The 72089-nt window shown below is 35.9% G+C and overlaps 1 protein-coding gene and 1 pseudogene across 2 annotated transcripts; both read right to left on the reverse strand.

The window, feature by feature from the left end:
• Window positions 1-8045: 8045 nt before the first annotated feature.
• Window positions 8046-18922, reverse strand: LOC145133794 (ABC transporter A family member 2-like; annotated as a pseudogene). Its single transcript, XR_013718937.1, has 17 exons — window positions 18451-18922; window positions 16757-16988; window positions 16489-16658; window positions 16201-16386; window positions 16014-16109; window positions 15727-15927; window positions 15341-15500; window positions 15017-15243; window positions 14826-14943; window positions 14650-14726; window positions 14454-14543; window positions 14217-14360; window positions 13808-14113; window positions 11952-12032; window positions 11819-11864; window positions 8536-8678; window positions 8046-8450 (listed from the first exon to the last, which is right to left on the reverse strand). The product of XR_013718937.1 is annotated as an ABC transporter A family member 2-like (transcript).
• A 23749-nt stretch (window positions 18923-42671) lies between these two features.
• Window positions 42672-43483, reverse strand: LOC145112008 (uncharacterized). The gene is made up of 2 exons (XM_079048225.1): window positions 42994-43483; window positions 42672-42808 (listed from the first exon to the last, which is right to left on the reverse strand). Exons 1-2 carry the CDS (start codon window positions 43481-43483, stop codon window positions 42672-42674), a joined length of 627 nt encoding a protein of 208 aa, XP_078904351.1.
• Window positions 43484-72089: the final 28606 nt, after the last annotated feature.

The following is a 72089-nucleotide window of genomic DNA, read 5'->3' on the forward strand; positions in this document are numbered from 1 at the left end:
GTGGTTTTTTCACATTTATTAAGATTTTTTTTGAATAAAAACACATGATAAATGTTATGAAGTTTTTTGATGCGTTTATATATTCATCTAGGACTTTAATTTCTTTTTAATGCACGTTAATTGATGTAAAACTTATGGTTATGTGTTATTTTAATATATTTAGATTGATCTCCAACTTGTTTTCATGTGTATTTTAATGTTTGACTTTGTGGACATCAAATTCTTGATTTGTGTATGCATGTATGTGTAGGAAAATACGAAAAAAAGATGAAAATTATAGAAACTGTTTTACTCAGCGGTCGAACCGGTTAAACCGGAAACGATCACCATACTGGTTCAACAAAAAAAACTATTTTTTAAAACATTGATTCTTAGCTCTTGTTTCTAATCTTCGGCTTTTCTTTAAGGACTCCGGATCCTATTTTCAGTTAATATTGATGATTTTGATAGCCATTTGAAACGTTTCATTATATTTTTGGTCAAGATCTTATACTTGTTTGACACTGTATTCACTTTTTTAATTCTTGATTTCGATGGCCGTTTGGATAGGTTCTTTCTTTCTAATTGGATATGACGCATGTTCTTGCAATACTTGCATATGCATGATGCAAGTGATGTATTTCATGCAAGTGATGTATTTCATGAAAGAGCTAAAATGTTCAAATACTTGGCTTAAAAACACTACGTAAATCAATGACGGAAAATTTTCGATGGAATACCACGGACCCATGACCATGGGCGGAGCCACCATAGGACCAGGGTAGGCCCAGACCCACCCTCAATTTTCCTTTTAAAAAATATATATATAATATCATTTAGGTACTTAAAAGATATATGCTATTTTTTGTCATGTTAAACTTATCATATTCTTCTTCATTTGACTAGCTTTTAATTAGTTTATATATATATATATATATATATATATATATATATATATATATATATATATATATATATATATATATATATATATATATATATATATGTGGAACACCCTGAAAAAAATTTTGGCTTCGCCCCTGCCCATGACCATAATAAAACCTTAATATATCAACGAAATTGCGACATAATAGTGACGTAATACCGACATAATTTTAAAAAAATATATGTTTTATTTTTATTTTTAAAAAATCCATCGGTATTCCGTCGAAAATTACCAATGGATAGGGTCGTTCGTTCATTTGCTTTTCCTTGACAATGTGTATTAGACAATTTATATTAGTATAGGGTTTTGAGTGTAACTATGCTTATTATATATATTTATTCCTCTGTACGCACGTTAATAATTAATCTCAATACAATTACAATTACAAGTCTGATTTGGTATCTGGGGAAACATACGACTCCTCTAGGGTTATAACCCTATCCTTTCCGATTCTTCATCACAGTTACAGATTGACACAAATCGATCATCACCAGCATCAAATCAATCCTCAGCAAGAAAACGATCTCGATGGGCACCATCACCGTCTTCTCCACAATTGAGAAAACATCACACAATTCTCATAAGTTTCTTTTTACTCTCTCTTATACTAATTATGGTTTTTGGAAAACAATGATCGAACCTTTTCTTGTTACCAATAATCTTTTCGGCTATATTGATGGAACCATTCCGTGTTCAACCCTACTATACCACCAACAGAGAAATCCACCACAACAGATGCTCAACCGAACCCTTCCTACACAGCCTAGATAGCTAATGATGCCAATGTTCGCATGCTCCTTCTATCTACCATCTCTGAAGCATCTTACCCCCATGCCCAAGGCACAACCTCAAAGGACCTTTTGATCTCGCTACAGAGAGCCTATGCTCCTCAATCTTCTTCTGGAGAATACACCCTTAAAACCCAACTTCTCAAGCTTGAGATGAAATCTGATGAAACCGTCTCTGTTTACCTCCTGCGTGCTCAAGAATATTCAGATGCTCTAGCAAACATTGGCGAACAAGTTAAGGAAAAATAGCTTGTTATGTTAGTTATCTCTGGTCTTCATGAGGAATACAATGGCCTAAAATCCACACTCATAGCTCGCCTAACTCCTACCTCCTTCCAAGAACCTCATGGTCTTCTTGCTGACCATGAATTTATGGTTAAGAAAAACCCACCCACTGTTGCACCTGCTCAAGCTTTTGCTGCCACCACTGTCGGTCGCTCCACCCTTATCACCGCCACATCACCTACTGATCCCATACAATCTCTATAATAGCTTGCTTCTCAGTCGGGTCTTCAACTTAACCCGGCTCCCCCATTATCCCCTCAGGCCTTCTATACTAACCGACCTCCTTCCTCTCGGGGTCGCGGGTCCAACAACCGTCGTGGCCGAGGAAACTACATCCAACAAACATGCGGTAATCGAAGCCAATTTTCTTGGGCATCCACTCAAAACACCATTTATGGTACCTGTAACAGATGCGGTATTGGCCATATTCCTTCCCAGTGATCTAACCGTGATCCTAACACCATCCGCCCACGCCAATAGCCTTCTGCTAATTTTGCAGAAAACCGCTCACAAACAACCACCTGGCTCACCGACACAGGATCAAACAACCATGTATCTCATGATTTATCCTCTCTTGACAGTCACACACCTTACTTTGGTGTAGATGCTCTTCACGTTGGCAACGGTACAAGATTACATATTCTTCATATTGGCTCTACTCGTTTTATTCACCTAAGAAAACTTTTCCTCTATCTAATATTCTTCATGTTCCTGAAATCAAAAAGAATCTTCGTTCTGTTCAAAAAAATTTCCTAGACAATGACGTTTTCTTTGAATTTCACTCATTTTTTTTTGTTGTGAAGGACAATACTACCAAAACTACCCTCCTCACGGGTCCAAGTAACAATGGTCTCTACTCCATCCCTTCAACGTCTTCCCAAAGTTGCTTTCACTACTCTTAGAGCATCCTCCGACATTTGGCATCAACGGCTGGGACATCCTCACCCACAACTTTTAAATTTTATGTTTTCTAAGTATTGTCTTCCTGTTTCTAGTAAAGGTTAAAATTCTTTTTGTAATTCCTGTCACGTTGGGATATCATCTAAACTTCATTTGTCACCTTCCACATTTAATAGTAAACATTTTTTAGATCTTGTTATGTGTGATGTTTGGGGTCCGACACCTGTGACCTTGTTTGATGGCCACGATTATTTTTTGTTATGTGTTGATGATTTCTCTCGCTTTATGTGGATTTTTCCCTCTTAAACGCAAATCTGATGTCTATGATGTGTTCGAATAATTTATTACCGTTGTTGAATGCCAGTTCTCTACCAAACTTAAATATGTTCAAACTGACCGGGGGGTGAGTTTCACAAACTCACTCAATTCTTTACCTCACTTGGCATCATTTATCGTCTCTCGTGCCCTCATACAAGTGTACAAAAAGGCTTGGTTGAGAGGCGTCACAGCCATGTCGTTGAAACCGGGGTGACTCTTATTGCTTAATAGGGTGTTCCGAACACCTATTGTCATTTTGCCTTTGACACCACGGTTTATCTCATCAACCGCATTCCATCCTGGACCACATCTCGTATCTCACCCTTTGAGTCTATATTTAAGTGCCGACCTGATTTCTCCTTTCTAAAGGTCTTTGGGTTCCAATTTTTTCCTCATCTCCGACCTTACAATCAACACAAGATGGATTTCAGGTCTACTCCATGTGTCTTCCTCGGGTACAACTCCTCACACCAAGGGTATCGGTGCCTTGACTCCATTTTTGGCAGGTTGTATATCTCCTGTCATGTTCGTTTTCATGAACAATACTTTCCATTTCTGGCTCCTGTATCTACGCCAACTTCACCCTCTCCTTCCGACCCATATGTCTCGACCTACCCATTATCCATTATTCCTGAAACCTCACCACCTGCCACTACACAACCAACTCATCCATCCTCACAACCCTCCCCCCGCCTACCACCGTACCCCTTTCGAATCCATCGATGGAACCGGTTACTGACGCCACCCCTCTTTTCACCTATGCTCGTCGAAACCGACACATACCTGACCCTGTTACAGATACAACTCCTGTTTTAATTGAGGCCACAACCGAGGCTCATCCTACGGTTTCTACTACCCGGCCACACCCCGCTACATTTTGTCAAAACCCGAAAAAGAAAGTTCCTTTTGATCCAACGACTTTTCATACTTCCACCAACCATGAACAGGAACCAACAACCTTCTCAGCTGCTGTTAAATACCCACATTGGAAACAAGCTATGACTAATGAATATGATGCGTTAATACGGAATCGCACATGGACACTCGTACATCCCACAACTAATATAAACATTTTCGACTGCAAGTAGGTCTACAAAATTAAATATGATCACATTGGCTCCATTTCACGGTATAAGGCTCGCCTTGTAGCCAAAGGCTTTCATCAACAACCCGCGATTGACTATCATGATACCTTTAGCCCGGTTGTCAAGTTTACTACAGTACGGGTCGTTCTCTCTCTTGCGGTGTCCAACAAATAGCCTCTTCGACAATTGAATGTCAAAAACGCCTTTCTCCATGGTGATCTCAACGAGACGGTCTACCTGCGCCAGCCTCCTGGCTTTGTTGATCCTCACAAACCCAACCATGTTTGCTTACTTCATAAGTCCTTATACAGGCTGAAACAAGCCCCACACGCCTGATTTCACCGGTTGTCTCGAGCCCTTCACACTCTCGGCTTTCAAGGATCTCACACCGATCCCTCTCTATTCATACTATCGGCTAAGGGTACGCAGGCTTACATGTTAGTTTATGTTGACGATATCATTATTATAGAAACAACCCTGGGGCTATTGATCAAATTGTTCGAAGTCTTGGTCAGACCTTCGCTATTCAAGATATGAGGGCTCTTTCATACTTCCTTGGCGTTTCGGTTGCATACCATGGTACTGATCTCTTTTTGTTTTTTATCATAATAACGATATATGTTAGATATTTTACAACATGCTAGTCTTATTGAAGCCAAGCCAGTTAGCACACCTCTTCCCACTGGTGCCTCTTTATCTCTTGGTGACAACCCCCTATTTGACAATCATGTTTGATACCGTCAAGTAGTTGGTGCCTTACAATATGTCACATTATCGAAACTAGATATCACCTACGCAGTCAACAAAGTCTGTCAGTTCATGCATTCTCCGACTAACAGTCACTGGTTTGCTGTTAAATGGATTCTTCGATATCTTAAAGGTACAAGCACCTATGGTCTGCACCTCACACCATCACGAGATACCACTATTCATGCTTATGGTGATGCGACATCTCCTTTGGTTACTTATTATTCTGATGCTGATTGGGCTGGGTGTCCGGATGACCGTCGATCCACCGGGGGATATGCTATATATCTTGGTTCGAATCTAGTATCTTGGTCAACAAGCAAACATAAAGAGTGTCTCTCGCTCATCCACCGGAGCCGAATACAAGGCCCTAGCTGATACTGTTGCTGAGGTAACCTGGCTTGAAACCTTATTACGAGAGCTATGTATTCCAGTCATTACAACACCATTCTTGTGGTGTGACAATCTTGGTGCCACCTATCTGTCTGTTAATCCAGTGTTTCATGCTCGTACAAAGCATGTTGAGGTTGATTTTCACTTTGTCAGAGAGGAGGTCGCTGCAAAGCGGCTCTCAGTTCAATTTATCCCCACAGACGATCAGATTGCCGATATATTCACTAAGCCGCTATCTTCACAAAGATTTGAGGGATTACGGGCCAAGATACAGGTCCTTAACAGGGCTTAGCTTGCGGGGGAATATAAGACTGTTAATATTAGTATAGGGTTTAGAGTGTAACTATGCTTATTATATATATGTATCCCTCTGTACATTAATAATTAATCTCAATACAATTATAATTACAAGTTAACAAAAGGAGCATATGCTTGATCTTGTTGAAAGCATTGTGAAGGTAATTATCAAACTTGTTTGTATTTATTCTGGTTATTTTATTCTTAAGATACGAAACTTGTTTGTTGAAAGCATTATGAAGGTAATTATCAAACACATTGTGAAGGTAAATGTGTTCACAATTGTTTCTAGTCTACATTTTATTCTGGTTATTTTATTCGGTTATAAGTAAAATTGATGAAGTGATCATTCAAATTTCATGCTTTGTTGAATTACATAAATCAACAAAAAGATTTATCAATCTTAAGATACGACATCATCCCTTTCGATTTTACTGAAGTTAAATGTATAGTATGTAAGGATTATATTGTGAGAATTAACTAACTATATATGTTTGTATTACAATTTTTTAGGTACAAAAGTTGCAACAACAAGTTGGTAGAATGGAACACTCTCGAATGGATATGAGAAATGAGATGGAAATAAGGCAAGCTAAAATTGAGTTGCAAATGCAACAAAGTCAAGCTCAATTTGAACAATTTGAACAACAACTGGTGGCCTACATGAAATTCATTGGTTAACTCGGTAATTCACCAAATAATGTTTAGTTTGTTTTTTAAACACTTAGTAATGTATTTGACATTTTGAATGTATAAGACAATGTTTATTGTTTATTTTTGAAAAACAATGTTTATTGTAATGTTTTAAGCACTTAGTAATATATTTGACATTATGAGGTTTAATGTAATGGTTTGCATTTTAGGCAAAAAAACTGCAATTTAAAAAAAAAAAGTTTAATCAATTTAGAATCTGTCACTAAAAATTGAAATAATCCGTCAGAAATCCATAGCAAAACAGTCCGTTGGTAACTTGGTCAAGTGATTCTGTCAGTATCTGTCGGAAAATACGGTCAACCCTAGTCAAAGTAAATTTTTTAAATATATTTCTGATGGAAATTTCTGTCGGTAATCCGTTAAAAATGCGTCACAAATAATTACCCTTGAGCATTTTTCCTGCCAACTCAATTCCGTCGGAAATGACCTTTATCAACGGAATACCAACAGAAAAGGCCGTCGGAAATTACCCTTTTTTTTCGAGTAGTGAAACTTTGTAAGTGTTGTAGTTCATGTGATTGTGACAATATAAGTATAAGCTAGTATATGCTTGACAAATCTTTTTATTCAAATATAAATGTTATCATTGTGGTTTTTTATCATATGGGACTAGACTTAGGTAATCTATATTGTACAATTAAAATGTACTTTCTGTGTCAATAGATTATGGGTGCTAGTGCTACACTGGATTATTCGTATTTTCCTTCCCCTATCTATCTTTATATCATTGACCTTTGAAGCTCCAACATGTCCGTTTGTTTAAAACTTTAAATACCCTTAATTACATGTATAGAAGATTTATTATTTTTTAATCACTTTGACTTTTGACATTTTTTAAGGTAATCAAAACTCAAAAAGACAATCCTTCCCATGCAAAGATTATATAGTCTAAAAGTACTTATATAAGTGAAAAAACCTCCCATGTAATTCATTTTGTTGTCTTAAAGCTGTCAAAATTTATTTATGTAGCATTATAATGTGGCCATTAATAGCAATTATGAAAACATATTGGTGAGATTGATTATGATCTACAAAGTCTTTTGATCTTTGCTTATCAATTGAAACTTTTAATCGGGTGATATTTATTGAATTATGCATTAATCTTATATACTGTTTGACCTGCTATTGATATGTGAGTTTGCTGTCATAATCTGTGAACTATATGAAATATACCATGTGAAATGAAGATGTTTGAACTGATCCATGATTTTTTCTATTAATGGGATACCCGATACCTGTGGTTATATCCGTGAACCCCCGAGAAGTAAGTAATTACTTGGATCCATACATTTGAATTGATCTACTTGTTTGTTATAATAGATATTTCTGTAATTTTAAATGTTCTTTTTAAACAGCTAGTTGACTAATCGGATTACGACATAATTCTGTCGATAAAAAGTTCATATAATATGTTGGTGATCTGAATGGTAAAACATTAAATAGTCCGCCTAATCTGTCGGTAAATTGTTTCAGTCAGTAATCCGTCGCTAAATAATATGCCTTACTCTCTATCTAATTTATGATGGTTGCTTCTGTTAGTAGATTAGGATAGATGCGTCGATAAATTTTTTCAAAGGGACCCTATACTATATATGGTGTACAAAATTTAAACAATTTACAATATTTAACAGTTACCATCACCGATTCCTTTGAATAGACTTTCTTCTACATCTATGTATTATTTCTGATTGATGGTCTGATATAGAGATGCAATCAATATAAATGATAAATCAAGATATTGGATTACCAATTTCATTAATTAGGATTAATAACGATTCCATGGACCGGCCCAGATCGGCCCAAAAAGTTTCTTCGAGAACTATGAGAAAAAACATCGGGCAATTGGACATGAGATGGTATCGGTGTTTCATTTGAGTGCCCTGAAATGCAGAGTGCGCCTGTATCATCTTGCCCCCAATAAACTTCCACCATAACTCCTCGTGGATTTTCTGTTGTAGTAGTTTCTGGAATTCCTATGTATCGTGCTCCAATTGGTATCTATATAACCATCATAATTTTAATTAGGGATTACATGGTATTAATTTTAATTTTTAATGAAATTTAATATGTGGAAGACAATTACTTGAAGAGAGGTTCCTGAGGTCAAAGTCAATGTGGTGAATCTACCTTCAGCTGCAGCACTTTCGAATTCTGCCTGTTTTGCGATGTTGAGGAACACTTCTTCAAGAGTCGCAAGACTCAGTTGTATGTCCGATATACCAAATTCTGTTGAACACGACTCTTTATATGGGAAACAACAAGACTTTTATTAAGACGCTTAAGAAGATCTTACACTTTGTGAGACTACTACACACTTTGCTTTCTTTGAGGCTTTCTAGGATACTTGGATGTTGGGATTGATTTGGAGCAAATGAGCTCCATACCTATTTATAGGTGTTTCCACCTCCTTATAGGAAGTTTCTAGATCTACATACATTCATGACTATTCTAGAACTATCTACCATATTCTATATTAATTACAAGCTTTTATATGTTTCTAGAATATTCTATAATGTCCTAGATAAGTATAGACATTCTTGTGCCTTCCATAGTGTTCTAGAATGTTCCATAGCCTTCCAGGGTCTTCCATCTCATTCTAGAGTATTCTAGAATCTTCTGGCATCTTCTAGACTTCTCCATAGAATTCCATAATGTTCTAGAATCTTCCAGATCATTCTAGAACATGCTAACTTCTTCTAGACAATAACATGATTCTATCAGGCTAGTGATGACCTTCAACACTCCCCCTCAGCACTAGCCCCCATTCTTCGTATCATGTTGAGCTGACATCTAAAACCTTCACTTTTTCCTTTACTTAGCCCTTTGGTGAATAATTTCGCTATTTGTTTATCAGTCTTGATCTGTCGCATATTGACTTCTTCCTTGAGAACTTTTTCTCTTCCACATGCTTGGTTTTTTCTTAGTTGTTGTAGTCGTTGCTTCGTATATTGTTTTCGTAGTTGACAACGACATTCGTGGTTGCATTTTCTTGCAGCATAATATTGTTCCTGACTTTGTTGAACTGTCTTGTGTAGTTTCTTATGCCTCCCTTTGAGAAACTTGTAAGCATGTGAGTTGTCCCTTTTACAAGCTTTGGAAAATTTCCACAATATTAACATGTTATGACGTGATCCCTTATTGATCTGCTCATCTAGTTTAGATGTTGCTCTGTTGAGAAATTCTACTTTGCTCTTACGAATTAATGTGTTTTTCTTCTTTTTCGCCTTATCCAGTTTCTCCATCACATGTTCCATTTTTCGTCTAAGATGAGACTTTTTATGCAACTCTAGTGATGTCATGTTATTATTCTCCTTCGGAGCATCCATCTTCCAATGAACGTCTTCCTCCTCCAATGTTGTCATAAACTTTGTCTCGCTCTTCTTGAGACCTTTGTTGAGTTTCATAGTTGATAGCATTCGGGATCCAATCATATTCCTCTTCAAGGGTACAATGTGAATTATTGAACCCTTTGTGATACGCATGATATCATCTCTCTCAAATGACCAGGGTCGTACGTTGTCTAGGAAATCCATTCCCAATACCATACGACAGTCATCCATATGCACCACTGTCAAGTCTATGGTGCCTTCCCATTCTGCTATCTTAAGAGGTACTCCATATGCAACACCAATGATAGGCTTGGATAAAGAGTTGACGACTTTCAACCGGCCTGGATTTTTGGTGTATTTGATGCCCAACTTTTTAGCTTCATCTTTAGCAAAGAAATTATGGGATGCACCTGTATCTACCAAAGCGTTGGTGTATCCTCCATTTACCCTGGCATCCACGAACATTAGCCTTCCTCTTTTAGTCTTATTCTCTTCTATAGCACATAGTGCCTCAACATCCCATTCATCCTCTACTTCCTTTTTGGAAGTTACTACATTGCTTTCCACAGACTTTTTCTTTGACCAACAATCCTTGGACATGTGGCCCAACTTTCCACAATTGTTGCAGTTGCCTTCGAACCTCCTCCCCCAAGAACTCTTATTGTCGGTCTTTTGAGATCTCCATGGTTGTGAGGTTCCTTGCTGACTCTTCCCTTTGTCAGCATTTTTGTATCCTTCTTTAGAAGGTGGCTTGAAATTCCTTCGACTTTTACTTGTGTAGAGTGCTTCTTCTTCACTCTTCAGCGTGATGCCTCCCATTTGCTTAGCCATAGCTTCTTGGCTGGCCAACAAATTCTCAAACTCTACAAGTGATGGTTGAACGGGCCATCCTTGTACAGCAGTAACAAAGCTTCTATATTCCGGCCTCAGTCCATGGATAATGATCCTCTTCATTCGAGCTTCTGCAATGACGGATTGCGGATCTAGTTCAGTAATCTCCCGACATATTGACTTGACCTTGTGGAAATATTGAGCAATCGTCATGTCACGTTGTGAGATTGATAATAGCTCGTTCTCCAAAAGTTGTAGTCTCGTATCATTCTTCTTTGAGAAAAGCGTCACAAACGTGTCCCAAGCTTCTTTCGGGGTGTTCTCATCCCGAATATGCTCCAACATCTCTTCTTCGATTGTGGTCTTCAAGGCAAACATTGCTTTGCCTGCTTTGATTTTCCATTTACGTAAAGCACCATTAACGTCTTCCTCTGGTGGCGTAGTTTCGCTTCCACCAACGACCTCCCATAGATCTTGTCCTTGTAAGTAGGACTTCATACATGTTTCCCACGTTTTGTAGTTGTTGTTGTTGAGTTTCTTGATTCCTCCGACGACTTGGAGATCACCCATCGTGTTGGCAGTACCTCGGTAATACCAAACAAGCTAGTTTCGATACTAAACTTGCAGAGTCACAAACTACTCACGATACAACGAGAATCACTCGTTCTCACTATCAAGAAACCTTGCTCTGATACCAGATTGTTGAACACGACTCTTTATATGGGAAACAACAAGACTTTTATTAAGACGCTTAAGAAGATCTTACACTTTGTGAGACTACTACACACTTTGCTTTCTTTGAGGCTTTCTAGGATACTTGGATGTTGGGATTGATTTGGAGCAAATGAGCTCCATACCTATTTATAGGTGTTTCCACCTCCTTATAGGAAGTTTCTAGATCTACATACATTCATGACTATTCTAAAACTATCTACCATATTCTATATTAATTACAAGCTTTTATATGTTTCTAGAATATTCTATAATGTCCTAGATAAGTATAGACATTCTTGTGCCTTCCATAGTGTTCTAGAATGTTCCATAGCCTTCCAGGGTCTTCCATCTCATTCTAGAGTATTCTAGAATCTTCTGGCATCTTCTAGACTTCTCCATAGAATTCCATAATGGTCTAGAATCTTCCAGATCATTCTAGAACATGCTAACTTCTTCTAGACAATAACATGATTCTATCAGGCTAGTGATGACCTTCAACAAATTCCTCCTCTCTATTTTCTAGTTCCTCGAAGAATTTCTAATACCAAACCAGACACATAATCTCAATTCAATCGGTATTAATCGTTTGCACATGTGTTATAATCACTAAAATGTCAAGTCTTACAGTTAGTCGGTCCTCCTTGTAATGTGGGATAACGAACGTCGGGAATGACTTGTTTTCGTCTTTTGGAACTACATCTAAACACTATAAACATAATAAATCCAAAAAACTTAATAATAAATAAAGGACAAAATTACAAAAATGGTCCCTATGGTTTGCCAAAAGTCACAAAGTCAGTCCCTGCTAATTTTTTTTGATGTAAATGGTCCTTGTGGTTTGCAAAACTTGCACAGATGGCCCTTTTTACTAACGCCGTTAGTATTCAGTCGTTCGGGGCTGAATCTGTAAGGGTATTTTCGTCTTTTCAAGTATAAAAGGACTGAATTCGTGACATTTGGTAAACCACAGGGACCATTTTTGTAATTCATCTAAAAATAATTGAAATGAGGGGAGGAGGATTCGACCTCTTCCCCTTCTCCCAAATCAACCTAAACCTTATACCACTAAGTTGCATCCAAACTTGATTTATAGTTCCGAAAAATAAATTATATTATGTAAAATATCAAAAAAAAGATAAATAAAAAATAAATTACAATTTTTTTACATAATTGTTTTTTAATAAAACAAATTGTACTTTTACGTATTGAAGAAAAAATGAATTTTTACAGCTAGTCTACATGTTTTTTTTATGTATTTATTTTACGTAAAATAATTCTTTTTTTATGTATTTAAAAAATACATTTTTGTATAATATGTTATTATGTTGTTATAATCTTATAATATACTTTTACGTTATGTTAACGTCTTTAATTGGTTTAAAGCAAATCTACAAGTATTTTTTTTTATGTAAACATTAAGAACATGAAAACATAACGTAAAAAAATACTTGAATATTCGCTTTAAATCAACTAAAGCTGTTAAGATAACGTAAAACTATATTTTAGGATTTTAACAACGTAATAACGTACTATACGAAAATATATTTTTTAAAAACATAAAAAACATACTTCACATAAAATAAATATATACAAAAAAAAATTACGCTTTTTTTAGGATTACGTTTTTGTATAATATGTTATTACGTTTTTTTTATGTATTTAAAAATATATTTTCGGATTATAACAATGTAATAACATTTTGGAAACGTATTTTTTTAATATATAAAAAAACATATTTTCCATAAAATAAATACGTAAAAAAATTGTTTTTCTATGTGAAAGAAAAAAAAATTATTTTTTATATGAAAACGCTAAAAATATGTTTTAGGATCATAGAAATGTAATAACATATTATGCGAAAACGTATTTTTTTAAATAAATTAAAAAATATATTTTATGTAAAACAAATACTTAAAAAAATTGTTTCTAAAAAATATTTTTTTTACAATACACAAAAACTATATTTTGTTTTATTAACTTTTTTTTTGTAAAAATATGTTTTTTTATTTATTATTGTTAATGTAATTACGATTTTACGTAATATAAGTTAGTTTTGGAATTATAAACCAAATTAGGATTCAGCTTAGTGGCATAAGGCTTAGGTTTATTTGGAACAAACGGTGGAGGTCTCAAGTTCGAGTCCTTCCGTCATTTCTTAGCATTTTCATTATTTTAAGACGAAGTACAAAAATGACCCCTGTCGTTTACCAAATGTCACAAATTCAGTCCCTTTATATTTGAAAAGACTAAAATACCCTTACAGATTCAGCCCCTAACGGTTGAATACTAACGGGTTAGTAAAAAGGGCCATTTGTGCAAGTTTTGCAAACCATAAGGACCATTTACATCAAAAAAAATTAGTAGGGACTGACTTTATGACTTTTGGCAAACCACAGGGACCATTTTTGTAATTTTGTCTAAATAAAGGATATATAAAACAACTAAACCTCAGAAAAGTTGTGTAAAGTACAACATACATACATCTTTAAAAAACAGCTTCACTTCCTCATGACATGCTGGAGCAGTGACATCTTCTCTAGAAGGAGTCACATTAGCAGAGGTGGCTGAGAACCTTATATGGGCAATGTAACCAGTTCCAAATCTTGATTTCAACCTGATTGAATTCCCAATGCAGCGAAGCCTACCTTTTGCCATGATTCCAATTCGATCACTTAAAATATCAGCTTCTTCCATTGAATGTGTTGTTAGAATAATGGCTCTCCCTTTCTTTGCATTCTCAATAACGTCCCAAACATGTCTTCGAGTTATGGGGTCCATGCCAGTAGTCTGAAGACATGAAGTTTAGACCAAAATGGATTGAATATGATGATGATATGGATTCACATGAGTTGTGGTAAAAAAAACAAAAAATTTAGTTTATTTTTTTTACCGGTTCATCTAAGATGACCAACTTTGGTTCACCGATTAGAGCTATTGCAACACTGAGGCGGCGTTTCATTCCTCCACTGTAGCTGCAAGATGTTACTCTGGCTGCCTCTGTGAGTCTTACCTCCGCCAATGATTTTTGAACAACCTGTATAACAATTAACAATGAAATAAGGATAAATCTTGAAAATTATTTAAGCACAAAAGTGACTGCATATATAACACTCTAATTAGGGCGCACCGTTTTAAGTGAAGCAGGGGGGAGGCCCTTGATACTGGCAAATAGATAGAGGTGTTCTTGACCAGACAGTGCATCCCAAAGAATATCAAACTGCAAAACAGATCCATACACACACAAATTCTTACTTTCTGAATTATGATCCTTAATAATCACTTCAAATGAAATACCGATATAAAAAGAAAGTAGTCACCCTCACCTGGGGGCAAACACCTATCATTTTCTGGATATTTGACATGCCAACAGAGCTTCGGATGGAATGTCCGTATATGAGAGCTGTTAATCATAAGACATTTAAAACTAATGTAATCTCATTTAAAATAAATAAATAAATAACTGCAACAGGTAAACATCCACACAAAAAGAACAGATTACCATCTCCTTCAGTGACCGGTGTGATTCCTGTTAAGCAATTGATTGCAGTAGTTTTTCCAGCTCCATTTGGTCCTAGAAGACAAAAAAGCTGATCCTTTGGGAAGTTCATCCATAAGCCCTGTAAATAAGTTCAAAGTAAAATCAGCTTGCAGGATATACTTTCACAAGAGCATAAAAAAATAGTGTTGTACCTTGAGTGCATGGTAAGGTGCACTTCTCTTGCAATTGCAGCAACCAATGTTAGTTCTTCCAGGATATACCTTCTCAAGACCATGTATCTCAACTGCAAGATTTGGATCAACAAAACCTTCTCTATGTTGCTGCTTCACAATGTTTTCCTCTTGAAGTACATCTTCATCATCTGGATACGTGTTTCCCAATGTTGGAACAGACCACATGCAACTACAGATCCGACCCTCTTAAATAAACAACGGATTAAGATGTTTTAGTGATAACAATAACAATAGAATTTGCAAGAATAGAAAGAACATATGGTTATCTATTCATTCAGTTACCTTCCACCTTGTTTCCACCTTTCCCTGACCAGTATCCAGGGTTCAGACAGTAGAAAATTGGTTTTCTTACACCTGATGAGTTGGGGAAGATATTATCAAAGTATATTGCAAGGGAAACCCACAGGATATAGGTTGATACAAGCCATATATAGATATCACTCTGCCAAACAAACAAAACAAAATGAAGCTGTTGAATAGAGTTGACCATTATGCTGGCGTAGTTATTATGATCCACACTGTTGACAGTTGTTAGTTGAGTTAGTTAATCAATTTAAATTTGTTTCTCCTCTCATCAATTTCTGTTTTCTTTCAAATTTGTTCAATCTGATTTCTATTTCTACATGGAGAGAGATGTGGTAGCCAAACACGAAATAAATAGTACATACCACTGTTATTATACAGTCAATGTCATTTGGTGCACACTTCCCAATATGGCTCCACCTGATACCAGGGTCTTGAGGAGTGGAAGTAGCATCAGCAAGCAACTGAAGGGCTTTAGCAAGAAGATTAGGTGGGAAGAAAGACCAGATGATCCTTTGTGTGTTAGAGAAGTTGTCAGTGTAGGGAAATCCAAATATCGTAACCACCTTCATGCATAAAGGAAAAAAGATCTCAGATCTGACACGTGGCAAAGTGAGTAGCTTTTTGTAAAAGCAATAAAAAATGAAGTTACCTGTGTCAGGAAGCCAACTATATATACGGAGAAACCGACAGTTGTGGATGAAGTGGATTTGCTGATGAATGATGAAAACATGAACGCAAAACCAATCTGGCAGTAAAAGTTAGAAAATGTTAATCCACCAACATATGGAATGGGATTTATTTTTATACAACTTGGAAAAAGATTTTTTTTTTTTTACCATGTTTAATTGGAAGAGAAAAAACACAAGAAACACAACTCCAAAGCTGTTGTTCAAGAAGAAATCAAACTGAAACATCATTCCAAAGAGAACTATGAAAAGAGATGAAAATAGGGTGATGATTCCCTCCCATGTGAGCCACGATAACCAATAAGCCGTGTCATAAAGTCCCATCATAGCCATCGCCTGTAAGGAAAACAAACAATACAAATTTTGAGATATGACAATTGGAATATATAAATGTAAACAAACATTTAGCATAAAAAAAGAAAAAATTCTAATTAGCACCTGGCGAAGCCTGAGTTCTTTCTCGACTATCAAAGAACTAATCTGTAACACAAAACCAAACATGGTAATTGCCAGGAAAAAACTTGGTCCTGCTGTGCCCACAGAAGAGTATGTTTCAACTACCGGATGAGCAAATTCCTTCAAACTCACAATCCAACTGAAACTAGGATCTGCATGCCACACCGTTGAAATGGAGTAGATATGACAGTCCATAAGTACAATAATAAAATCTAATAAAGGAAGTGATCATATACATATAATTCTATACCTCCTACTAACGACCTAGCAATTTCGCGTTCAGCAGCAATTTGGAGTGGTATTGCGAATTTGAATGTTGGATCTTCATAATGTCCTCGTTTTGCAATAGGTGTAGAGTTTGTCTGTAATCCGTAACTAATTACAGTAGCATTTCTCTCTACAAAATGAAGAGCTCCAGGACAGCTCATAGGATTCGCCAAAAACCATGCATCCACCTCACCTTTTGTTCGAAAAGGTTTGACCTATGGACACATCATCAATTATCCTTCAAATGAGAATCTGTTTCTATTAAAAGTGACTCCTAACTGAGAGCTAATTGCAATATGGTACAACATATCAAGAACTACTTATTTTCGATTGTCTAATTTGAGTGCATTTCTTGTCATATAGTTACGTATTTAATTCGCAATTTCACAAATTAGATTATATTACCACAATTTATGTGTTATATTTGATCAATGGAGATGGATGGCACTCAAATGAGTCGCCTGATAAATTAACAAATCCAACCCTTTGAAATTGCTTACATTGTCTTTAAACGTAAGATTCTAAAATTTTCGCAACATCCTGTGACATGGAACACAAAAGATAAGGAAGTTTGTTGAAATATATAGATATAAATTTGATCTTGGTGTACAATAGTGGGTATAAGTATATTGAAGTACATGGTTAGTTACTTAGTTGTAATTATGCTGGATTTAGAGATAAATAAGATGTATATTCATTAAGGTGCCAGATTAATAGCCATGCTGTAATTGGCTATGGAGGAAGTCTGTCGCGGATCTGTCGCAAACTTCCTTTAGCGATGGATTTGTGTAAAGTGAATGGAAATAAGAACAGTAGAGCATACATGGAAAACAAATAAGGACCAATTATGAAAACTGTTAGACATTATAATGGATCATCTGAATTAATCAGTACATATAGCAATCAAAAAACAATCTGATTTTGAAATGTCAATAGAGCCAACTCCTTCAAGAGCTTGGAGTTTCTCTTCATCATTGCCTTGGGGATTGAAGGGTTTATTTCAAAGATAAGAAAAAGAATAAAAGAACACAAGTAGATGACGACTTTTAAAAGTTCTTAGTTTTTAATTATATACTTTGCATCTACTTTAATATTATAAGTGATTCTTGTATTTAATGAATTAACTCGGTATATCTTGATGAATGTTTAAATGTATGATTAAAGTTTCCTTATGAGATAAAAATGTTTATATTGCTAATGTGTTGAAGTAGAGAAAAGAAAGAAAATGAGTGGAAATGAAAAGAAAATAAAAGAAATTTGTGTTCACGAGTTTCATTAAAAGAAGGAAGTGGGGGAAATGGAATGATTACTTTCTCTCCTAACTTTCCTTCAGGATTTGGAAAGAAGAAATGATTAATTTTCCTTCCTCTTATAGAAAATTTTGTTTTCCTTTGCTTTCTCTTCTTATGTCTCGTGACTTTCTTTTCTTTTCTTTTTTTTTTTGTTTTGTTAGAAAACGCTAAAAACAAAAATCATTCCGTACTATGATTCTATCGTCGGACGTCGGCAGTGTACCAAAAGCTATTGCAATGGATAATAAATTGATCGCCTTAATAGTATGTTCATTGTTGAAGACAAAAATGCTTATGTCTGAATGAAGGTGTATAGAACAACTCTTACCAAATAATTACTTATTTACTAGAAACAAAGTAAAATTTGAAATCGAAGGATGATTACCTTGGTAGAAGGAATAGGCCTACCAGGATTATTAGCCCTAATTCGATCAACAATCGTTCCAATCCTGGCACTGTCACTGCCGCTCCAAACAAAATCAAAACACGGAAGCTTAGTGTAATACTTATCCTCACACAGAGGGATCGGAGGATCGATTAGCGGCTCGGGATCTCGTACAGTCTGGAAGGCAGTCGAAGAACCAAATTGAGCATCAATTGCTTTCTGCATAGCGAAGAGTAAAAATATAAAGAATATTGATGAAAATAACTGAAGGAATGTAGCCCTCTTGTTACGCCATGCGAGCAGCAAGTTCTTCGTGAACAAAGCTTTGTATTGTTGAAGCAACAGCTTAAATCCCCTCTGCAATTCCATTTTCACTCTCGTTGTGTACGTTATTGTGTGTATATGAATCTATACAGGTATATGTATATGTGTATCCGGATGTGTGCGGGTGTGTTGGAGATTCTTGACGCGGGGTTTTGATAAACAAATGCCACTGATGTATGTAGAAATTAGGGTTATTTACAGAAAAGTCTCAAACTTTTTTCAAAAGTTTCAATAAAGTCCTAAAAGTTTTTTTTTTAACAGAAAAGTCCCAATATTTTTATTTTTTGCCTAAATTTACGAAAATGTCATTTTTTATATTTGAACAACAAATGATAGATTATATGATTTTTTCAAAATATTGGGACTTTTTTATTCAAAAAAAACTTTTAGGACTTTATTGAAACTTTTGAAAAAAGTTTGGTACGTTTCTATCGATAACCCTAGAAATTACTAGTTGTGCCACTTAAAACTAGACCTGTCAATGGGATGGGTTTGGAGCGAATCACCCTTGATCCAAACCCGTTTAAAATAATAAAAACATGACCCACCCCGCTTCAATAACCCTTAGGGTCTTGAATAGTCGAATTCATACCCGTATCCACCGAATCAACGAATACCCGACCCATTAACCCGACCCTTTTATAATATTATATTTTCATAATTTTTATGTGTTCCACAAAGTAATATTTCTCAAAAAGATAAAATGTCTATTTAAACAAGATGTACATTAATTAATACTCAAAGTCCAATACAATAAAAATAATATTTTACTTAGACATCGAGTGGTATATTTTGTTGTCATATATATATATATATATATATATATATATATATATATATATATATATATATATATATATATATGTGGCGGGTTATAAGTGGAGCGGATCGACAATGATCCATACCCAACCCATTTATTAAAAGGGTAAACGGGTATGGATCGTAAACGGGTAAACGAATCGTAAATTACAATCCAAACCCGTAAAATTCTTACGGGTTTGTAGCGAATCAAGGTCAAAACCCGCCCCATTGACAGGTCTACTTAAAACAGGAAGTTAGATCGGACTTTGCACTATATACAATTCACCCCCACAACCTATCATAACAGCTACAATTATCCCAAAACTTACGTTTTTCTCATCACTAATTGTCAAAGACTAAAAGTAATGATAAAAACACACAAATGAAATAATAAATAAATGATTAAAACAACGGAAAATGATTTAAGAGGGTATTGTTTTGTTAATATGTAGGTAACTTTTTTTTTCGTGGACAATTAACCAATGAACTTTGTTACAAATATTCAAATGTTATCATTGTGATCGGTTACTTAAGTTACAACTTATTTACTTTATATATCTTTTCTAATAAATGAAGTTTTTTTTTCCATTTGTCACGTTCTTATTCAATTTGTAAAATGTAATTTTGTGGTTATTTTTAATTAATTTTTTTCCACATGTCATTTTATAAGTTTTTTCTATTTTATTAAATTCCACATAATCCTCTCTAATAAATGAAAGTTTTTTTACCACTTGTCATACTCATTCAAATTGTCAAATGTCATTTTGTGGTTATTTTGAATTAATTTTTTTTTCACATGTCATTTTATGAGTTTTTCTATTTTATTAAATTCCACATAATATTTTAATGTAATAATTACAATAAATGTATTAATAAATGAATATTAATTTCACTAATAAACTTACATTTTAATTTCAAAATTTCCAAAATTAAAGCTCATTATTTTCTTTTCTTTATTTAAATTATTTGTGTAAATTTAAAAGATAAAACACATTTTCATTATAATAAATCATTATTTTTCTTATTTTCTTATAAATTCAAAATTCTCAAATATTTTGACTTTCATATTTAACTTTTTTTTTTTAAATTAACTCATCTCATATATGAGTCTCACAACTAGTGTGTAACAAATTAAAACGGGAAAGTGACTTATGAAGATAATTACTTCTTTGTTTTGTTCACATTTTGACAACTTTTATAACTTAGACGTGTTTAATTTCATCTATTATTTGTCACGCTATGTAGTATTTGTGTATTTTACAAGTATACATTTTTTAGATAAAAAAAGTTTGAAGGCATATACTATGTTGCATAAATCATGATCATCTAACTCTTTTATGACTTAAGTTTTTCATCCGAACCTATTATTTTGACATATACTCATATCAGAAACATACATCATAGTGCGAGTTGAGAAGAAAAGACAGTTACACGAACATAGAGAAGATGAGATTATTTAAACTTAAAATAGCTTAAAGACTTATTGGATGAATAAGTGTCGTGGTATCAATTGTGATTATCCATCGTATTACTTTTAAACAATGTTTTCTTTTGTTAGAGGTTTTTTATAGTTTTCGAACTTCCACTTTTTAATTAAAAATGTTTTTAATCTTAAAAATATTTTTAAATTTTATTTTGTGTCCATATTTCCATAGTAAATTTCGTAGGCGTATTTCCATAGCAATTTTCATAACTATTTTTATGTAACAAATTTCGTAAGCATATATTCGTAGCAATTTTTCCATTGCAAATTTAATAGCTATATTTTCGAAGCATATCTCATAACTATTTTTCTGTAACCAAATTTGTAGCAATTTGTTCCATAGAAAGTTCGTAGCTATTTCTTCTATAAGACGATTCAACAAAATCGAATTTATTCGTAACCATATATAAAAAATACAATACATGTATATTTAAAAGGAACGTCAACTTTTAGAAGATATATTACAAAGTTACTTAATTGTCACGTAAATGTCACGTATACGTCAGGTAAGTTGTAACCTAAAATAGTCAGTCACAATGGTAACATTTGACCACCTTTAACAAGTTCGTTGGTCAATCGTGTACAAAAAAAATTACATAAATATGAACAAAAAATAATCACCCTCTTAAGTAATATTCCCTTACATATGCACATGTTTCTTAAAAATTTACATATGCATAAAAAATATGAATATGCATTAAAAATGCATTTTTTTAAAAAAAATTAATATTAATTTCAAAATATAAGGTATATTTTCATTTATTTGAAAAAAAATATTTAATTATTTTTTATATTTTTTAAATCGGTGAAAATATTCTTTATATTTCGAAAATAATATTTAAAAAAAGAATTTTTCAAAATATATATATTTTCTTAATACATATTCATATTTTTTTTGTATATGCATATTTTTAAAAAACATATGCATATGCACATATACATTTTTAAAAAACATTTTTAATGTCTCTATATACATAAGACTAAGCATATATATATATATATATATATATATATATATATATATATATATATATATATATATATATATATGAATAAGTACTTGTGTATGTATATAAGAATAAGTATATGCAAAAGGCAATTATGCTTATGTATATGCATATGCATATGCATAAAAATAAGTATGTTGATGTGTTATAAAACAAAGCTTTAAAATTTATATCCTATTCTTTCAACTCAGTCAGAACATAGTAGGCAGTGTACCTAGTCGCGTAGTAGTAAAGTATATTAAGTAAGAGTCAAACACATGGAATACAATTTTAATTAAGAAAATAATAATAATACTTAAACTCAAAGGATTAAACTTAGATGGGGGGGGGGGGGGGGTAATCTGATTTTTCAAGTTCAGATAAACTTAATAAAGCAATCTACTAAAAAACTTTAAACTAAAGCAAATAACTAGAAAACGAGTTTTAATCAAGAATTAAAAGATAGTTTCGTTTAGCTTCGAATCCCTATTTTTATTATGGTTAATTTCAAACAATGGATTAAATATGTTGGTTACCAAATTAGAAGTTACTAGTTATCATGATCAGGACAATTAGCATATGTCAATTTATAAACTTTAACCCCAATGATCACGCAAGTTAAGTAGACCACATTGATTTACGATATATTTGGACTATGAATGAATAGATCTAAGAATTATCTATCTATGATTAAGATAAACAATGAAGCACATATTATGATCAGATAATGCTCTCTAACACAATTAAGCAACTAACTTTACTACATATACTAGGACATGGTTAATCTCTAAATCTAGCAATTTAATGATCATAAACAACTAGGTAAAAAAGTTCATGCAATCAACGGTCGTTTAACTACACAAAACTTGAAGGCAAGACAATAAAGATTGAAGCTTTAACATGCTAGGATAATGATCTACCAAACAAAAGCTTAAACCAACTTTAATAATCCATAAAGTAGAAATTAACACATAGTATTAGGGTTCATTTAGTCTAAACGAAAGTAAATTGTTATTAGCTGAAACACCCTAATTCATTTTTATGAAAAAAAAAAATTTACTGCGGTAATAAAATATATGATTGGGTCCCCATTTGAATAATAATAAAACTTCATTTATAAAATAATGACATTTTAAGAGTTTAAATAAACACACATAAATCCAGGTTAAGCTTTATTACATAAAACATGATTTATTGAAATAAACAACGTAACACTTTTAAATATAATTTTCAAGAGTAATGCGGTTGCCACGACAGTCAAGCTGCATTCTTCCCCTTGTTTACCCCAGAGGGTCCTATAAAAATGTTAATAGTATATGATAAGCCAACGCTTAATGAGTTCACAATCTATACATTTTACCACATGCATATAATCATTATAAAAATATTTACTATTTTACTACAGTAATCCTGAAACATCTATTGTTTAACTATAGTAGTCCTGAAACATCTACTGTTTAACTACAGTATTCCTAAAACATTTACTGTTTAACTACATTAGTTAATCATGCATGTCATATAATAATCATGGTAATGACATTTACTAATACATAATATGTAGCATAACATTTTTACTGTCAACCAGCAAAAATTACACGTACAACATGTTTACACATAATTACTATTAGTAAATAATAGTAAATAATGGTAAATAATATTTATCATAATATTTTAACATGAACTTGTTTTATAATAACTACATAAATGAGTATCACATATAGAAAAGTAAAACTCACTTTAATCGCAGAACATCAACACGAACTAATGATACACGTTTGTTTCTCGGGCTTATTCACTCGACAGCCTCTCGGGATTTATCTTCTAGATTATCAAGACTATAACTAACATGATTTAAACTTGTTGTAATTCATAAAATTAAGGCAAGTTACCTCTATTTATAGATAAAAATCTTCATTATTTTATTCATGGCCTAATTTCACTATTATCATTTTTTTATGATTTCTTTTAGACAAAACTGCATAAAAGGTCTCTTTGGTTAGCTGAAAATTGCCACTTTGGTCCAAAAATGTTTGGACTGGCACCAGAGGTCCAAACTTTTCATTTTGTAGCGAATTTGGTCCAATTTGCTTTAAACTTTTTTATAATGATGATTTTGCCCTTACTTTTTGGTTTTTTCAATTTTTTTTTATTTATTTAACTACTTTTATGATTAAAAGAAAATAAAAAAGAAAATATGACCCCTCTATCTCTCTCTCTAACACACACACAATGCAAAAGAGCACCACCACCGGTCAACGTCACCGCCGTCGCCAATACCAGCCACCACCACTGCCGCCGTCGACACTGATGCTTCCTTTGTAACCTTAATCGTCAGAAACTTTACCTAGCTCTGACGAACACCACACACATACATAACTCTTTGTCTCTCCAGATGAACACAGACAAAAATCAGGAAATCTAACACACAAGAACTCATTAAAAACCCAAAAATCTTATGTACAAGAACACAAACATATGAACATGACTCATTGTACACACATACTCTAATTAACCTAGAATTGATCAAACACATATGAGACCAAACACACACATATGTTCAAGATCTAATATACAAAACCAAATATCTGATATACAAGACCTAACACACAAACCTGATTCAACACACAACACTCGTCGGAGCACCAACATCACGCCGGAGCAACATCATCTTTAATCTATCTGCTGTTTAAAGAAAAAACCAAGAGTTTCCAGATCTTCACATCATCTACACGTTCCTGAACTAAGGTTTTTTAGGTTGATAGCTATGGTGGTCGTCCGATTTTTCAGATCGGTCTTAGACCCACCCTTGAAAAACCAAAACCCTAGATCAGAGATATTGTGAAGATGTTAATGTTTACAGATCTGGATGGAGGCGGTGAGATCGGAGATCAGAGCAAGGGTTAACAGATAGATGTCAGCACTTTGAAGGTGGTCCCAAATGATGAAGACGATGGTGGTAGCCTCCGTCTGGGTCTCAAGTTTCTAGCTACCGGAGTCCAAATCAACCTAATGAACAAAGATAACGATCTCGCTGAACTCTGAAGTTTGTGGCTTGAGTTTCCAGCTTCACCGTCGCCACCTTAAGCTTTTAGGGTTAGGTTTTCACTACCTGAGGATTAGGTTTTTGGTGCTGGAGTTTGTAGATCCATATGCATCCCATCGAGCATGTTTTCCAAAGGTGTTGGTGAACCGATGTATCCCATCAAGCATTTTTTCCAGCGAGATAACGTAAATCGAAGGGAATGGTGAAATTTTTCTGGATTTGTCTTGAAGTAGATGAAGTGAGGATGGGACGAGGTGGGAGTTTAGTGCATCCTAGCCGAATAATATTAGTAGATGATAGTGGTTTGCGGTAGTGGTTCGTTGTATGGTAGAATTGATCGGAGCAACCATGTGAAGGGGATGGAGGGTTTATGTTTTCCGGTGAGAAATGAACACACCCCAAAAAAAAGTCTGGGAGGGAGAGGGAGAGAGAGAGAGAGAGAGAGAGAGTTATTTTGTTTTGTTTTATTTTTAATTGTTTTTTAATTTCTATTATAAAAGAAAAATGTAAAATAAAATAATAAAGGGCAAATCCGTCATTATAAAATGTTTCAAAAATTTTGGACCAAATTCGCAACAAATTGAAAAGTTTTGACCTTTGGTGCTAGTTCAAACCTTTTTGAACCAAAGTAGCAATTTTCAGCTAACCACACGGACCATTTGTGCTGTTTTGTCTTTCTTTTACTTTCGACCTAATTCTGGCACTGAATACTACACCTAGGAGTACTGAACCTAACTTGATTGTGGAGGAAATTAAGTCAGCATCCATTTGGCACCAGTTTCGAACTGCCACTCTCCGCCACACGCCGGTTTTCCGGCCAGTGGTCTGCTGCCGGATTTTATTTCGAGATTTTATGTTCCAACTTCAAAAATTCATAACTTCTTCATATGAGCTCCGTTTTCGACGTTCTTTTTTTCCACGCGTAGGTATTTTCTATAAATATATATATATATATATATATATATATATATATATATATATATATATATACACACACTTTAGTTATATCTTTTTAAACAATATAACCATTTAAATCTTTTATACATATTTTTGATTATTTGTAACACCAAATTTACTACTATATATTTATATATAACTTATGATAATTTTATAGACATATTGACATAAACACTTGTTTATTGGATTAATCCAATTTATTGGATTAATTAATGCACATATTATCGATTCGACATAATCCAAATTTACTAATATATATTTATATACAACTTATGATAATTTTATAAATATATTTGATTCTTTCATTTTACTCCATAATCCAATTTATTGGATTAATTAATTTACATATTCATCGATATTAACTATCGTATAACCATTAAAAATTTTCGACATAAATACTTGTCTTTATTTATTTATTTACTAGGCGAATACCCCACGCGTTGAGCGGAATACAACAATATATTTGAAATATTTACAGATATATGTTTTTTAAATATATATCAGTGGCGTTGTTGTTAACTCTTATATAATAAATCTTATAATAAGTTGGTATAAACATTGTTTGTTTTGAATTATATGATAATTTAGACATCTTTTAAAATTTTATAATCCCAATTGTCTCAAGTAAATATAATATATGATTTAATGATATTTATAGTTGTTGTTATAATTAATTAATTTTAAAAAGTCTATTTACTTAAGATTTTAATTTTTATCATTGTAATTGTTTAAAACATCAAACATTGTTTTTGGTTTTAAAGGTAACACTATAATTTTTATATAATGTTGCTTTTAACTATTGTTGTTGTAAGTTATTTAAAATAACGTATTTGGAAAATCTTAATTATTTTAATTTGGTTTCAGAAGTTTAACTTTTTAAAATTTATTTGATGAATATTATTTGTTTCTTTGATTGTGATTATTTAGAACAACAAACATTGTTTTTATTTTTAAACATAACATTATGATTTTTATATAAGATTACTTTTCACTATTCTTATTGTAAGTTAGTTTTTAAGTTACTTATTTGAAAATTATTAATGATTATAAAAAATAGTTGCATGTTTTTTTTTGTTAATTTAGGATTACAACTTAGGTTTAACACTTTAATTTATAACTTTTAACTATCTATAAAAGAGTCTCTCAATTTTTTTTTTCATTTTTAACTGAAAATTTCATTTAAGTTAACCGTTTAATATTATATTGAAATAAATAATTTAACTATTTTGCATAAAATCATAAATTATACAAAAGTTGTGACTTTAAAATGACGATTGTTCACATACGACAACATATTTAAACTAATAAGTTAACTATATTATTCTAAAAAGTTAAAGTCATATTTTTATAAATAGAAGTAAAATATGATATTTTAATATTATACTTTAGTTAATTTAGGATTAGAGTTTAGGTTTTACATTAATATAACATTTTTAACCAATTTATAATAATTATTAGAACGAAATTGAAAACTCATGGAGGTTTCAATTGCATGTGGTGCAAGTAAAAATACATCGTATATATATATATATATATATATATATATATATATATATATATATATATATATATATATATATATATATATATATATATATATATATATTAACGATATGTTTATTGCGACTCCTTTAGTTCTAGGAACACCTTTCATTACAAAACTATATCCATTTATGGTTCATGATGATGGTATAAGAACCAATGTTTTTGGAAAAGAAATTATATTTAAATTTTGTGAACCTCCTCTATATTCAACGATTAATGTCCTTAATTATAAAACACAACAAGCCAAATATCTTATTAACGAAATAAATAGTGTTCGAATAACTAATCAATTAAATGATAATAATATTCAAAATAAAATAATAGGTTTAAAATTAAAATTTGAAAAAAATACCTATTCTAATATTCCTAATGCCTTTTGGAATAGAAAACAACATATTGTAAAATTACCGTATATAAATTTTTTTGATGAAAAATATATTTCTTCAAAATCTAGAGCCATTCACATGAATAGTGAACTAGAAAGTCATTGTAAAAATGAAATTCAAGATTTAATAAATAAAAAACTCATAAGACCTTCTAAATCACCATGGTCTTGTTCAGCATTCTATGTTATGAATGCCGCAGAATTAGAAAGAGGATCACCAAGATTAGTTATCAATTATAAACCTTTAAATAAAGTTTTAGAATGGATTCGTTATCCTATTCCTAATAAACGAAATTTGCTAAAAAACTTTATGATTCAAATATATTTTCAAAGTTTGATATGAAATCAGGATTTTGGCAAATACAACTTCATGAGGAAGATAAATACAAAACTGGTTTTAATGTTCCCTTCGGGCATTTTGAATGGAATGTAATGCCTTTTGGAATAAAAATGCCCCTTCTGAATTCCAAAATATTATGAATGATATCATAACTCCTATAAGTAGTTTTGCTATTGCTTATATTGACGATGTCCTAATTTTTTCAAAATCAATTGATCAACATTTCAAACATTTAAATAATTTCATGATTTAATTTATCAAAATGGTTTAGCTGTCTCTGCAGCAAAAATGCATTTATTTAAAGATGAAATTCGTTTTTTAGGACATGATATTGTCAAAAACACTATTAGACCTATTACAAGAAGCTTGCAGTTTTCTACTAAATTTCCTGATGAAATTAAAGATAAAAGGCAACTTCAAAGATTTTTAGGATGCTTAAATTATATCCATGATTTTTTCAAAGATTTAGGGATTATATGTAAACCACTTTATAATAGATTAAAAGATAATCCTGAACCATGGACTCAAAAACATACAGATATAATTAAATATATAAAACAAAAGGTTCCTACTTTGCCATGTTTAAATTTACCTCATCCCAATGCCAATATCATAGTTGAAACCGATGCTAGTGATATTGGATTCGGAGGAATTCTGAAACAAAAATTTGTTAACTCAAAAGAGGAACAATTGGTTCGATATTACTCTGGTGCATGGAATGATACACAAAAAAATTATTCAACTGTCAAAAAGGAAATTTTAAGCATTGTTTTATGTATTAAAAAATTTGAAGATGATTTATTTATGAAAAGTTTTTTATTAAGAATAGATTATCAATCTGCAAAAACTATTTTAGAAAAAGATGTGAAAAATATTATTTCCAAGCAAATTTTTGCTCGATGGCAAACCCTCTTAGGTAACTTTAATTTTGAAATAGAATTTATTAAAGGAGAAAATAATTCGCTTCCTGACTTTCTTTCTCGATAATTTTTGCAGGGAAAATGAGTTCGTCGTCCTCTTCCAAACATGATGACAAGAAGCCCGTCTCTCAAAAGCTTGTTCCATTTCAAAATCAAAATCGTTTTTCTCCTTTAACTCCTACTTCTAAGAATTCACAACTTTATTCTAATATCCTTCAGTCAAAACTTGTTACTCCAAAAGTTACTTCAACAAACACGATAAGCCCTTTTGTAAAACCTATCACTCCTCAAACTCAAAATTCTGTGACTCCTAGCCCTTTTACAAAAACTCCTTATGTTCTTAATCCAAATTTCTTAAGAGTTCAAATTCTTGAAGATTTTCAAATCCATAAGTTACATCAAGGTTTTCATATTTTCACAAATCATCTCTTTGGTCAAGGGAAAACCTTTTATGTTGATTCATATAAAACTCGAGAATATTATCAAGCTATTTTGCAAGAATCTGGTTCGGTCAATTTTGTTCATCGTTCTAATTCAAAAGAGGGAAACATTGATTTTAGCAAAGCTCATATCATCAAAATCATTTCTCCAGAAAGTTGGGTTCCAAACCTTCATTCTGAAAAACCTCTTATAAGTTATCCTGCTTATCCCAGATTTTCTTACTATGATTATCAAGATGCCTGGACTAAGGCGTTCTTTATTCGGAATTATTCACACTCATGGTTTATCTTCTTTTATTTGAACTTCAATTGTGAATACCCAAGATGGTTTATCAATTGGTACAAATATATGGGAATTCTTCCAAATTGTTTACCAAAAGAAATTTACGATGGATATCTCAAATTTAAGGAATTGTTTATTCAACAAATTCCAGAATTTGAATATATGCTACAATTCACTATGGTATTCAAAGTTCCATGGATAATGTCTTGGACTTTTCATTATCAAGAAGCAAAGGATTCCTCTCCTCCCTGGCTTAATCGACAGTTTCGCTCAAAATGGTGGGATAAAATGAAGATTTCTCAAGCCAGTGAACAAGCCGTAATTAAACATTATCAAGAAATATATATTCAAAAACCAGAGGTTGAAGCCACTTTTATCAAAAGTCTTCCTTAAAATGATGTTGATCTAATTGCAAGAATTAAAGATGCTGCTACCTCTTCTCCTGAAGAACTTCAAAGCTTACTTCAAGAAATTCGCCAAACTCCATCAGTTTCTGACGATTCTCTAAAATCTATAAAGAATGGTTTATTTCAAGACGCTCAAGACCCTTTTGATGATCCTTATGAAGAATAAGAAATTCTTATCATTAAATTTGGTGTAATACCTTCAATGTAGGGTATTTCGTTTCTGCTATTTATTAAAATTATTATTTTCAAATACGAGTGTGTATAAACTGTGTGAGTATACACTATATATGTATTTATAGTGTATAAACAAATACTATCAAATTTATTATCAAAATTATTTATTCTTATCATCAATGATAATATGAAGACAAAAAACTTTAGAATATGCTCTATGATGGATAATATGAAGACAAAAAACTTTAGAAGATGCTCTATGATGACATGCTTTATCAAAAGGTGATATTTATTGATTACAAACGACAATTTATTCAAAAGATGAGTGACAACCACTTACAAGTAATTGATTGGCCATTGAATCATACGGCAAATTTCACTACAAGATTTCAAGGCTTTGAAGACTTCAAGATCAATATAAATAGACATCATATGTCAGTAGAAGGAGGCAAACAAAAAATATTCATTCTCTAAAAAATGTTCATCTCATGTCTAAAAAATCTCCAAGAGTCTCTCTTTCTACTAGTAGATGTTCAAAGTCTCTAGATTTTCAGATAATTCTTTCTCCAGATGTATGTATTGATTGTAATTCAAGCTTAATTCAAGAAGGTACTATCTAAAATATTTTATTCAATTGTTGTATTGTTGTTATTAAATTTATTTCTCCATGATAGTTTCATTTCGAGTTATTCTAACTATTAATTCTACAAGATTTGAAATTTTTGTTAAAATAGTACTCGTTTTTAATAATCAAATTAATCAAATTCATGCTTGAATTATTTAATTATGTCTAACAAAATCTTGATGAATTGTATTCCTAATAGAGATATTCTTTTAAGAATACAACAAATCCAAGAATCTATAAATAATTCTGAGCAAAATCTAAGGATTCTTACAAACCTACTAATCTAGGTACGATTTTAAACAATAATCATATTCATGATGCTAGATGGCTCATAAGAGCTAGTATTAAAATTCGATACAAACAAATACGTTATCTAAAAACAAAACTATTTGTTTTCTAAAAATGATATTTATGTCATAGTTTATGTCACAGTAACAAAAATGGTATGTATATATATATATATATATATATATATATATATATATATATATATAGACACTATAATTTATCACTTTTAACTATTTACAAAATATTATTTGGGTTGTTTAAGTTTAACTAAAATTTATATTTAAGTTGACTCTGTAATGTTATATTTAAATTAACAATTTAAGTATTTTATATAAATTGTTCAAAAGTTGTAGCTTTAAAATAATAATGGTTTACATACAACAACATATTAGAACTAATAAATCAAGTATAATATGTTAAAATTTTAAAAACATAACTTTATAAGTAGAAGTAAAGATATTCTTTTAATATTGAAAATTAGTTTATATATGATTACGTTTTAGGTTTTATATTTATTTAACCTTATTAACCAACTTATAATCATTATTAGAAAGAAATTGAAAAGTCATGGGAGTTTCAAATGAATGTGGTGAAAGGAAAAATGATTCCTTTATAAGTATATATAAATAGATAACTGAAAACGGGGCGTTACATTAGCCCCTGATCAAAGTAAAAGCACACATAAACATAGAGCAAACTAGATTAAACATAGTCAAAACTAGCAAAACCGAATGATTGTTGATGATCTTCATTATAAATCTCTCTAATCCTTGTTCTCCAATCGAATTCTAGCCTCATATGGATTCCTCAGAATTCTTGTTTTGTTTTTTGTCGCAACTCTCTTCTGGATTTCCCGAAATTTGACCTAAAAGTCGATATTTATACTCTTCATATTCCAGCTTCTACGATGTGGCACAATTCTCTCTACGTCATGGAAATTAATTTTCTTCCGTGGGCTTCAAGACTTCATGCAGATCATTGAGAATCTTCTAAGCCACCATGTCGTGGGAATATAGTTACGACGACGTAGCATCCACTAAGTGCACATTTTACTTCTCTTCTTTCTTCTTTATGCATGCTCTAACCTCCAGGTTTCCATCTTTGTCCATTTTTGGTTATTTCTCCTTGAGAATATCCTTTTTGGCTACAAAATAGAATTTATACGTTGTAAGTACCAAATATCTTTGTATTTAACCAATTTATAGCTAAAATGTATTGACATAATTCATATATATATATATATATATATATATATATATATATATATATATATATATATATATAGCAATATCAAAATACCTCACACTTGTCTTTTGATTGTCTTCAAGCAAAACTTTATTTCAATACATCACATTACAACATTGCCCACCAATATCACACAAAACAATCAAATTTGAACTCACTAACTATGTCTTGCCTCAATGCATGTATTTATGTCTAATTTACCTAATTATTCCCAATCCTAAATACTCACAAGCCTTATAAATATTTCCCACTTATTTTGAACAGCATTTATTTTTGACATTCCTACCACCTATGCCTTTTATTTGCCCCCTTTCATTTCAAAAGTTTTTGTCAAATTCCAAGTGACAAGAATTTAAAAAGGAAAATGTCTGTCAAATCGGGCCGTCGTTTCGTGTTTTTGTCTGACACGACACGACACGACAAAGTTTTTTGTAACACGAACACGACACGATAATATTACATAACTATTATTTTTTGTAACACGAAAACGAACCAATTAAAAAACGACAACACGACACGACAAAGATAATATTACATAACTATTATTTTATTTAATTCATATTTAATCATATATAACACGATAAAAACGATAAACACGATAAACACATGCTCAATCGTGTCAATTTCGTGTGGATTTGTAAACACGAACACGACATCGTGTTTTTTAAACTTGACACGAACACGACACGAAAACGAATTCGAATTTTGATTTCGTCCTGATTTCGTTTCGTGTCGTGTATTTTTGTCGTGTCGTGTCATAAATTGACACCCCTAGCCTCAATGCATGTCTTTATGTCTAATTTACCTAATTATTCCCAATCCTAAATACTCACAAGTCTTATAAATATTTCCCACTTATTTTGAACAGCATTTATTTTTGACATTCCTACCACCTATGCCTTTTATTTGCCCCCTTTCATTTCAAAAGTTTTTGTCAAATTCCAAGTGACACGAATTTAAAAAGGAAAATACTATATAATATAATTAACCTAAAAATATAACTATACTTTATTACAACTTCATATTTTTGGAACTTTTTCTCTCCTTTTTATATATATTTTCACAACTTTTCTCATTTTTTTAAAAATATTTTCTCATAACTTCGACTTTCACATAAATAGGCAAATAAATAACTTTATTTATATTAATACTGTAGTTCATGACTTTCTAAGAAATTCATTGGAGTACTTGAAATTCCTTAGGCCACTAATGTAACCCATGACTTTCGATGAAACCCATGTAACGATTTTCTTTCCACCCATCCAAGTTTTTACAAATAGGTCGATAGATATAAATATCCCTGAGGGAAATACTCACTAAGTCTCAAAGGCCACATATTTCCTGAACTGTTAACTATTTTTATATATAACTAGACTCAAAATGCAGAAATTAAATAGATAAACTTGAAAAATTGACTTGCTTTATTTTAACAAAAATGACCTAGGAGATAAATCGTCACCAGTAGCCTTCTTATTGGGTCTATGTATTCACAAAGCAAAACTTATTATGTCCCTCAAACTATACAAGGTCGCGTTTTTGTCTCATGATTTCACTAGAACTAGGAAGCCACAAATACATTATAACAAATTGGCTCGACTAAATCTTAGAGTTCTCCTTGAATCATCTTAGACAACACTAGCAAACTAGTCCCAACGCAATAATATTAAAAATTAAAATGTACCAGATTTTTTTTTAAATTAGACTATTTTTGCAAGTCTATATAATATACTTAAAATTTTTAAAAATCTAGCATTTTTCAAAAAAAAAACCTTTTAATGCTTGAAATCATTTTTCGACCCCCTACCCCACACTAATTTTATGTAATGCCCTCATTGTATACATAAAATAATAGAAAGCACATAGAAGCAAATAAAAAGGAGAAAAAAAAAGAACAGACTCCCTTGGGTAGTAGTGGCGAGATCAAATTGATTGTTTTGCGAATATCATTGACATCTCGAAAAATTTCTAGAAACTAGACTATGCTGCTCCTTAATGTGCTGGAAAAATGAAACCAAGCACACCGAATTCTAAAATATGGTGCAAAAGATTGCAAAAAGTTGCAGAAAACACGACACAGGAAAGTGTTGACCACGTCGTAGCATCGAATCTGAGAAATCTCTTATTCACGATTAATGCAGGCCACACCACGTAGCAATATAGACTCCACACCGTGGGAATGAAGGGTAATGTTTCCGGATCGCGATGAAATAAACATCCACGACGTGACAGTAGAGCCTCCACGTCGTGGGAGCTGATTATCTCAGAATTGGGAAATCTTCAAAATGATTCAAATTGGTAATATCATTCTCCAACTTAAGTCTTCAAATTTGGCACGTATTTATGCACTTAGGTCCCCAAAAATTCTAAAAATAACGTCTCTTACAAACTCAACGCGCACCCCACATTTATTAAAAGTCGTGGCTCTCGATTATAATCTTCAAAACTCTCTCACGACTTTCTCTTTTGATAGTAAAATAATTTTCTATGAGACCAAAGAAAAACCAAAATCCTAAAGTAAAACAAGGAAACAATATTATCATTCGGTTACAAACTTAAAACAAAACACACCAAAATAACAAAAAACATAGAATTAGTCTAAATTAAAACAAACAAAATAAAACATAAAAATAAAATAAAGGATAAAGGTCACTCCTCATCATCATCTCATGCTCCACTCGTCCCCGCTCCATCGTCACCTCATGTTTACAATTCTTGCCATGTCGGTATGTAAGGAAATTGAAGCGAATGTTCTCCGATCTAACGAGTCCCATATGATTAAACATCATATCATTTATAAATCCCAAACAAGACACTCCACCATGTAATTTGTCCAAGTAATTCTCGACTAGAGTGTGAAATGGATCTATAGTAGGACCTCCTATGGGTACATCGGGTAGTGGTGGTTGGGCTTGTTCTCCACCTCTTGGTCGCACATTCTGTCGTCCTCGTGGCCTCGACTCCTCTACACCTTCAATCGGTAACTCTAGGTCACCCATCGGTATCCCATACATACCTCCAATGTTTACTACCACTCTCATCGTCTCTAAATTATGGATGGTGAGATCGTTTCCCGGAATAAAATTCAAAGAAAGAACCATGCCCTGGATCAAAATTCCATATGATTTTGTAAGTCGGGTCACAAAATGTCTACCAGTAATCGGACTTCCCGCTCTTGAGCTCACCGCCTTCTCTCCTAAAAATCTAGCCAAAATGTAGAGAATGTTGTAGAAAACTCTGAGAGTGATAATGCTCCATAAGTAGAAAAGGTTTTGGCTCGGAACCTTGTCACCATGCCGCTTGTGGGGTATGCTAAAAGTAATAAGGCGGTGGATGCAACGGTGAATAGGAGATCAAATATAACTCTCTTGTGAAGATTTCGAGTCATATACCTATTTGCAACTGGTTGCCAAAACACGAAATATTGGATCCCCACTGAAAAATTTCGAGAAGAAGCTTGTAAGAACATAGCAAATTGAGGAGACGTAGCTTCATTTTTATCATATAACCCCATTCCATGCAAAATCCGCCAAAATACACTCTCGATATTCTCCTCTGAGTCGGAATGCGAGTGCTTGTTCAAAATATGGATCCACCGTCTTCTCTTTAAAGTTGATGGTGGCAAAGAACTCAACAGAAAATTACCGATAAACGGGTTCTTGAATAGCAAAAAAGTTCCTCTACCCATTACATGAGAATGAAAATATGCCCGCGACATATAATTTGTTCAATTGTTGATCCACCTGATCCATAATCCCGATAATTCTCAATCATCCCCAATCTATAACATGTGCAATAGAAAAATCATGTTATGTATCCATCCCAACCGGTTGTTGTAGTTCATTAAAACATCTTATGAAATATCTTGCGGAAATTGATAAAATGGTTGTAGGTTTGAAACATCTCCTTGGTTTTGTTGGGGTGCTCTTCTTGGTGCCATTTCCTGCAAAATAATGATCAAACAAACCATACAACACAACACCAACAAATTAGCAAAACAAAATAAAAATTGTTTTTGTGAATCCAGTTCCCACGACATGACAGAGACCTTGTTACGTCGTGGCAACACTCGTAAGGCAGTTTTGCCAATCGAGACCTGTTCTAACCAAAATGTTTCCACAATATGCAAATGGTTTCATCAAAGTACCATTATAAACACATTTATCAAACACGCATTCTCGATTTCATAGTAAAATTTTGAAATTTTGACAACCTCTACCCTAAAATCACACATATTGCTAAAAAAATGAAACCTAGAAAAGTTAATTGTAATGGGTAAAGAAATCATACCTTTGAAGTGGACTACACACAAAAAGTAGAAGGAATTAGAGATTTTGCCGAAAATTCGAAGTGTGGGGCAGGAGTGGAGAGTTCACTTCGTGATTTTAGTTTAGAATGTATAAAATGAACATGAATTTAGGGTTTAAATGTCCCTGGTCCCTCCCATTTCGTCACATCATGGCGTATAGACTCCCATTTCGTGATGATTTGCGTTTCAAAAAATGGGACATTATCAAATCCCATGTCGTGGGCATGTGATGTCCACGTCGTGGGTGTTATTAAGTTCCAAAAACCCATATGTTATTTTAAAGCTTTTGTTGAGAATAAAACCACAACATGCTCCAATTAATCCCTACACTTGAATAAAGTTGGAGAATAAAGACAAGAAAACAATTTATTCTAAACAAAAATTAAACAAAAAACGGAAAACAAACTAAAAGATAAGAAAAAGAAAATTCAAACCAAACACGGGTTGCCTCCCGAAAGTGATTGTTTGTAGGAGTCGTGAGCAGGACTCCTTCCCGCTCTACGTTATTGTGGATAGGAGTGGGATCTCCCTGTTCTCCATCATCTTGAGTCACTTCCTTTTGTAAGCCGCCACCCTTCTGTTATATGCCTTTTTCGAGTTCTCTTTCTTTTTTTGGGTTGGTATTTTCTTCGTACTTGCGCTTCACTCCAACCTTTACTCCCACTTCTTCATCTCTCGTCTTATCTCTTTCGGATTTAATCTTCACATTTATCATTTCAAAATTCGACTCTATGATCTTTTCTTCTTTTTCTTCATTCCTCTTCGTGAGTTGATTCGGAGGCCTTGTAAAAGCAACTACCTCAAAAATCAATGGAACTGAAGCTCGAGGCTTTGTATGATTCACATCTTATTTTGATTCCTCTTCTTTTGGAAAAGGTTTCTCCCATACTAGTAACTATTCTTCCATCATATTCTCAAATTCATCACACTCATCTTTTTTTTTACCTTTTTCTTCTTCTTCATTCATCTCTTTCATAAAGAATACATCATTATTGGCTCCCAAACTTGTGGATTTTCTATCAACTCCAAATGTTATTTCTTCGTCCCCAACTCGTAGAGAAAGTCTGGAATCATGAATATCTACGAGGGCATGAGCGGTACTTAGGTAAGGACTTCCTAAGATTATTGGTAATTCTTCATCCTCCTTAATATCTAGTACTACGAAGTTCACCTGAAATACAAATTTCCCGACTTTAACCAATAAGTCTTCGACAATGCCACGGGGGTATGTGATTGATCGATCTGCCATGTAGATAGCCATGTTAGTGGTCTTCAACTTTGGTAACTCAAGCTTCTTATAGAAATATTAAGGCATTAGATTTATACTTGCCTCCGAGTCGGCCAAAGCATATGTTTTTGTTGAATTGCCAAATTCACAAGGTAATGTTGTTGGGGACCTATTTGTGTAAATTTGATGATGCAAAATATATACATTATAGTTACGGTCATATTCTCATTATAGACAGTCAGTCTTGTATAAACAAGTGTAAATAATATGTTAAAGACTGAAGATCAGCTCCTAATGAGCAAAAGCCCATGAAGACTTTATCAGCACCAAAGGCACAAAGACACCATCCACTGAAGACTAATCAGTGTGTCCATATGATGAAGGTCTTACACTGATGATACACTAATCTAGTGATTCACTGATGATACATACTAATGATTATACTCTGCTGAAGCTGACGCTGATGCTGAAGCTGAAGTTGATCAGCGTGTGACTACCTGATGCAGACGCTGATGCTCTTATCAGTGTGTGACTCCCTGACGCTGACGCTGATGCTCTGATCAACGTGTGGCTCCCTGATGCTAATTCCCGTTATCTGCGTATGATGTACTGGTGCTGATATCCGAATCTGGAGCTGATCAAATTTACTTGGTGAAGATGTTTCCTGAAGGTCTGATCTGATCCATTCCTTAAATACCAGATCTGCATTTATCATTGAAGAATCAATCCCATCAAATTAGGGATTTGATATAACCAAAGATCTGGTGAATCTATAGAAGTTTTATCTCCTAGGTTTAGAGTAGTATTTATACTAGCCTCTCTCATTAGTTGAGAGTTGATTTTTGTATTGCATTTTGATAGTTAGAGTTTTTTGTAGAGATAGATATGAGAGTTCTTGGTGAGTTCTCAGATTGTACTCGTTGGCTTTCTACCATTTGCTTTGTGCATCCGTTCTCTTGATGAGAACTTTTCTTAGTGAAAAATTATCTTTGTGATAATCCTTTTTCTTCATTATAACTTGTTTGTATCCAATCTACGAAGCTACAAGTGGTATCAGAGCGGGTTTTCTGATACATTCAAGATTTAGAAGTTCAAGCATTTTTTCAGAAACTCGAAAATCATAAGAAGAAGAAATCTTATACAATCATCTAGATAAAAAGGGAGTTCATAATCCTGGAGCTGACATTTCTTCATCTAATCAAAGGCATTCTAAACCTAATCTCAAATGGGTCCCTAAGGTTATTTGTTATGTTTTGAAGATATGAGAGAGTCTGAAGCTTTGTTCACATATTAGTTGTCTCTTTCACCAAAAAAAAAAAATTGTCCATGATCTAGATGTTTGTGTTCAAAAGATTTGTACAGAATTTATGTTCAATATTCTTTTGTTTATTTTAGTTTGCTTTAGAGTTTGAATAAAATAGAGTGGTAGAGGGTTTGGTCGGTTCTTATGCTTTTAGAGAATTAAAAGGTCACTTTTGGTTTGATAAAAGAATGGTTCTTCCCTTTATTGGTTATTTAGGTTAAAATACTATTCTATCGTTTTCCTAGGATGCTCCCACATTATTGTGTAAGCCTATATATATACGCCTCTTTCATATGAATTAAATAGAGTTTTCTTTTGCAACTTTCTACAGCTTTTGTACATTTTTTATATTTGAAATCTAGTTACTTTATCTTCTCCTAACATTATTCTCTTTAGTTAATTTTTAGTGTTACTAGGCGTGCTTTGAATTTTTCTATTCTACAATGGAAAAAGGGAAAGCAAAGTACTCCTAATGTGGGACATTAAATTGAAAGTATAGTGCACATTTGACTGATCAAGTGGGTTGCAAAGACTACATGGTCTTGTCTTTTCATGCCTAAAAGAAAAAAGCGATGGAACCCAAAAGTTGTTGTTTTTGTTCAATAGGTTTCAGTAGCCTGCTTGATAACGACTCTTCAAGAAATGTCTTCTGTCACCCTGGGAAGACTAAAACAAACACAAAGGGGTAGTTTTGTCATATATTCTCAACTATCAAATTACCTTAGTAAATCGAAGATAACAGTTGTGTGGATCAATCAAGCTCTCCATTTGGAGACTGTTTACACGTTGTCGCAGACATATTAAGCAAATAAAATTTTCATTGTTGGTTGCACTAAAAAATATAGCACAGGGAAGCAGGGTCGAATCCTTAGGGACACAACGTAATGGTCAATTCCTTTTTGCATCAGGCACATTCTAGTCAAAAACAAAAATTATAAAAGGGAGATTTTGAATTAAACTAAAAACTAAAATTTCAGTGAAAATAAACTAAACGAAAATCAATAATAAAAACGATTTCAGATCTACTGCGACTTTCCTAATCATGCAATCAGTTCAGATCTGGTTATTCTAAATGTGTTCTATGTAAGTTGGTACTGAGAAAAACTAACAAGCTCTAGTATAATCTCTTTTTACCTAAATTAGTTAATCAAAACAAGCTCTTTGAATTAACCCTAACTTTTTACTATTCAATTAAACAAACTCTTAATTAAATCAGAAAAGCAACTTTATGATATGTGTAAAATTCCTAACAATAGCCAAACCTTACAACTTCGGAAGCGTAAAGATATGATTTTTATAGTTTATATCAGAGTTAAATCCCAAACACGGAACCAATCTGATACTTGTTACTTTTACCAGTTGACAAGAACAGTTACAGATTCAATTAACTGATTAAATGGAATGATAAAACCCTAGCTAGGTGATTAGCCTAATAAGAATTAAAAATCAAACATTCATTAAGCTCAAAACTGAAAAATCTAGATAGAAACACAAAAAGAAAACCAGATCTGAAAACTAATCATATGAAAAGTACTAGTCTATGCAAAACTGAAAACTAAGGTTTAGCCAGACATGGCTAAAAACGAACTAAAACTAACGAACTGATCAATCTTCTAAACTAAACGATTGAGATGATTCGCAGCCTTCAGATCTTCAGAAATCACTGAAAAGGTATCAGAAGTCGTCTTTAGAAGGGTATTCTGCCGTATGGAATCGTCTCTCTTCTGAATATGAAAACGAGGGTCGTATTTATATGCGAGACGGAAACTTCCGAAGAAAGAAACTGAAAAATGCGATCGCAGGTCTGGAAAATGAGATCGCATATTTTCCACTTTTTTTCCAGATATACCCCTAAATGACGCAAGATGCTATTTTCGACGTTTTCGGGACTTTGGGCAATAAATACAATCACATATATGCTTTATGCGATTGCATATTTTTGAATTTTTTTCAGGATTGCGTCTGAATGAAGTACGAAGCCAAATTTGAAGTTTCTGGAGTTGCAGGAAGAAAATACGATCGCAGAAATGCTTTATGCGATTGCATATTTGGTCTTTTTTGCTCAAACGGCCTCCAGATGACTTATTTCGACCCTCGGAAACTTCGTGGCAAAAATGCGATCGCAGATCTGGGTTCCTGGCTTGTATCAGACGCGATTCATTAGTTTAAGCGCTCCTTTTTATTCCTTAGCATCCTTCTTCAATTCCAGCTCCATTTATGCTATAAATATGCATCCAACTGCTCCCAAATTACTGCTCCATTCGAACTATCTGAAATTTGACACAAAAAATGTTAGCAGTACGGGAATTCTGATAAAATGCATGAGTTGAACATTATTTAAACAAATGACATGCAAATGTAAAAAATATGATGCTAAATGATAATGAAAACTACCCTAAAAGATGCATAAAATGACATCTATCAAATCTCCCCAAGCTCGAACGTTACATGCCCTCAAGTAAGAAAAAAGATTAAACATTATAAGCAAATGGAAAGATGTAAATGACCTAAAAAGAATTTAGAATAAAATAAAGGAAAATAAAAATACTTCATATTTTTTCTTCACATGATCAGATTTCACAGCGAGGAAGCTCCAATGAAATCACTACCTAGACAACATTCTCAATACCTTTATTGCATATTCAGAATTCATATTTAATAAGTCAAACCAAGTTGGACCAAATAGTTTTTACGCCGAATTAAATTTGTGAAAACAGTGTATTTTTAAAAATAATTACACGAAAACTCGTTAATAAAAACTTAGCATGACCGACCACTCCTTTTTCCGAACTCGTCCAGTAAATGCGGTAAGCTCCATTATGGACAGAAAATCCAAGCTTACCCCTATGATTCCACTATCGAGGGATCAATCTCATTATACCACACATCTTTTTTGTCTTGATCAACTCTTCAGATCTAACTTTGCTTGGCTCTTGATTTCGACTTGAACTTGACTTGGATTTGACTTTGAATTTCAGATTTCTTCAACTTGACTTGGATTTAACTTTGCTTGGTGGATCTGGAACTTATTCAACAAACTGAAAAGTCTCCAGATTGTCTTCAGATAAGTCTTTCAGATTTTTAAACTTCTTTCTCATTCTGATCTTCTGCTTTCTATAATTCTTCTCCTTATTATCTTTAATTTTTCTTCTTTTTAGATTTTTTCTTTTCAGAAACTTTCTCAGCAGAAATCATCACTTTTTCTTGAATCATTTTTCCAAAAATCCTCTTTTCTTCCTCCCCAAGCTTATCTCCGATCAAATCCATCTCAGCCCCTTCAAATAACTTCTTTTCAACAATTAATTTTACTTCTTTTCCCAAAGATGTCCATTTTTAAGCTCTTCTGATGTGTTTGATCAATTCATATCTACAAATATTCCTTGCATATAGATATTAGAAAACTCACAGGAGTCCTCACATAAAGGACTTTTGGTACCCAAATAATTTATAGAAATATTACGAGAAGGAAAATTATCATCATTAATTTTAAAATTAACCACCTCCTCATCAAATTCCATTGAAATCGTGCCATTAAAAACATCTATTTTTGTTTTTGCAGTTTTCATAAATGACCTTCCTAAAATGATAGAATTTGTATCTGAAGTGTCCAAATTTCTCATGTCCAAAATATAAAAATCAGCGGGAAAGATCAGATTATCCACTTGGACAAGAACATCCTCCAGTACACCTTTTGGGTGTACCGTCGAATGGTCAGCCAACTGGATAATTGTCCCGGTCTTTTGTAAAGTTCCCATTTTTATATTTTCAAAATCAGAATAGGAATGGACATTGACTGTAGCTCCTAAGTCAAGCATGACTTTTGGAAAATTAAGGTTCCCCAATTTACAAGGAATCGAGAAAATCCCCGGATCCTTGCACTTTGGAGGCAAACCTTTTTGTAAAATAGAGGAAATATTTTCGCCAGCTTTGATAGTTTCTTTAAATTTCATCTTTTTCTTAGAAAATACATAAATTTTTCAGAAAATTGGCATAACGAGGGATGTGTTTGATAACATCTAAAAGTGGAAGATTTACCTCAAAATTACGAAACATTTCCATAATATCTTAATCCTCTCTTTCGTGCTTCTTACTCTTTAGTCTTGATGGAAAGGGTGGTAAGGGCTTGTACTCCTTCAGATTCGGCTTCACTGGTTGTGGAGTTTCTGTTCCTTTATCTTTTCAGCATCTTCTTCAACCAAAACATCTCCAAACTCTTCTTATTCTTTTTCTGATTCTTTTACATTTTCTTTTTCAACAAGAACTTCTTCGTATTCTTCATCAGCTTCGTTTTCTAGTTCAAATGCACCTGAGCCTTCATAACTTTTCCCACTTCTCAAGGAAATAGCACTCACACTGTGCTTCAGATTATTTTCAGTGTGGCTTAGTAACTTTCCTTGAGATTCCAGAAGACCCACAGAAGTGGCAAGTTGAGACACTTGCTGTTCTAGATTCTTGATACTAGATCTGGTTTCTGTCTCGAATGCTTGGGTGCTCGTGGCAAGACTCTTCACTATATCTTGTAAGGCCACGCTGGAACTGCTGTGTTGCTGATTTGAAGATTGATTATGGTAATTCGGGTTCTGAAAATTTTTCTGTTGAAAGTTCTGCTGAAAGCCCGACAGCTGATAATTTTGTTGCTGATGGAATCCGGGTGGCATCTCATATTGCTGTTTCTGATGAAAATTATTCTGATAATTGTTCTGATATCCCCCAACAACTTTTACAACAATTGTATCCTCTTGCAGTAATGTATACGTATCTGTTAGATGTTTCGTCTTCAAGTAGATTCCACTTGGTTTCTTTGCAGTTATTTTTTCCTTTGTCAGGAGAAGAACAACCTTTGCCATTTCAGAAATCTGAGACTCCAGATGAGCATTGCTGAATTCTTTGACTCCCCTTCGCTGATCCGAATACCATTTATGACATCCCCAAATTCACAGTCATTTTAAAAAATTATTTATGTTGTTTTGAAAATCAGAGTATTCATTTGAAAGAATAATATTGCGGAATTTGTTCCCAAAAAACCTGATAAATATATTATTAAAGCATTTCCGAAGAAATGTATTTTTGTTTATATTAGAACTTTGGGATGTCATCGTAAATACAGAAACATAAGCATAAACAGACATTACATTCATTTACACTAGTGATTTACATCTCCTTTAATCTCTCAGTGTAATGTAGCTTCGTGTCGATACCTATGATACAAATAAACTGAGTGGGTCAGGTTGGGAAACCTGATGAGTACATAGGGTTTTCAACCCACAATAATAAAGTTATTATGTTTCATCCGCAAACAATTAACCCAATTACCCATCCCCATTATCTTCTTTATTTCTTAAGGATCTACCCTAAGAATCATTTATTCATTAATATTTATTCCTAAGGATTTTCCTAAGGAATAGGCACGAAGTCCATCACTGCCATGGTTTATTTAACAGACACTAAGTCCATAGTTGTCGATGTTATTTGTTAGGAACTAAGTCCATAACTGTCAGGGTTTATCTCTTTTATCGACAATATTATTTTAGGGAGTCCATCCACAATACATGTCAATGGGTTTTTAGAGTACATCTGGTGAACATATCGTTCACAACACCTACAGGTTGCGAATCTGCTAGTGTTCCACTGGACTGTCTAGAATAGTCTGTGGTTGTCATCTATACTCTGCTAGATGACTGGGTCATCGCTTCTCATAATCTATATCATCTTTCATCTCTCATCATTCATATCATCTTTCATCTCTTATCTCATATCATCTTTAATCTACCCATCATAATTATAGGTATAAAATATGTATACAATTTAAATCGAATAAAACATGTATATTTTGTTCATCCAACATAGATATCAAGAACACAGATAATATGCACACATAGCACGTAATTTATATTAAATACTTCATATATATGTGTAAGATGAAAGTAATTATGCACTCACTTGTTAAAGTGATGATTCCAACTTGGGCAGCGCTTCGCTTCTAACAATTCTATTTTCCTTTGGCGAAACCTAGTATCATTACTGCTAGATTTTAGTCTAATATTTATTACGAGTATTTACGAACGATATTGTTTTATAAATATTAAACAATAATTTTAAACCACTATGTATTGACAGGGGTCAAACACCGGAGGGCAGGACCATTTTGGCATTTAAGCACTTCTGAAATCCTTGCGGCCCTTCAAACCAGATTCCCCGTACCGTGAGTAGTTAAAAGATATTATAATAACACTTTTTATATTATATTATATATATATATATATATATATATATATATATATATATATATATATATATATATATAAGTTCATAATAACGATATTGAACTTAAACATAAGCTATACTTAAAGTAGGGTAAGCATAACTTACTTACTAGGAGGTTTGGCTAGGAACCGGGCTCTGCGGGGGCAGAACTTCTGAGCCAAAAACTCTTATTCTCAGAGCCTTCTGGCACTTAGGGACTCGCCTATAGCACTTAGGAAGTACTAGGGAAGGGGAGGGATAGTTTTGGAGTGTTGAGATAGAAAGAAGGGTGAAGGTGTGAAGAAATGAGAGAAACTTCGCATCTATTTATAGCCCACAGCTTCGGACTACGATGGGCATACCCTCGAAGCTACGTTGCTCGTACTCAGTATGCTGTGCATACGAGGCCTACGATGCGCGTACAAAGGCCAGGTGTTGGTCATCCGAAGCGAGGCCGTGGGGAGCAAGCAATGGTCATGATTTTGCCACATCACCCTCCTCGCAACAACATAGTCCTGACTTCTAAATTCCGTAACTTTTGCATAAGAGCTCCGTTTTCGACGTTATTTATATCCACACGTAGGTGGCAATGTAATCTACAACTTTCGTTTAGACTCTGTCGACTAATTTTGAATTTATTTTTAAAGTTATGTATTAATAGGATTAGACAGGTAAAGTCTGTTAAAAATTCATAAATTTGTCATCCGACGTCCGTTTTCATCTGTCTTTATATTGTTGAGGTCCCATTAACGAGATCTTTGATTCTCGATTAGGTTGTGTCAGCTAAAAATTGGTCGATCTAAAATTTGAATTCCGGGCTGTGCACTGCTATGCTAAATCTTAGAAAAATCATAACTTCCTCATACGAAGTCTGATTTTGACGTTCTTTTTATGCACGCTCTCGGTTAACGTATACTACGAATTTCGTGTAGATATCTAAGGCTAAATTTTTTTTATCGCAAACTCACTTTTTACGATTCCCGGTGTCATGCCGGTTTTATCGTAAAACTTCGACATGTCATAACTTCTTCGTTATAACTCGAATTTCAGTGTTCTTTATATGTACGGAACCCTTGTGACATATACTATAACTTGGTTAAGATTATTTATTCTAAATAATATTCTATCAAAAAGTGATTTTTGATGCTTATTGTCTCTAAATTTACTAGCTCGAACCTGCGGGCGTTACACCATTCGTCTTCATTACTAGAATGTTTTGATTTAATCGCCAGCTTTTCGATCAGCTCTTGGGTTTCGGTTGGTGTCATATCACCTAAGGAACCGCCACTGGAAGCATTTATCAGACGCCTCTCCATAGGTGTCAGACCTTCACAAAAGCAATTGTAGAGCTGATAATCATTGATCCCATGTTGTGGGCACCGAACCAGAAGCTTTTTAAATATTTCTAGTAAGTGTGTAAAGCTTCTATTTTTCCTTATTTAATACCAAGGATTTCTCTTCTAAAACTGGAAACTCACGTTTATGGAAAATATTTCTCTAAAAACATCTTCACAAGTTCTATCCAAGTGGTGATGGAACTAGATGGGAGTTCATATAGCCATTCTCTTGCTGAATCTTGAAGTGAAAAGGGGAATACCATTAGCTTTATCTGGTCTTTTTTTATCGCGTGTGGCTTCATTCCTGAACAAACCACATGAAATTCCTTGAGGAATATATGCGGGTCTTCGTTTCTAGACCTCTGAATGTGGGAAGAAGATGTATCAACATAGATTTGAGTTTGAAGTTTTGGGCTTCTGGAAACTTGATGCAAAAGGGCTGTTTATTGACTTCTTGAGTGGCCCACTCTATGAGAGTCTTTTCTACTTCATCTCTACTCATGACTAATTCTTTATATTCGGTTTCTGAAGAGTCTGTGGGTTCCGATTTAACTGAGGGTGGTGGGGAGTATGTTTTATAAGGGTTGTTTAAAGGTGTAAATGGTCGTACTTTCGAAAAAGAGTGAAAATTCGGATCTGGTTCGTTCCACAAGGGAGTGCCTTGTGTTGTGGAGATTTCAGGTGGTAAGGAGGATGATGATGAACCAAAGTAACCAACTGGCTGTTTTTTCTTTGCTACTTCTTTCTTTAGTTTCCTTGCAGTTCTCTCGATTTCTGGATCAAAAGCTAAAGGTGTACCTGAACGAAAAATTATAGGCATAAAACTATTAGAAAGCACTGTGTCCCCGACAACGACGCCAATTTGTTAACACGCTGTCGCGTGCGCATTAAGCAAAAAAAATTTCACTGCTGGTTGCACTAAAAATATAGCATAGGGAATCAGGGTAGAATCCTCAGGGACACAACCTAATGGTCAATGCCTTTTTGTATCATGCACATTCTAGTCAAAACAAAAATTATAAAAGGGGGATTTTGAATTAAACTAAAAACTAAAATTGCAGTTTCAATAAACTAAACGAAAAATCAATAATAAAAACGATTTCAATTGTGCTATAACTTTCCTAATCATGTAACTAGTTCAGATCTGGTTATTCAAAATGCGTTCTATCTAAGCTAGTACTGAGAAAAACTAATAAGCTCTAGTATAATCTCTTTTACCTAAATTAGTTAATCAAAACAATCTTTTTGAATTAATCCTAACTTTTTACTATTCAATTAAACAAGCTCTTAATTAAATCAGAAAAGCAGCTCTATGATCTGTGTAAAATTCCCAGCAATAACCAATACTTCTCACAAGCTCGAAAGCGTAAAGATATGAATTTTACAATTTATATCAGAGTTAAATCCCAAGCACAAACACGATGTAACGCTCGTGTTGATGGGTTTTGAGCATAATAACAATTCCTAAGTGTGCATGCAACCCTAATGCTTTGGATCTAAGTTTTCTCTATTGAACATGCAAACTTGAACACAAAAGGAGAAAACCTACGATGTGTATACTATTTTCAAAATTCATAAATAACTAGGGTTAGGTTACATACCTTGATTGTTATGTTGTAATAACAATGATTCCCTTGTAGATTCTTCAAGCTTGAGAACTTAGTGTCACAAGTGTAACACCTCTAATAGCTCACAAACACACAATGCAAGAGAATGATTTTAGAGAGAAGAGGGGGGGTCTAATTTTCGGCTCTATTTTCTTCCAAAATGTTAAGTGGTTTTTGAAAATCACAGCCCCAGGGTTCTTTATATAGTGCACAAAAGGATACTATGGATTAACCCTAATTTCAAATATGGTAATTATCCACCTCCTTTAATTATCCATATATGATAAGTTATTCTAGAAATTCTAGAATAATCTTACATATACCATCTCAAAACCATCCACCCTACCCTAGGGAGGTTCTGCACCCTTTCGCTCAACTATTGAGTAATTGCACTTTTAGTCTCTACACTATTAATTAATTCCTTTAATCCCAAAATAAATTCTAAATTGATTTATGATTAAATATTAACTAATAATATGATTACTAGTTAGTATATTATTTCCATAACATATTAATAAATCATTTATTTCAATTTATTAATCAAATTAATAAATTCTTCCTCTTCCTCAATTAACCATCCTGTCTAGTTGCATGTGTGAAAGTAACCCAAAAGGACCATGCCACTATCAATTCAAGTACATACCAATTATATTTATGGGTTTAGACACCTAATCCAATAGTATCCCACTTGGATAAGTCTAATAACTATAATTGCAAGTGTGACTTCAAGAATTGATAAGCAATCGTAGCTCTCATAGCTTTTACCAAACTCTGACCTAGTCAGACGTGTGTCCTAAGATAAGGGATCATATAATCATACGTTCTGCAAGATATCATGTGAACAAACGACATGGAACAAAATCATTCTCATTGTTCAACAGTTTATTTCCCGATTTCTAATTTGTAATGACAAAGAACTTAATCGAACACATCAACTCAGTCCTGACCGGGCACGACACATAAGTCAACACCAAATCATCGAGGGGCCCAAGATATCGCTTTTCCCCCTTAGGGTAAAAGGAACAAATAAAATTTGACTCATATGCTTGTACTATTTACTCATCAAATCATGCACAACAATACGTTTTATAACACCAAGTTACTGATGCATTTACGCATTATCAATGCACGACCAACTCGTAAACAACAACTCATATATCTTGGTTTATGGATTATACAATATTATCGTCTCAGAATTACTCGTGATAAATTCCATGAAGTAGTTCACTGAGCGTGGGTTTAATACAATTCTTAAATCCCCATTTCAAACGTACTTATGAATGTTCCAACAAACTATTGCTATGTCTAAACACTTAGACAATCTACAATCCAATTCATGATAGTCTTAATTCACTACTTACTTCCAAAGTATGATCGACTGTGGATGGTTTTGAATAATCTAATTATTTGGGAAGTAAAACATGCAAAAGAAACACAAAGATAAATAATTGACAAAAGATAATAAACGATACTCATAAATAAATCTCTATTATTTAATCATCAAATGTCAATTAAATTTATTTGTTACAAGTTTATAAATAACTATCTAATCACTAAAACTAATATCATCCTTCAAACCAATGCTCGTTGTTTGCTGAACATGTTTAATCCTACTCAGACCCTTTGTGAGGAGATCTGCAGGATTCTCTTCTAATGATACCCTCTTAACAATAAGGCTTCCTTTTTCTACACGATGTCTGATAAAGTGATATTTTCTGTCGATATGTCTTGACTTACCATGTTCTCTTGGTTCCTTGGTCAAGGCAACCGCTCCTTCATTATCGCAGAAAATTTCCATCGGCTCCTTTATGGCTGGCACTACTCCAAGATCTCCAATGAAGTTCTTCAACCATATAGCCTCATTTGATGCTTCGCTCGCGGCAATATACTTTGATTCACAAGTAGAATCAGCCACGGTATCCTGCTTGGCTTCCAAGTTACTGCTCCTTGATTAAGGGTAAACACCCATCCTGATTGAGAACGGAAGTTGTCTCTGTCTGTCTGAAAACTGGCGTCACTATACCCAGTAACTCTTAATTCATCACTGCCACCAAGCACAAGTACCCAGTCCTTGGTTCTTCGCAGATACTTAAGTATGTTCTTAATTGCTATCCAATGAGCTTTACCCGGATTTCCCTGATATCGTCTAACCTTGCTCAAAGCAAAAGCCACGCCAGGTCGAGTACATGTCATAACATACATGATCGATCCAACGGCAGAAGCATATGGAACTCGACTCATTTCCGCTATCTCTGCATCGGTACTTGGACTCTGAGTCTTACTCAACTTGGTATTACATTGGATAGGTAACTCCTCTTTCTTTGAATTTTCCATGCTAAAACGTTTTAGCACCTTATCCAAATACATACTTCGACTAAATCCAATTAGTCTTCTACTCCTATTTCTCAAAATCCTTATTCCCAAAATATAAGCAGCCTCTCCTAGATCCTTCATAGTGAAACACTTTCCAAGCCAGGACTTAACTTCCTGCAAGGTTGGAATGTCATTTCCTATAAGTAGTATGTCATACACATACAATACCAGGAAGGTGACTCTACTCCCACTAGCTTTAACATACACACAAGACTCGTCCTCACTTCTAGAGAAACCAAACTCTTTGAATTTCTCATCAAGGCAAAGATTCCATCTACGAGAAGCTTGTTTCAATCCATAGATTGATTTCTTAAGATTACAAAACCCTCTGGCCGACTCATATAGACATCCTCAACCAACTTTCCATTAAGGAAAGCAGTTTTGACATCCATTAGCCAAATTTCATAGTCATGAAACGCAGCTATGGCTAACATAACCCTAATAGATTTAGTCTTGGCCACCGGTGATAAAGTCTCATCATAGTCAACCCCTGGGGTTTGAGTAAAGCCCTTTACAACCAGTCGATCCTTGAAGGTGTGCACCTTTCCTTCCATGTCCGTCTTCTTCTTGAAGATCCACTTGCACCCAACTGTCTTTTGACCTGGTATATTTGTTGGGTTTTATGTACTCTAACATTCATATGGTGTACATACAACCCTAATGCTTTGGATCTAAGTTTTCTCTAATTATACATGCAACATTGTTTTTCCAAAGCATAAAGCCTAAACTAGCATGCAAGGTAACATTTAAATCGTAAAAACAGTTAGAAGAGTACCTTGTGTAGTAGCTTGCTTGTCTTTGACCTTTAGGAGCCTAGCACCTCAAGTGTGATGCCTCAAATGTCTTATAACAAACCAAGAGCAAGAGAATGGACTTGAGAGAGAGGCTTGGGAGCTCAAAATCGGCTAGCAACTCTTAGTGTGCATGGGGTGTAACCGATTTTAGGTGTTAGGAGTTTCTTATATAGTCTAGGTTTACATCCATGCAAACCCTAACCCACCATGACCCTTCATATTTCATAGGCCCTTTGGGCTAAATCTGTATGGACTTGCATATAGGCTTAATCCAATTCTAATCAACATGGGTCATGAGTCCAAATACAAGAATTACTGCTTTACTTAATCAGTCCCCGTAACTTTAATTAGTTTCTTTTGATCACTAAAGTAATTACCAAATTAATTCTTGATTAATACTAATTAAATAATGTGATTCCTCAATTAATATATTATACTTATAATATATTAATAAATCACAATAACCTCTTCTTCAAGTATCCATCCTATCAAATTGTTCCAGAGTGTTACAACCCAAATGGACCATGCTATTATCGAGTCAAGTACATACCAATTATAGTTATGGGATTAGACACCTAATCCAACAGTCTCCCACTTGGATAAGTCTAATAACTATAATTGCCAATGTCCTTCAAAACCCGAGTAGCAATCGTATCTCTCTAAAATCCAATGTCGAATCCTGAAGCGCCATTTAGATAAGGGATCATATAATCCTCTATTCTTCAAGATATCATGCGGACAAATACATGGAACATAGTCATACTTATTGTCCAGCAATTTGTTTCCCGATTTCTGATTTGTTTGACATAGAACTTAATTGAACACATCAATTTAGTCCTGACCGGGCCCGACACATAAGTCAAAACAAAATCATCGAGGGGCCAAAATATCACTTTTAATCCTTTTAGGATAAAAGGAACAGATAAACGTCGACTTATATGCTTGTACTAACTATTTGTTAAATCATACACAACATCACGTTTTATAACATCGAGTTACTGATGCGTTTTCGCACTATCAACATACAACCAACTCATAATCAACAACTCATATATCTCGGTTTGAAAATTATACGATATTATCATCTCACAATCACTCGTGATAAATTCCATGAAGTGATTCATGTGAGTGTGGGTTGATTCAATACTCAAATCTTATCTCAAGAGTACTCATGAATGTTGTAGCAAACCTTTGCAATGTATAACTTCTTAGAAAATCTTACAAAACCCATTCATGACAGTCTACTTACATAACCTACTTCCAAAGTATGATCGACTGTGGATAGTTTGAATAATCTTATTATTCTGGAAGTCAAACATGCAAAATGAAACAATAGTAAATAATTGACACAAGATAGTAACTTTACTTATAAATAAAACTCCTTTTATTTAATCATCAAATGTAAATTACATTTTAGCTATTACAAGTTTCTAGATATCTATCTAATCATTAAAACTAATATCGTCCTTCAGCCCAATACTCCTTGCATGCAGCAAGTGTTTTTCCCTGCTGAGTCCCTTTGTAAGGGGATTTGTTGGGTTCTTCTCTGATGATATCCTCTTCACTACGAGTAATCCTTCTTCTACTTGATGTCTTATAACGTGATATTTTCTGTCGATGTGCCTGGATCTGCCATGATCCCTTGGTTCCTTGGCTAAGGCAACTACACTTTCATTGTCACAGAAAATATCCATAGGCTCCTTTACAGCTGGTGTAACTCCAAGGTCTCCAATGAAGTTCTTCAGCCATATTGCCTCCTTTGCTACTTCGCTTGCTGCTAGTTACTCTTATTCGCACGTTGAATCAGCAACAGTTTCCTGTTTGGAACTTTTCCAAGTTATTGCTCCTCCATTAAGGGTAAATACCCAGCCCGACTGAGAGCAGAAATTATCTCTGTCGGTCTGAAAGCTGACGTCACTATACCCTGTCACTCTTAAGTCATCACTCCCACCGAGGGTAAGGACCCAGTCCTTAATCCTCCGCAGGTACTTAAGAATGTTCTTTACCACAATCCAATGAGCTCTACCAGGGTTCCCTTGATATCTGCTGACCATGCTCAAAGCAAATGCCAGATCAGGGCGAGTACAAGTCATAGCATACATGATCGAGCCAACTGCAGAAGCATATGGTATTCGACTCATTTTTGGTATCTCAGCCTCTATACTTGGACTCTGAGTCTTACTCAGTTTGGTATTGCTCTGGATTGGTAAGTCTCCTCTCTTGGAATTCTCCATGCTGAAGCGCTTCAACACCTTGTCCAAGTAGGTACTTTGACTAAGTCCTATTAGTCTTTTACTCCTGTTTCTCAATATCCTTATCCCTAGAATGTAAGCAGCTTCTTCGAGGTCCTTCATAGTGAAACACTTCCCAAGCCAGGACTTAACCTCCTGCAAGTTTGGAATGTCGTTTCCTATGAGCAGTATGTCATCCACATACAACACGAGAAAGCTAACTATACTCCCACTAGCTTTGACATATACACAGGACTCATCCTCACTTCTCGAAAAGCCAAACTCTTTGACTTTCTCATCAAAACAAAGATTCCATCTTCGGGATGCTTGTTTGAATCCATAAACGGATTTCTCAAGCTTACACACTCTATTAGGGTACTTTTCATTGACAAAACCCTCTGGCTAATTTATGTAAACATCTACAGCCAACTTCCCATTAAGGAAAGCAGGTTTGACATCCATTTGCCATATTTCATAATCATGAAATGAGGCTATGGCTAGCATAACCCTTATAGATTTAATCTTAGCCACTGGTGAGAAGGTCTCATCATAGTCAACTCCAGGAGTCTGAGTAAAGCCCTTCGCAACCAATCGTGCCTTATATGTGTGTAATTTCCCATCCATTTCGGTCTTCTTCTTGAAGACCCATTTGCACCCGACTGTCTTACGGCATGGTACATTGTCAACCAAGTTCCAAACTTGATTGTCATACATGGACTGAATCTCGCTGTCCATTGCCTCTTTCCATTTAGCAGACTCGGGGCCTGCCATGGCTTCCTTGTAGTTGTTAGGTTCATCCAAGTTTACCAGTGTACTATCACTGATAAATGTATCACCCTCAGAAGTAATATGGAAACCATAAAACTCAGGTGTCTGTCTAACTCTACTAGAACGCCTCAGAGGTAAGGACTCGTCAATTGGTTCAACAAGAGTTCCTCCTCGGGTTGAGTGCTAGTGTTTGAGGTTCCTTCATCACTTAACTCTTGAAGCTCTTCAAGGTCAATTTTCCTCCCACTATCCTCCTGGCATATGATTTCTCTCTCGCGAAAGACTCCTCTCCTCACAACGAAGACAACATTGTCACTCGGTCTATAGAAGAGATATCCAAAGGACTTCTGTGGATAGCCGATGAAAATACATCGATCACTACGAGGTTCGAGCTTGTCGTGAGTCTCTCATCTTATGAAAGCCTCACATCCCCAAACCTTGATGTGGTCTAGCGAGAGAACCTTCCCTATCCACATCTCGTGCGGTGTTTTGGAAACCTTTTTAGTTGGGACTAGATTAAGGATATGGGCGGCAGTCTCTAAGACATACCCCCAGAATGAGATATGTAACGAAGCTCGACTCATCATAGAATGAACCATGTCTAGCAAGGTTCGATTGCACCTCTCATCCACACCATTAAGTTGTGGTGTCCTAGGTGGCGTCAACTGTGAAACAATTCCACATTTCTTAAGATAGTCGTGGAACTCGATACTAAGATACTCTCCTCCTCGATCGGATCAAAGCATCTTTATCTTCTTGCCTAATTGATTCTCCACTTCTTGCTTAAACTCTTTAAACTTTTCAAAAGTGTCTGACTTATGCTTGATTAAGTGCATGTAGCCATATCTGCTGTAATCATCAGTAAAAGTCACATATAAGCGGTTAGCATCCCTTGTGGCGGTTCTGAAAGGTCCACACACATTTGTGTGTATGAGATCCAACAGACCCTCACCCCTTGCACAAGTGCCAGTGAAGGGTGGCTTTGCCATCTTTCCAAGTAAACAAGATTCACAAGTGTCATCTGACTTTAAATCAAATGACTCCAACACTCCATCCTTTTGGAGTTGGGCTATGCGCTTCTTGTTAACATGTCCAAGACGACAATGTCATAAGCATGCTTTATCCAAATCATTGTATTAATCAATATGCACCACATTATTTCCTAAGTTATCTACAACCATCACAGTTTCATATATGTCATTGCAAGGTAATGCTTCAAAATAAAATACACCGTTATAATAGGCATTAATAGTACCGATTTCATTATTAAAAGAAAAGGTAAAACCTTGTTCATACAAACTGTGAAAAAATAAATATTTCTCGCCATATCAGACGAGTAGCAAAAATGATTCAAATCTAATTTTAAACCATTACTAAGCAATAAAGAATAAACTCCAATCTTGGTGACAAGCGACTTTCCCCTATTCCCCATGATTAAGTTCATCTTCCCATGCTCCACATCTCTACTTCTTTTTAGACCCTGCAAATCAGAACAAATGTGTAAACCACATCCTGTATCAAGGACCCAAGAATTAACATGTGATGAGTTATTAGACAGAATAGTATAAATACCTGCAAAGGAGGGTTTGATCTTCCCATCCTTTATGTCCTGCAAGTATTTGGGGCAGCTTCACTTCCAGTGCCCTTTTTCATGACAACGGAAGCACTCTGCTTCCTTTGGGTTTGAGGAGGGTGTAGCAGGACCACCTTTGGACCCACTAGAAGAGGATCCAATATGATACTTTCCCTTGTGGCTCTTTGAGGAAGCTTTCCTTTTCTTTCCCTTCTCATGTCCAATTGCCAAGATAGGGGCAGTAGCAGTAGGAGTAGAAACAACAGATTTTCCTTTAAGACTACTTTCAACAGTCCTTAAAAGACCTTGAAGCTTGCTTAGAGTCACCTCCTCCTTGTTCAGATGATAAGTCGTACGAAACTGATCATAACAAGGAGGTAAAGAGTGTAGGATAATTTCAATTGCCAATTCTTCATCGAAATTGACATTCAGCTTTAGCAAGCGGTCCACAAACCTTTGCATCTTTCGCAAGTAGGCCATGATGGACTCTCCATCCTTCATTTTGGTAGTAATCATCGAGGCTATGATTTCATACCTCTCCTACCGAGCACTTTGATGGTACCTTTCCATCAAATCCTGGTGCATTTCATAAGGCCAAAAGTGCTCATAGGACTTCTGAAGCTCAGCAGTCATGGTGGCAATCATAATACACGACACCTTTGTCGTGTCCCTCTCATGGGTCTTGAACTCAGCAATTTGTTCGGGAGTAGCGGTAGATTCATCAATCTCTTTAAGCCCTTTATCTAGGACATATTCTTTGTCCTCATAGCGAATGGTCATTCTAATGTTTCAAATCCAATCATTGAAGTTCGATCCATCAAATATGACCCTCCCACATAGGTTCATGAGGGAGAAAGAGCCAGAAGCAGTTGAGTTTGAAGCAGTGTTGGAAGACATCTGAAAAGAAATACCAAGTTTGATTAGATAATGAATCCTTAATATAACACACAAAATGATATATTAAGGCTAGGACCTAACACAATACTTTACAATTCGGAAGAGGGATGCCGTAATCCAATTACAAAATATTTGAAGGTAGGTAAATGACGACTTACCAATTTCCACCATGAAAAACGAAATTGATTATTAAGTTTTAAATGAATTGAAATTCCTAGATTCTTTTGAGATTCATTGAACTTTTTCAATGACATGTTTAAATCTCGATTATGCCCTTCAAGTTTGCGATTGGGATGCCGATGATCACAAACAAGGTGTGAATAACCATGCAAATTAGCTTGGTACACTTAATGTTACAAATCACCTAATCAATGTACCGGTTAACCACACACGCTCTATTGATCCATTATTAACATCAAACTACCCTTTGTCACACATTGTCAGTCCCAAATTAGTGTGTCGGTTAACCACACACGCTCTACTAACGACTTAACAAGGTGCAAAGTGCAATTTCATGGAATAACACCATTTTCACATTTTTCCAAAAGTAACTAAGATTGAGAAATTATAAAAGTTTAGTTACTTTAATAATTATCATTATACTTATTAATGAGAATTAATGTCCTATCCTACCCGTTCGGCTAACGACCCTCCACTAGTCAAGGAAGCGATGGGTGAGAGTGGACACCCATTAAACCACCATTTTATAGGCAGTAACCTTATACCCCCCTTATAGACCGGGTTTGTGAATGAGGCCTACTAATGGTAAGACTGACTTGTCTTATATATATATATATATCAGTATTAAACTTTAATATTATAATAGTATAAGGGTTGAATTTTAAACTTTTTAAGTTCTAGGGTTTGGAATTAAAGTTTCATTAATGTAACTTTTCAAGTTCCAAAACTTGAGGGCAAGTTTTGTAACTTGTCAAGACTTTTGAAATTCATAACTTATTGACTTTTATGTTCCACAAATGAGACCTTTCCAATTCCAAACTTGAGGACAAGTTATGAAACCTTTCAAGACTCTTTGAATTCTATAACTTACATTAGTTAATGGTTTCATAAATAAAGACTTTTCATGTTCCATAACTTGAGGACAAGTTATGGAACTTTTCAAGAACACATATGGACCAAATTAGCTAGTCCAATTATGATATGATGACCATTTACCAATTTGACCTAATTTGATTCATATTCAAGATTGTTTCAAATTTTACAAATAACTAGTATTTCAGAAAAATCAAGTAGTTATCTTAGAATTTGAAAAAAAATCATGTTATTGGATGGGGATTAACATTACCATATCATTAAAATCGAATTTTATGAACCAAAACAGTTTGTGGTAATGTTCCTAATCCAAAACAAGCCAAAAACTCAAAGATTCTACCCACAGACAGTCCAACTCGTCGAGTGCACTTATAAACTCGACGAGTTCATCATCATAAGGCACCTACTCGTCGAGTTCATATATGGACTCATCAAGTAGGCTTTGGCAGAATCCAGTTTTGCAGTTTTTTTTAGCTTTGAAAATTACACAGTTGCATCAATACAATAGAAAACATCCTAGGTTTTGATACCACTGTTGGGTTTTATGTACTCTAACATTCCTATGGTGCACATACAACCCTAATGCTTTGGATCTAAGTTTTCTCTAATTATACATGCAACATTGTTTTTCCAAAGCATAAAACCTAAACTAGCATGCAAGGTAACATTTAAATCATAAAAACAATTAGAAGAGTACCTTGTGTAGTAGCTTGGTTGTCTTTGACCTTTCGGAGCCTAGCACCTCAAGTGTGATGCCTCAAATGTCTTATAACAAACCAAGAACAAGAGAATGGACTTGAGAGAGAGAGAGAGTTATCGGCTAGCAACTTTTAGTGTGCATGGGGTGTAACCGATTCTAGGTGTTAGGAGTTTCTTATATAGTCTAGGTTTACATCCATGCAAACCCTAACCCACCATGACCCTTCATATTTCATAGGCCCTTTGGGCTAAACCTTTATGGAATTGCATATAGGCTTAATCCAATTCTAATCAACATGGGTCATGAGTCCAACTACAAGAATTACTGATTTACTTAATCAGTTCCCGTAACTTTAATTAGTTTCTTTTGATCACTAAATTAATTACCAAATTAATTCTTGATCAATACTAATTAAATAATGTGATTCCTCAATTAATATATTATACTTATAATATATTAATAAATCATAATAACCTCTTCTTCAAGTATCCATCCTATCAAATTGTTCCACAGTGTTACAACCCAAATGGACCATGCTATTATCGGGTCAAGTACATACCAATTATAGTTTTGGGCTTAGACACCTAATTCAACAACATTGTCAACCAAGTTCCAAACTTGGTTGTCATACATGGACTAGATCTTGCTGTCCATCGCCTCTTTCCATTTAGAAGACTCAGGGCCTGCCATGGCTTCCTTGTAGTTAGAAGGCTCGCCCAAATTTACCAGTGTACCATCACAGATAAAGGTATCACCATCCGAAGTTATATGGAAACCATAAAACTCTGGTGTCATTCTAACTTGAGTGGAACGTCTCAATGGAAACGACTCGTCGATAGGTTCAACAGGAATTTCTTCCTCGGGTTGAGTGCTAGTGTTAGAAGTTCCTTCATCGCTTGGCTCTTGAATTTCTTCAAGATCAATTGCACTCCCACTTTCCTCTTTGCATACGAGCTCTCTCTCTCTCTCTCTCTCTCTCTCTCTCTCGACTCCCCTTCTTGCTACAAAGACCACGTTCTCACTAGGTCTGTAGAACAAGTATGCAAAGGACTTCTGTGGATAGCCGATGAAAATACATCGCTCACTTTGAGGTTCAAGCTTGTTGTGAGTTTCCCTTCTAACGAAAGCTTCACAACCCCAAACCTTGATATGTGCTAACGAGGGAACCTTCACTGTCCACATATCATGAGGTATTTTGGCAACCTTCTTTGTTGGAACAAGATTAAGAATGTGGGCGACAATATCTAAGGCATACCCCCAGAATGAGATTGGTAGTGAATCTCGACTCATCATGGAACGAACCATGTCCAACAAGGTTCGATTACGCCTCTCAGCCACACCATTAAGTTGTGGTGTCCTAGGAGGTGTCAATTGTGAAACAGTTCCACATTCCTTGAGGTAGTCGTGAAACTCAATACTAAGATACTCACCACCCCTATCAGATATGAGCATCATGATCTTCCTGCCCAATTGATTCTTGACTTCATGTTTGAATTCTTTGAACCTTTCAAAGGTTTCTGACTTATGCTTGATTAAGTAGATATATCCATATATGCTATCATCATCGGTGAAAGTCACATAAAATCAACTTGCATCCCTTATGGTGGATCTGAAAGGCCCACACACATCCGTGTGCATGAGATCCAACAAACCCTCACTTCTTACACACATACTCATGAAAGGTGATTTAATCATCTTTCCAAGTAAACAAGACTCGCATGTATCATCCGACCTTAAGTCAAACGACTCCAACACTCCATCCTTTTGGAGTTGGGCAATGCGTTTCTTGTTGACATGTCCATGACGACAATGCCACAAGCATGTTTTGTCTAAAGCGTTAGACGAATCAATTTGCAACGCACTATTTCCTAAATTGTCTACAACCATCACAGTTTCATACACGTCATCACAAGGTAATGCTTCAAAATAAAGTACACCATTATAATAAGCATTAATAGAACCATTCTCATTATCAAAAGAATATCTAAAACCTATTCTATATAAACCATGAAATGAAATAATATTTCTTGTCATATCTGACGAGTAGCAACAATTCTTTAAATCTAAACATAACCCATTACTAAGCACTAAAGAATAAACACCAATCTTGGTAACAGGCGACAATATCCTATTGCCCATAATTAGGTTCATTTTCCCATGCTTCACATCTCCACTTCTTCTTAGCCCTGCAAGTCAGAGCAAATGTGAAAACCACACCCTGTGTCAAGAACCCAAGATTTCGAATGTGATAAGTTTTTAGATAAAATAGTGTAAATACCTGCGGAGGTTGGTTTAACCTTGCCATCCTTTATGTCTTGCAAGTACTTGGGGTAGCTTCTCTTCCAATGACCTTTGTCATGGCAGTAAAAAAAAGTGGCCTCCTTGAGATCGGATGCAGGGGGAGCTTCAAACTAGATTTACTTTTAGGGCCATTACTTGACCACCTGGCTTGAGACTTTCCCTTCCAGTTCTGTTTCAAGGGAGCTTTCCTCTTCTTCCCCTTCCCTTGCCCTATAGCCAAGACGGGACCAACATCAGTAGGAGTGGAGGCAATACCTTTTCCATTCATTCCACTCTCAGCGGTTCTTAGCAAGCTTTGTAGTTGACTCAATGTCGTTTCCTCCTTGTTCAGATGATAAGTCATAACAAATTGATCATAAAAGCTAGACAATGAGTGCAAGACTATGTCAATAGCCAATTCCTCATCAAAGTTAACATTGAGCTTCAACAGACGGTCCACATAACGTTGCATGCGTTGCAAATGGGCCGTGACAGACTCTTCATCCTTCATCTTGCTAGTAATGAGTGACTTGACTATTTTATACCTCTCTGGACGGGCTCGTTGATGGTACTTCTCCATCAAGTACTTGCACATCTCATAAGGTCAATATTCCTCATAAAACCTTTGTAGCTCGAGAGTCATAGTAGCCACCATGATGCATGCCACTTTGGTAGCATCATTACAATGTCTCCTATATTCAACAATTTCTTCGGGAGTAGCGGTAGTTTCATCAATCTCGTTCAACTCATTTTCGAGAACATATTCCTTTTCCTCGAAGCGTAAAGCCATCTTGATGTTGCAAATCCAATCATTATAGTTGGACCCATCAAAAGTGACTTTCGCACAAATGCTCAAGAGCGAGAAGTGGTTTGAGGAGTTGTTGTTGTTAAAGGAACCGAAAGCATTATTTGAAGTTGACATCTGAAAATGAAAAAGGATAAGATTTGATTAGATAAGAAAATCCTCAATATAACACCCAAATGAAATATTAAGGCTAGGATCCAACTAAATAATTCACAATTCAGAAGAGGGATGCCGTAATCCAATTGCAAATTATTTAAAGGTAGGTAAATGACGATTTACCAATTTCACCACCACGATAACGAAATTTTAAGTGAATTTCCTAGAACTTTTGAGATTAATTGAACTATTCAATGACATGTTTAATCTCGATTATGCCCTTTCCATTTGTGACTGGGATACCGAGGATCACAAACAAGGTGTGAATAAACATGCAAATTAGCTTGGTACTCTCGATGTATTTTATCATCTAATTAATGTGTCGGTTAACCATACACGCTCCATTAATCAACAATAATTTACGAGCTACCCATTTCCACCCTTTATTAGTCCATATTAGTGTGCCGGTTAACCATACACGCTCCACTAACGACTTTTATAAAGTGCAATGTGCAATTTCATGGATTAGCATCAAATTAACATTTTCCTAAAGTAACTAAGATTGGGTATTTTATGAAAACATTTAGTTACTTCATGTATTTCATTATACTTATTAATGAGAGTGAAGTGTCCTATCAAACCCGTTCGGCTAACGACCCTCCACTAGTCAAGAGAGCGGTGGGTAAGAGTGAATACCCAATGTCAGTCGTTTTATAGGTCGCTTCCTTAAACTCCCCTTATAGACCAGCTTCGTGAATGAGGCATACTAACAGTAAGACTGACTTTTCTTATATATATATATATATATATATATATATATATATATATATATATATATATATATATATATATATATATATATATATATATATATATGTAACGCCCCATTCCTGGTATGTAATTTAAATTTTGAATTTCCTTTCTTAGGGTTACTCAGCGAGTCAGTAGCCCCGACTCGTCGAGTAGAAGCGGGAATGCACGTGGACTTAGTGGGGCGACTCGACGAGTCCATTCCCGACTCGGCGAGTCTGCCAGTCTGGATGAAACCCTAATTCTTAGAGTTTGTACCCTATTTAAACGTCCTTATAGCCCCAAACCAGCCTCCTTCACCTCTCAGAGACTTATTCCCGAAACCCTAGCCTACTAGAAGTGTGTGTGAGTGATTTTTGCCCTTGTGAAGGAATCTTGGTGCATTGTTGAGCAAGAAGAAGAAGGAGAAGGTAGAAGAACTCAAGGAAGAAGAAGTAGATCCAGATTATACTCCTCTTTGGCCATCCTTTCTGGTAATAAAGCTTTCATCTTGGTTATTGTATTGCTAGATCTAGTTTGTCCCCAAATTGATGGTTTTGAGCTCAAAAACCCCAAATCCCTAGTGATGAAGCCTTGTAATCAAGTCATATCTCGAATCTAGCCTCTCTTGAGTTCCAGGAGCTCAAGAAGGCCACCTTTTGGCAGCCATGGCCTTGTTCTAGACAAGTAACCCCCATTATAGCCAAGTTTGAGTGTTATTGCTTCATTGCATCATAGATACACGTAAAGTTAGCAACTTTACGTGTTCAGATTGTCCCAGAAGCCCAGATCTATGAATTGGATGCACTAAAACTGATTAGAATCGACTGAATAGAAACTGCATGCAAAGGACTCGGCGAGTCGTTCTTCGGACTCGGCGAGTCTGGTCGCGAGTCTTAGATTCCCTGTTCAGTTGTAGCAAGTCCGTTAGTGAGTGGAGTAAAGACTCAGTGAGTTAAGACATGGATCTGAGTGTAGAGGGACTCGGTGAGTCTACGCCCTGACTCGGCGAGTCCAAGGCAATCTCCTTACCTGTAAGAACAGACTCGACGAGTTGTTCATACAACTCGGTGAGTCACAGACTGGACGTGTTTATATGATGAAGAAGGACTCGACGAGTTGTTCATACAACTCGGCGAGTCAGATAAAGGTTGACTTGATGTTATTATAGAATGAGAACTCGTCGAGTCTTCGCTAAACTCGACGAGTAGAGTCGGGAAGGGGAGTAGAAGGAAAGATAGGGACTCGACGAGTTGGCGGCCCAACTCGGCGAGTCAGGTCAACGGATTGTTGACTTTGACCAGGGGGTAAAATAGTCATTTTACCCTAAGATTAGTTATCAGTGTCTGATTAAGTGTCTTTTGGGAATTGTAGCCGGGGAGTTACCGAAGCAGCAGTCAGTCAGTTCCCGAGCAGCATTTCAGCAGCCACCCTTAGGAGGCGAGTTTTTCCTTCCAGTAGGAACGGGTCTACGACCACAATGTCGGCTCGTTTACTTAGCACTAGTTCCGGACTACAGTCCGATGCAGTAGTTCAGTATGCTTGTTGTCTTTGTGATACAGGCATGGTATGTGTTATGTGTTCCGGACTATGGTCCGATGCAGTATGCAGTATATGTGTTCATATTATATGCTATGATTATGTTAAGCTATGTTCAGTTAGTTCCGAACTTTGGTCCGATGCAATTCCGGACTTCGGTCCGATGCAGTGGGCAAGGCTCTAGTAGTTCCGGACTTTGGTCCGATGCAGTGGGCAAGGCCCTATTCAGTTCCGGACTTCGGTCCGATGCAGTGGGCAAGGCCCTAGTCAGTTCTGGACTTCGGTCCGATACAGTGGGCGAGGCCCAGTATGTGCTTTATATGTTATTGGATGGTATGTGGTAGTTTGGGGGAGCTCACTAAGCTTCGTGCTTACAGTTTCAGTTTTGGTTTCAGGTACTTCAGCTAGCAAAGGGAAGGGCTCGGGATGATGGCATGGCATACACCACAGTTTTAGCCTGGGAGTTAGACTCTGATATTTTGATATGATCTTGACACTAGTTTCGATTTGATAAATTTATTATGACATTTTGTGATACATGATTCATGGTTTTATCTTTTAATATTTGATATTATGGTTTAGTAAAGTTTTCAAACAAAAATTTTTGGGTTGTATTTTTTGGATGTTACAAGTTGGTATCAGAGCCTTGGTTTGAGGGATTCAGACACACTTTCGGGTATGTCTGAACTCAAACTAAGGAAATGGTATAAGGTTTTCAAAATAAAATCATTTTTCAGAAAGAATTTTTGAAAAGAAACTTAAAAGGAGAAAAGGGTTTTGAAAAAGAGAAAAGGGTGTGGTGCATGCGATCAGCCGAGCTCAAGTAAGTACTCCCAAATTACCAATACAAGTTTATGTTATGATTATCAGTTTCAGTAGAACAACATGCTAGATTAGGACTAAGGATCTAGGAAGGATGCCTTATGTGCCTGTTTTATGTGTTTCAGCTCTATGAGAACTGCATGCTAGTACAAGATTGTCAGTATGATAGCCAGAGTAGTATATGCTTGATTATGTGTACTCGATGCTCGAATGCTGCTTGCTTTGTGCTTTTAGGAGTCTTAGTTATCTTTTACTAACTAGTAAATGAATATGTTACGTTACATATTGTGAGGATTAAATAATTTGAGAAGGTTAGGTCTAGCTCTATGGCGCAGCTCTTGTCTGAGTCTAACCATTGTAGGGTAGGATCTCTCATTCGAAGAATTATCTAGTCTTAAGTGATATGTAATAGTATTCACGAGCTAGTTAGGGGGAGGTAGCCGGGACTTCTTGTGCAACTGATAGTGGAGAGTGGGTTGGTGATTACCCTAGGGCAAGCCTAGTATGAGTGTAGCAGAGAACAGTGGTAGAAAAAGGGACTTGGTGGAGTCAAGGCAGTTCTTGAGGAAAGTACGGATAGATGTGGAAGGTAGTATGGGCCCGTACTACTGAAAGCAGAGGATCCGTACTCGAATCAAGGAAGGCTGAGATGAGACCAGAAAACTTGTAGTAGTAGCGATCCCTCGAGATCTATATATGTATTCCTGACATTGTCATTATGTGTTTTCAGATGGGTGGTTTTACGCCCTAGACCAGCAGTCGGCAGTTCGGGTGCCGGTGAGGGATCGGGATCAGGCTCGGGGGTCGAGCATGTGGATGAGCAGAATAGGGAGTTTCTCTCCTCAGAGGTTACTCGCATCATACTCGAGCAGACTCCTGTGATCTTCGGTTCGATCAAGGAGGGTATTTTGGAGCTGATGGACGAGAAGTTGAGCACATTCCGTGCTGAGGTGGCGGCCATGATGGGGTCGCGCACCCTCACTTTCAGGGAGTTCAGAGCATGTGGAGATCCTGACTACCATGGGGTGCGGGATCCCATTGCGAGTACCAGATGGTTGGCGGATGTCGCCAATGCATTCCGCACCAGCAGATGTCCCGAGGGGAACAAGGTCAGACTAGCATCCTGTCTCCTGAAGGACAGGGCACGAGATTGGTGGGAGGAGATCGGACATGTCATGGGAGATGACGCAACTCTCGATGCGATGACCTGGACCGATTTCACTACCAGGTTCAGAGCCGAGTTTGCACCGGTTATCAAGGTGCAGTAGTTAGCGAGGGAGTTTCAGGATCTTACTCAGACTACTGAGACTGTGGCGGAGATTACCGCCAAGTTCAGGGAGAGGGCTCTTCTCGTTCCTCAGTATGCGGATGATGAGGAGATGAAGAAGGCTCGTTATCATGAGATGTTGAGGAGTAATATCAGACAGTTTGTGAGCCGGTCCAGCTGTAAAACGTTGGATGGCATGATTGCGAGGGCTCGTGAGAGAGAGATAGATTTGGAGATGGAGAAGAAGAGGAAGCCAGAGGCGGCATCTGGCACAGGTAGTTTGGGAAAAAAGCCCAAGGTATCGGATCATAGATCCAGAGGACAGCAGAGCCACAGTAGGTGTGGCAAGTGTGGGAGATTGCACGATGGGGCGTGCAAGGCAGGGATCTCCGTCTGCTAAAAGTGTGGTCGGACCGGGCATATGAGTAGAGATTGTACAGCCACCACCACCACCACAGCAGCTGATCTGATTTGCTTCCATTGCAATCAGAGGGGACATAAAAAGTCCCAGTGCCCGAGTTTAGCAACAGCAGGGAAGGTGGCAGCACCTGCCCCTGCTACTTTGAGGATTACAGACGGCCGTCAGGGTCGGACTGAGGCGCCAGTGGCGAAGAGTAGAGCTTTCCAGATGACAGCAGAGGAGGCGCGGGCGACTCCTGATGTGGTGACGGGTATGTATTTTCCTCTTATCTCTGTATTTAATATTGATTTTTTCTCATGATTATGTGTTTGTATTCAAGGTCGTTCTTTGTGAACGACATTTCAGCTACAGTATTGTTTGATTCGGGGGCCACCCGATCGTTTGTCTCGCTTGCGCTTAGCAAGCGGTTTAGCAGAGCTCCGGGGGAGTTGGACCGTCCACTTGAGGTTGAGATAGCTGATGACAGGACCGTCAGGGTTGCGAGGGTACATAGGGGGTGTTCGCTGCGGTTATTTGATGAGCAGTTTTCAGTAGATCTGGTTCCTATTCCCCTGCGAGGGAATAAGGTCATAGTGGGTATGGATTGGTTGAGCCCCAATGGGGGCAGTGATTGATTGTGAACTGCAGTTAGTAAGGGTCCGCACTCCTAGTGGGGGAGAGTTAGTGATTCAGGGTGAGAGGCCACAACGCAGACCGATTCTGTGTTCAGCAGCGAGAGCGAGGCGCTACTTTTAGCAGGGTTGCGCGGGGTACGTCGCCTATGTTTTAGATGCCCGGGAGAAGGGCAAGGCGACAGTTGACGCTGTACCGGTAGTACGCGAGTACCCAGATGTATTCCCAGAGGATTTGCCTGGGATACCTCCTGAGAGTCAGGTTGAGTTCAGGATTGACTTGGTTCCTGGTGCGGCTCCAATAGCCAAGGCACCATACCGATTGGCTCCTCCCGAGATGCAGGAGTTGTCTACGCAACTGCAGGAGCTGCTAGACAAGGGGTTTATCAGACCGGGCAGTTCACCATGGGGAGCCCCGATCCTGTTTGTGAAGAAGAAGGACGGGTCACACCGTATGTGTATAGATTACCGGGAGTTGAACAAGGTGACGGTGAAGAACCGTTACCCACTTCCGAGGATAGATGACTTGTTTGATCAGCTCCAGGGAGCATCTTGGTTCTCCAAGATTGATTTGTGCTCCGGTTATCATCAGATGCGGGTCAGAGATGAGGACGTGCAGAAGACCACTTTTAGGACCCGCTATGGTCATTATGAGTTCGTGGTGATGCCATTTGGGCTCACCAACACACCAGCCGCGTTCATGGATCTCATGAATCGCGTATGCAGAACGATGTTAGATCGGTCTGTGATAGTGTTTATTGACGACATCTTGGTTTACTCCAAGACTCAGGAGCAGCACGAGGAGCACCTGAGGGAGGTGCTAGAGACACTGAGGAGGGAGAGACTTTTCGCAAAGTTCTCCAAGTGTGAGTTCTGGTTGCGCGAGGTGCAGTTCCTTGGACACCTCGTCAACCAGAAGGGTATACTGGTAGATGCGGCCAAGATAGAGGTCGTGATGCAGTGGGAGGTCCCGAGGTCTCCATCTGAGATTCAGAGCTTCCTAGGTTTGGCAGGGTACTACAGGAGATTCATCCAAGATTTCTCCAAGATAGCAGTTCCGCTCACTCGACTGACCAGGAAGTCGGTGGCATTTCGCTGGGGGCCTGAGCAGCAGGCAGCATTTGAGACCCTCAGGCAGAGATTATGCGAGGCACCGATTCTTACCCTGCCAGAGGGAGTGTATGACTTCGTAGTCTACTGTGACGCTTCGATCACAGGTATGGGAGCAGTATTGATGCAGCGAGGGCATGTGATAGCGTATGCCTCTAGACAGTTGAAGCCTCACGAGGCTAACTATCCGACACACGATTTAGAGCTGGGGGCAGTGGTGTTCGCCCTCAAGATTTGGAGACCTTACCTCTATGGGGTCCGTTGTACCATTTACACGGATCACAAGAGTCGGAGGTACCTTATGGATCAGCCGAATCTAAATATGAGGCAGCATCGGTGGTTAGATGTGGTGAAGGACTATGATTGTGAGATCCTTTATCATCCGGGCAAGGCCAACGTAGTGGCCAACACCCTGAGCCGTAAGGCGATGACGGCCCCGATCAGATATATATGTCTGAGGATGACAATGATTACTCCAGTATTGGAGCAGATTAGAGAGGCACAGGTTGATGGCCTAAAAGAGGAAAGACAGAAGTGCGAGAGGATCGTGGGCCGAGTAGCTTCTTTCGATTATGACAGTCGAGGATTGTTGACCCTTCATGGGGGAGTTTGGGTGCCATACTGGGGAGGAGTACAACAGGTGTTGATGGATGAGGCCCACAAGTCTCGGTTCTCCATCCACCCAGGGGCGACGAAGATGTACAAAGATCTTCGACCCGATTATTGGTGGCCCTGCATGAAGCGGGACGTAGCTTCATATGTGGAGAGATGCCTGACCTGCAGGAAGGTCAAGGCAGAGCACCAGAGGCCCCACGACAAGATGCATCTGCTGGACATTCCCGTGTGGAAATGAGAGGATATCACCATGGATTTCATTACTAAGCTTCCCAGGACCGCACGTGGGGTAGATTCGATTTGGGACATAGTGGATCGGTTGACCAAGAGTGCGCATTTTATACCGATCCAGGAGAGCATCTCAGCCAAAAAACTGGCTGAGATTTATGTGCGAGAGGTGGTGGCACGTCATGGAGTGCCTGTCTCAGTGGTATCAGACAGAGACGTCCGTTTTACTTCCAGGTTTTGGAATCGGTTTCAAGACGAGATGGGTACTCGTCTCCATTTCAGCACCGCTTTCCACCTTCAGACGGAAGGACAGAGCGAGAGGACGATCCAGACTCTCGAGGACATGCTTCGGGCATGTATGTTAGATTTCGGTGGCAGTTGGGATACGTATCTTCCGTTAGCGGAATTTTCGTATAACAACAACTATCACTCCAGTATAGACCGGCCTCCCTTCGAGATGCTCTACGGGAGGAAATGTAGGACCCCAATCTGTTGGGGTGAGGTTGGTCAGCGAGTCATGGGGAGTACAGAGGTGGTACTTAAGACTACGAAGCAGATTCAGCAAGTCCGGAGTAGACTCCAAACTGCTCAGAGCCGGCAGAAGAGTTACGCCGACAAGCGGCGTTCAGACTTGGAGTTTCAGGTGGGCGATATGGTCCTCCTGAAAGTGTCACCCTGGAAGGGTGTTATCAGATTTCGGAAGAGGGGAAAGCTGGGCCCCAGATTTATTGGTCCGTTTAGGGTTTTGGCACGGGTGGGTCGGGTTGCTTATCGGTTAGACCTTCCAGCAGAGCTCAGCCAGATCCACAGCACGTTCCATGTTTCTCAGTTGCGGAAGTGTTTGGTGGATGAGTCAGCAGTTGTACCGTTGGAGGATATTCAGGTTGACAGCAGCCTGAATTACATGAGAGACCAGTTGCGATCTTGGATCGGAAGACGAAGACCTTGAGGAACAAGGTGGTTCGGCTAGTGAAGGTGCATTGGCAGCACCGCAAGGGTTCGGAGTGGACATGGGAGCCCGAGGAAGAGATGAGGGAGCACTACCCAGAGTTGTTTCCAGAGACAGCAGACTTCGAGGACGAAGTCTAAGATAAGTGGAGGGAGAATTGTAACGCCCCATTCCTGGTATGTAATTTAAAATTTGAATTTCCTTTCTTAGGGTTATGTTAGGGTGCAAAGTCACTCTTGGATGTAATATTTATTGTAGTGGTGTTGATTATGATGGCATGTGCGGAATTAGAAAGATCTAGTGAATCATCATGTAAAATCAAGAACACAAGGAGTAAATAAATCTTTGTAAGCTCATATTAGATCTAGAAAGAATATACAAATGGGTTTGTACACAATTTCTCTCTCTAGTCTAACACTCCAAATGGTTCCTTATATAATGGGAGTCACTCACTTCCTATTTATAGGAAAGACTTAACCCATTTACACATACAAGAAGGTAAGCCTATAATATTACATCCAAGAGTGACTTTGCACCCTAACATTCTCCCCCTCAAAGTTAGGATTGGATGTCCCGGCTTCAGTCTCCAACGAGCTAGCGCGATCAAGACCAAACTCCCCGTCGAAGTAACACCGATCTTCAAGATCCGCAAAGAATATCCGAGAAACCCGCTTCGAATACCCATCATTCTCCCCCTTTTTATAATCAAAAAATGATTATAAAACCCATTAAGGGTGAGAAGCGCCCGAGGAATGAACAATACAATACTCCCCCTTGATGTGTACCAAAAATGAATCACCAAAAATCTTGCACGGAAAAACAATCACGAAAAAGCCACAAAAATTTTCCAATTTATGAAAATTTTTGACTTTTTGAGTGAAAGTTGCAAGATTTTTCAAAAACCGGGTAGAAATTGTCACTTTCTGAAACTTACAGGGACCCATTGCGCCCAAAACAGCCAAAATCTGCAAAACTCTCCCCCTTTTCCAAAGCTGGGTAGAAAGCGTCAATTTGCACAAACTGCAGGGGCCTGAAATGCATTTTCTTCAATTTTCAGCAAAAACAGTCCTTTTTCGAAAATGGGTATGAACCGCCAAACATTCGAAGCCTCAGGGACTATTTTCGAAAATTCTGCCATTTGTGTTCCAAACATACGAAGAGTTGTCCCAAACATTCGAAAATTCCGAAAATTTTCGAATTTGGGTGAAAAATGTCAAACATTCGAAACTACAAGGGCCATATGCGAAACTTTTCCTTCTTTCTTCCCCAATTTTGTTTCTCAGACAATTCCCTTTGTACGAAGCTTCACTTCGTACAAAACTTCATCCAAACACACGAAAATTTTCACAGCATTTTCTTCACTTCGTATGAAAATCATCTTCCCCAAAATTTTTCTCTCATCTTCATACGAAAATTTTCCCAAACACACGAATTCGAAGCATTCGAAG

This window comes from Lactuca virosa, chromosome 1 (genome assembly GCF_052849685.1).
Source record: "Lactuca virosa cultivar CGN04683 chromosome 1, Lactuca_virosa_CGN04683_v6, whole genome shotgun sequence".
In the NCBI taxonomy this organism is placed as follows: Eukaryota; Viridiplantae; Streptophyta; class Magnoliopsida; order Asterales; family Asteraceae; genus Lactuca; species Lactuca virosa.

What these genes read in the sequence shown, in the direction of transcription:
- LOC145112008 (XM_079048225.1), bottom strand. Translation starts at nt 43,483, where the DNA reads ATGAAATTTAAAGAAACTATCAAAGCTGGCGAAAATATTTCCTCTATT. An exon ending in TGATGATAATTTTCCTTCTC is followed by an intron (nt 42,809 to 42,993) that starts GTAATATTTCTA and finishes AGTTATTTGAAG; the next exon opens with GGGCTGAGATGGATTTGATC.